The following is a 71,463-nucleotide window of genomic DNA, read 5'->3' on the forward strand; positions in this document are numbered from 1 at the left end:
TAGGGTGGAAGAGTTATTACCTCCCGGCTCAGAAGGAGTTAATCCACCTTCAACTTAACTGACAGCTCATCCTTTGGGGTGGGGCGGTCCCCCCCCCCTTAAAAGGAGGGAACAGCTGTTTTGATAGTGGAGTAGAGGGTGTGTGTGAAGACAGGGAAGAAGAAGGGTGTGGTGCCAGGATAGTGGTGGTTTAGGTTAGGTTGAGTTTAACATGAAACTATAGATCGAAGGATGTTTCTGTATTACCGCAACTAAGATGGTGAATGCATGAATCTTTAAAACAACTATGTTCTCAAGAAAATAAAGTTCAGTTCTTTTTGGTGCCAAGGAGGAATCGTCATTACTGGTCCAGCAGGGTATCAAATCTCACAGAGGTGTTTGCTCAAGAAAGGGCAAAACTTACCTGAGGAAAGGGAGGTCATAGAATCATAGAATCATAGAATCATAGAGTTGGAAGAGACCCCAAGGGCCATCCAGTCCAACCCCCTGCCAAGCAGGAAACACCATCAAAGCATTCCTGACAGATGGCTGTCAAGCCTCCGCTTAAAGACCTCCAAAGAAGGAGACTCCACCACACTCCTTGGCAGCAAATTCCACTGTCGGACAGCTCTTACTGTCAGGAAGTTCTTCCTAAGGTGATAGTTTGTGTCCTAGAGTCACACAGAAAAGGGTTAGATGGTTAGATGGTGAAAACTAAGAGTGCCACGAAGTTGCCAGAGTGTTGAGGCAAATCGAGACAGTGGGGATCCGAGCTGAGGGAGGCCCTTGACTGTAGGCAAGAGGTTGTCCATTTAAGTAACCCAGAGTAGTGAGGATACCAGGCCACGAAAGCTGGAAATAGACTCTCATTACTAATAAGCCCTTGAAGTAAGAGGGGTTTGTTTTGAGGCGAACCAAGTGGAGGGGGGTTGTTTTCACCCCTGTACCCTTTTGGACATGATTTTAGTAATTGAGAGGTGGGGTTCGTCGCACTAGTCACCCCAGTCAAGGTAAGTAACTCACATAGCACTGACAGACTAGAATGGCAGTTACATCTTAGAACGACAGTTACAGCAGTTAGGCATCAACAGCTGTTGCTGCTGTCATGTGTCTTTGTCACATGACAATCTGCTCACCTCCTTGGGTTTCATAATGAGTGGAAGGCATGATAGAAATGTAAGAAAAGAAATAGACAAAACAACTTTCCCCATCTCCTCTCCATTTGATTCCAGGGACATCCTGAGGTGTTCTTGAACCATTTCCTGGGCACTTGATGTGGACTAAGGACGCTAAATCTTGATCCAGGATAGAATCATAGAATTGTAGAGTTGGAAGGGACCCTGAGGGTCCTCAGTCTAGTCCATCCTCCTGCAATGCAGGAATCTTTCACCCAACGTGGGTCTCGAACCCACGACCTTGAGATTAAATGTTTCATGCTCTGCCAACTGAGGTGGTTCTGGTCAGCAACAATGCTGGCCCAGAATTAGGTGCACAGCTTCATGGAGGCGGTGTTCCCCTTTAAAGAATCAAGTAGAGTGTAATTGTGAAATTATGGTACTCCCAGTTTTAATATCAGGAAAAACCACAAAAGCCAAGAACGGCGGTGCCTTTGGGTTAGGACTCTGGGGCAGAGGTTTGGGGCCCCACGAAATGGAAGAAGCAGGAAAGGCCACAAACAGCAGAGCTGGCCTAACAGAACTGAAATAAAACAAAACAAAACATAAAATAAAAAATCCTTCCAGTAGCACCTTAGAGACCAACTAAGAAGTGTGCATGCACACGAAAGCTCATACCAAGAACAAACTTAGTTGGTCTCTAAGGTGCTACTGGGAGGAATTTTTTTATTTTTTATTTTATATTTTGTTTTGACTATTGCAGACCAACACGGCTACCTACCTGTATCTGAAATAAAACAGATTGACATTGAAAGGTAGGGGGCTCCTATCATGCCATTAAGTCCAGAGTTTCCTCACCATAAATTTTAACCACATGTCTTCTCCTCCCCTCAAAAGAATCCTGGGAACTGTAGTTTGCTAAGGATGCTGGGGGTTGTGGCACTGGGTGAGGTGAACTACAGTTCCCATGATTCTTTGAGGGGACCCATTGGCTTTAAATATTTGTGTACTTATTTCCTGCATCTATGTCCCACCTGCTTCCCCAAGAAAGAGCTCAAGTTAGCATACATGGGTCTCCCCCCTACCCCGCTCCTTGTTTAATTTTCACAACAACCCTGTGGGGCAGGTTAAGCAGGACCCAAGGTCACCCAGTGAGCATGATGACCAAGCAAGAATCTGAAACCTGGTCTCCCATGTCGTAGTCTGACACACTAACCACTGCACTGGTCACATGTATGGATGTGAGCTCAGATTACCTTTCTGCCCTATTGAACCTGAGGCAAGATTTACTCATGGGATAATCACGCATAATAATAATAATAATAAATTTTTATTTATACCCCGCCCTTCCCCGCCAAACCGGGCTCAGGGCGGCTAACACCAATAAAATCACAACAAAAAATCAAAACAGTTCATTAAAATACAGATTAAAATACAATTTAAAATTAAATCTAAACTGCAGCCTCATTTTTAAGTAGCCCACCAATCACACCAAAAGAACGAAACATCAGGGTTAAACTGAAACCAACCCAAAGGCTAGGTGGAACAGCTCCGTCTTGCAGGCCCTGCGGAAAGATGCCAAATCCCGCAGGGCCCTGGTCTCTTGTGCCAGACTGTTCCACCAAGTCGGGGCCAGTACTGAGAAGGCCCTGGCCCTAGTTGAAGCCAACCTAGCATCCTTGTGGCTCGGGACCTCCAACAAATTATTATTTGAGGACCTTAAGGTCCTACCAGGGACATACCAGGAGAGGCGGTCCCTTAGGTGTGGGGGGAGGAAAATGTACCCAGCTCCCCTTTCTTTTTTAAAAATGCACCCCTTTGAAAGAGGGCTCAGACCACCTAGAGAACAGCGATCTCACCCCTTGCTGGTGTTGTGTTCACACAAACACACTCCAAAGTACCGGTTTTTGGTGTCGGTTCCCCAGCAGGTTGTCTGACTGAACCCACAGCTGGCCTGGTTGTGTCGGCTTCTGTCTCTCTGCCTAGGGTTGCCATACGTCCAATTTTACTCAAATATAACATTTATGTCCCGATTTTCACTTTTAGAAATAGGGCAACCCTCACCTCTCTGACAAGGTCCCGCCTTAGAACAGCGTCCATCTGTACGTGAAAAGAAACAGATAATGGAACAATTCTCAGTCTGTCTGTTTGTCCGTCTGTGCCGGGAAACCAGCTTAGCCCTGTCTTTGAGGAGCAGGTGGCTTACAGCTTGTCTCCCTGACAAAGGCAGAGATATTAATTGGGGCAATACATCTGCCTGCTTGGCGGTCTGTTTCTGGGGGGTGAGTGGCCGGGTGGAAGGGTCGCCCCCTTTTTTTCTCTCTCCCCCCCCCAACTCTCCAAAAAAGAAACGGGGTTCCTATCACTTTTATAGCATCTGGCAGAAATACTTTTATAGACTGGCAGAAATTCACCAGGTGAAGCTTCTCCCTTCCCCCAAAAGCAAAGCTGCACCGGCTGAATGTCCGCCTGCCGCGTCGCAAAAACAAAGGCAAAAAGTTGCCATTCCACCTGGCTGGGGCCCCCGTCTGCTTGTCTGAAAGAGAGCTCGGGAATAATTAAAAAAATAACGCCGTTTCCGTGTCTATCCGACTTAATCCGTGAGACAAAGCTGGTTCTAGCCTTCTGTCTGCGAGGAGAGCTGCCCGTCTCTGCTTCGCCAGAGGGCCAAGCCTGCCTCTCCCTTTGCCCCGGGGTCTGGGGAGAGGTGGAGAGGAGGGCGGCTGGGCCTGGCATCCAAATCTGCTGGGAAAAGACCCTGCCTGCTACTCCAGGGATGCTTGCCCAGGCAGCTGGGCATGGTTTGCAGGCAAGGAGGGAGGGAGGGAGGGAGACAGGAGCAGAGGTCCTGCCTCCCCTCGGAGATTAGCCTGGCTGGAATCTGGCTTGGCAAAGGCTGGGAGGAGGCCGCCGTCGCCTTTGTGCGGCAAACGGCGGGGAGGGAAGCTCAGGAGCCAGCATTGTCGACTCCAGACCCGACACATGGCTTCTTCCCTCACTCTGGTGTCAACAAGATGAGAACAAGGGATCCCGGTGGCGGGCTGGAGGCCGAGAAGCCCAGGAGCCTGGCCAGCTGGGTCCCAATGCCAGCAGGGGAGATGGGAAGACCGCCGTCCCCACCCCTGGGGAATCCATAGGCCTCAGATGCGAACCCAACTCCACGGCCTCCGACATTTCTCCGACGAAACCAGGGGCCTCCTGGTCTACATCAGGAAGCTTCTCCCGGTCTCACCGCACACATAGATGTCATGCGCACATTGACATTGGTCGCCTTGAGCCAAGGGCAACCTTTCCGCCTCTCCTACTCTGCAGGGTTGTTGTCAAGCGGAAATGTGTGTGGGAAGGGATCGTGCTCAACACCTTCCACAGATAAGTGGAATGAAATGGAATTTTAGCGGTAAGCTGCCTTGAGTCAGGGGAAATGGCAGGATATAGTATTATTATTATTATTATTATTATTATTATTATTATTATTATTATCAAACAACAACAGAGACTGTGAAAATGATCAAGAACATACCAGAGAGTAAATCCTATTGAGCTCAGTACGACTTGCTTCTGAGTAAATTGCTTAGGATTTCAGTGTAAGGTTGCCTCGGCTCCATTGAATACAGCGAGACTTACTCCTGAGTAGACAGTGTAAGGCTCAATGGAATCAACACTCCCCACGTTTCCTAAGAAACTGCTGGGTGCCGAAGCATTGCAATTAAAAGAATTTAAAGCAGATTGGTGACCTTTTTCCTTCAAAATTATAGGATGGGCTTCGTATGCCAGCTTCACCATTTCCTTCATTTGGTGCAGGTATTTTATGTTCAGTCTAAACAGAACTCCGTTTTTCACAACTGCACACACACACACCACGTTTAATTGTTTTCCAAGATGTGGAGGGGGGGTGGAACTGGGATGGCTTCTGTAATTCTGGGACCGTCCCTGGAAAATCGGGACAGTTGAAGGGTATGCATCACCAACAACTGGGAAACACTGGCCTCCGAGCGCTCCAGTTGGAGGACAGATGCTCGAACTCAGGACGCAAGGGAGAAACGTGCTAAGAGGAAGGCAAGCTTGGCAAACCCTCACCATGATCAACTCCCGCCTGAAAACCTATGTCCAAACTGTGGAAGGACATGTGGATCCAGAATTGGCCTCCACAGTCACTTTGTAGAGGAAATGCGGAAGACCACTGTAATTTCGAGAAGTTAGGTCCAGTTACAGGTGGGTAGCCGTGTTGGTCTGCCATAGTCAAAACAAAATAAAAAATTCTTTCCAGTAGCACCTTAGAGACCAGCTGAGTTTGTTCTTGGTATGAGCTTTCGTGTGCATGCACAGGTATCTGAAGAATTGTGCATGCACACGAAAGCTCATACCAAGAACAAACTCAGCTGGTCTCTAAGGTGCTACTGGAAATATTTTTTTATTTTGTTTCGAGAAGTTAGGTGACATGTCTCTTTCCCTTTAACACCCCCTGTTTAAGATCTGCTGAGTTATGATAGTGTAATTTGTGTTTCACACACCTGTGGCAGGAGTTTCCTGGGTCTCCTGTGTTCTGATTGGATACCCAGTGAGCAGGAGACTCTCAGCTGCTCCATATTAGTCGCACCCGGTGTCCTGGGCTGACCATGAGTAATGCCTATTAACCAGGTGCACTCAATTACATCAAAATTGGCTGAAAAAGCTGTAGGCTGAAGGAGCTCAGTGAGCTTCTTTGCAGATTGAGGTACCTGATGCTGTGAGACTGACAGCCAGGGTCTCTCTCGCTGCTCTACCTGGGGCTCTGGGCAGCTGAAGGGGAGATTGTGCGTAACTCCTGCCTGATATGTTTTGGTTTGTGTTTTGCATGCCTGCTGTTATTTGTTGACCTTACGCAAATAAAGCATTGCTTTTCCTTCACCCACTGGCTTGCTTATTGGCTCCAGATCCAGAAAGGAACCCCGCCCTTGGCAGAACACACTTATCGACTCACTGTTAAGACCGTGTTTATGGAATACGATCTTACTCGCAGGGCCGTCTTAGGAATACAATCTTACTCGCAGGGCCGTGGCGCGGCGATCCCTCCGCGGCCCCCGACATGCCGCCTCTCCGCCTCTGGAGCCACCTCCTTCGCGTGCTGCCCGCCTCTCGGGAGGGGGGGTGGGCGAGCGGGGGATGAGGGGCGTGGCGCTGGAGCAGCGCAGGGCTCTGCGTGCCCTTCCAGCGCTCCAGCTGGGACGCCCCGCGCAGGATGGAAGGCGAGGGCGGCCGGCTCGCAGCCCGCCTGGGAGTGGCATGGGCAGCAGTGGCTGCGCCGGCGGTGCGCGAACGCCCGTCCACCTGTGGGGGCAGGGGCGGGTTGGGGAGGGTCGCACGGTATACCGGCAGGCTCACAGGGGCACCCCTGGGGGGGCCGGCGCCCTTACACACCGCGCCAGTAGCCCCTATGGATAAGACGGCCCTGCTTACTCCACTACGAGGGGTCGCCAAAGAAGAAGAAGCAGCTATTCAAAAGCATTGCTGCCTCCAGCTCCAACTGGTTACAAATGGAAATGTGCTGGATTCAGTAGGAAAGCATAAAATCATTTGTGAAAGTCACTGGGGGAAAAGCAGATCTGCAGAAACTGAGGCAGGGACGTTTCCGTGAGATCGTCATGGGACATACATTATCGGCTAGGAGTGATTGGGAAAGAATGCATCTCGACTCCTCCTTTCATGCCTCTGTCTAGTCCTCATGCATTTAGTTCCTCCTGGGAGCACCCAGGCCCTGCACACACAAGGAATCCCTACAATATCTCCCCTACTCCATCCCAAAACTGACTTGGGTGTAGCATTGCTTGCGTGAGCGGTCCTCTTGCACAAGGTGCATGGCAGGGGGGCCACAAACTCCCACTAGTTTCACACCAGACTGTAGCACTCTCTCACACACACGATTAGCTCCCCCATACACACACACAAATATGGCACACCTGTTTTACACTGTCATACAAAAAAATTAGAATCCTGCATTGCGGAGGGTTGAACTAGATGACCCCTGGTGACACTTCCAACTCTACAATTCTACCATCACATATATTTTTTTAAAGACTTCTGCCAGGAGATTCTTATCCTTACAATATTTTTTTAGATATTCTTTAAATATTCTCCATTCTTTATATACATTCTGTTTTGATTGATCTCTTACTCTCCCTGTCATCTTTGCTAGATGTAGATATTCTATCATTAGGGCTTCCCACTCTGCTATTGTAGGTAGTTTTTCATTTTTCCAGTTTCTTGCCACTAATATTCTGGCTGCCGTTGTTGCATACATGAAGGATGTTTTTATATATATTTTTTCCTATTTCTGTTGGCAATATGCCTAGAAGGAGGGTTTCTGGTCTTTTTTTAAAATTAAGTTTAAATATCTTTTTATGTTCATCTTAAATATTGCTCCAGAAGTCCCAGATAACTATGCAGTTCCACCACATATGCAAATAAGACCCTATCTCTTTTTTTACATCCCCAGCAGATAGATGGTCTATTTTTGTACATTTTTGCCAATCTTGCTGGAGTAAGGTGTCATCTATATATCATTTTCATAATATTTTCCCTGAGATTATAGCACACTGTGAGCTTGATATATAGCACAAGAGGGAAGCAAAACTCTGGCTTCGCCTACTCCCAAGGAACTCTGTAGCTCATGATCATAACTCTTAATGGTGCATGGAAAGTGACGGCAATGTGGTTATAAGGACCAGAGTTGTATATTCCTTTCTGTGGGGGGAGATGTTTTTTTGAGGGTGGGGAAAGCAACGAGAAATAAATCTGGGTTGCTGATGCTGTGACAAAACTGGCAGAGGAGCTTCGCTGAAGAATCAGTGAAAAACAAAACGGTTTGTGGGGAACGATTATTCAATGGGGGGAAAGTTGTGCGATTTTGGCACAGTCTCACTTTCAAATGCAGTGACTCACGGTGCTATAATTCCTGCATTGCAGGGGGGTTGGACTAGATGACCCTTGGTGTCCCCTCCAACTCTACCATCCGATGAATCTACAAGGTGCTGCAACATTTATCCATGAAGTCCAGTATTGTCTATTCTGGCTGATGGTGACTCTGCATGATCTGTGATGAGGGGACTTCCTTTACAGGCTTGCCATGCCGTGAAAATTCCTGACATGTCCTGGTTTGCGGGCATAAAAATGGCGTCCGGGGGGGAGGGGTTTGCTGAATCGGCAAAATGTCGGGGAAAACCCGGATGTAGGGCAACGTAATGAAAAAAGCAGTGGAAACAGCTCAGAAAGCTTAAAATCACTATTTTTGTGGTTAAGCTTCCCCACAAAGCTCAACAACTTTGTGGGTGTCGGGAATTTTACTTTTTGAAATATGGTAACCATATTCCATTACCTCTGACCTACATGTTTTCACTGGAGATGCCCAGGGTTGAACGTCAGACTCCCTGAATCATCACCATCATCATCATCATAATTTATTTATTTTATACCCTGCCCATGTGGCTGTGTTTCCCAAGCCACTCTGAGTGGCTCCCAACAGAATTTAAAAAAACACAATAAAACATCAAACATTAAAAAATTTCCCTAAACAGGGCTGCCTTCAGATGTCTTCTTTTAGAAGTCATGTAGTTCTTTATTTCCTTGACATTTGATGGGAGGGCGTTCCACAGGGCGGGCGCCACCACTAAGAAGGCCCTCTGCCTGGCTCCCTGTAACCTCACATCTCGCAGGGAGGGAACTGCCAGAAGGCCCTCGGAGCGGGACCTCAGTGTCCAGGCTGGACGATAGGGGTAGAGACGCTCCTTCAGGTATGCATGGTTATGTGCTCTACCTCTGAGTCTTGAACCCCCTCCGTTTGCTATATTCCGTGTGGTACATTGAAAAGAAGTCACAGATTCTGAATAACCAACGGTGGGCACATATCACAGTGTGCTAAAGCAATAGCATGGAACACAGGACACTTCCATAGACTTGCATCAGACTATCTCTCTCAGGGTTACCAACACTGACAAGCAGCAGCTCTTTGGGGTTTCAAGCAGGGATGTTTTCTGGCCCTACATGGAGGTGCCAGAGATTGGCATCTGGGACATTCTGCGTGCAAAGCAGATAAATTTCATTTAGCGTTTGTAAAATGGGTTAAAGTAATGCATGAAGCGGAGTGATGCGGATGGCACTGTGGTCTAAACCATTGAGCCTAGGGCTTGCCGATCAGAAGGTTGGCGGTTCGAATCCCCACAATGGGGTGAACTCCTGTTGCTCAGTCCCTGCTCTTGCCAGCCTAGCAGTTCGAAAGCACATCAAAGTGCAAGTAGATAAATAGGTACCGCTCCGGCAGGAAGGTAAACGGCGTTTCCGTGCACTGCTCTGGTTCGCCAGAAGTGGCTTAGTCATGCTGGCCACATGACCCGGAAGCTGTCTGCGCACAAACGCCGGCTCCCTCGGCCAACAGAGCGAGATGAGCACCGCAACCCCAGAGTCGTTCGCGACTGGACCTAACGGTCAGGGGTACCTTTACATTTACCTTTAATACATAAAGCACCTACATTTTATTTTGAAACCTCAGACTAGTATTCCCTCCTTGATGGAAACAGTACAAGCTTTTGGTAAAATATCTGATAACTCTATTGACTGGTCAAAATTGGAATTGATGCCAATAGATCAAAATCTGATCACACATCCATTTAAGGAATATCAATTCTGGATTTGTTCCGAATCTGTTAAATATCTAGGTACGTTAATACCAAGAGATATAGCAGAGTTAGTCGCAGTTAATATGTTGTTGTTGTTGTTCAGTCGTGTCCGACTCTTTGTGACCCCATGGACCAGAGCACGCCAGGCACGCCTATCCTTCACTGCCTCTCGCAGTTTGGCCAAACTCATGCCAGTCGCTTCGAGAACACTGTCCAACCATCTCGCCCTCTGTCGTCCCCTTCTCCTTGTGCCCTCCATCTTTCCCAACATCAGGGTCTTTTCTAGGGAGTCTTCTCTTCTCATGAGGTGGCCAAAGTACTGGAGCCTCAGCTTCAGGATCTGTCCTTCTGTGAGCACTCAGAGCTGATTTCTTTAAGAATGGATAGGTTTGATCTTCTTGCAGTCCATGGGACTCTCAAGAGTCTCCTCCAGACTAATCCTCGGTAGTGGCACCCTCCCTGTGGAACGCCCTCCCTTCAGATGTCAAGAATTACACAACTTTTAGAAGAAAAGGGGGAAAGAGGTGGAGGGGGGAAGGTGAGTGGGGGTGGGGTGGGGGCTTCAGGTGGCGATGTTTCTATTTTACTTAATCTATGTTGGGTTTGCTGTCAGCGTTGCTTGTGCAGGTTCTCTTTTTTCGCTTGTGTTCCTTTGGTGGTGAGAGAGGTTGGGGTTGGCCCAGGGTGTAGTTGCTCATTTGTGATTTTGTTTTCCTGTGTGAGTGGGTGTTTTGGATCAGGTTAGCCATATTGATTTGTATGCTGTTGGTGGATTTTGTCACTGTCTTCTTGTTGGGCTGTGTATGTGATAAAGGGGGAGAAAATGAACAAATTCCTATGCCCCACAAATAACCCAGAGATGCATTTTAAATAAAAGGACACATTCTACTCATGTAAAAACATGCTGATTCCTGGACCATCTGTGGGCCGGATTTAGAAAAAAAGTCCCTTGATCCAGGGACAGTCCACATATATACTACTACTACTACTACTACTTACTACTACTACCACTACTACTACTACTATTATTACAGCAGTTCCCTGCTCTGGTGACTTTTCAGGAAGTGAAATACTTTGCAGGCAATGTATTTCATTGCCTCATCAGAGAACTTTGAGGAACTGATGTTTATCAAATTGACAACTTTGGTATAAATTCAAGGCTGGATCTCCTTCTAGGTGGCATTTTCCGATATTGTGATTCTCTAGTATTGGAGCATATTCGGGGTAGCTCTTACATAATAGGGGTGATGTGTGTTCTGATCTCTCCAGGGGAGGCATAGGCAAGCTCGGCCCTCTAGATGTTTTGGGACTACAACTCCCATCATCCTAACCACTGGTCCTGTTAGCTAGGGAAGAAGGAGAAGAAGAGTTTGGAATTGACATCCCGCTTTATCACTACCCGAAGGAGTCTCAAATCTCCTTTCCCTTCCTTCCCCACAACAAACACTCTGTGAGGTGAGTGAGGCTGAGAGACTTCAGAGAAGTGTGACTAGCCCAAGGTCACCCAGCAGCTGCATGTGGAGGAGCGGAGACGCGAACCCGGTTCACCAGATTACAAGTCTCTCACTCTTAACCACTACACCACACTGGGATGATGGGAGTTGTAGTCGCAAAACATCAGGATGGCCGAGTTTGCCTATGCCTGCTCCAGGGGCTCTTATTGAGGGGTTGGAAAAATGTAGTAGTCCTCAGCCTAATTTCAAAAGGCCTCGGGCAAATTATCCGCTCAGGCTCAGCTCACTGGGCATGGAGGAAGAGAAAGAGAGAGAACGGGATGGGGGAAATGGAGATTGGGAGGGAGAGAGGGAGAGGTGGGTGGCCGAAAGAGAGGAACAGAGAATGTTAGAAAGAGAGGGGAAAGGGTAGAGTAGAGAGATGGAGAGAAAAGAGTATGACAGAAAATGTGAGAAAGAAATCTGGCAGAAAGAGAAAGAGGGTCTCCACCCACCCATCCCAACGAAAGCCTGTTCCCTTTTTACCCATGATCTCCCAAAAAGCTCAACATATTTTTGCACTCCCCTAACAAAAATCCTGGCTGTGCTCATGCTCTAACCTCTGCAGGTAGAAGCAACCTTTCTACACCCACATGCCAACGCCCCTGAGGGATGCTGGCATATCAGTCGATCCTCTCATGTGGCTTATTGTTTCCTGCTTGGCAGGGGGTTGGACTGGATGGCCCTTGTGGTCTCTTCCAACTCTAGGATTCTATTATTCTATCCCCCACTCAAATATATTCAGCGGTATCAGGCAGAATGCTTTTCCTGGACTGCTTACTCTTCAGACTCCAGTAGTTTGGAGGAGGTGTAAATACTATCCTGTGGGAGGAAATGACTGCCCACAGAAAGCTAGCATGTCAGGGACAGGGTTTCAGCCTTCCTAGTCTTCTATGTTCATTTTCTGGAAAAATAGCTGGACATGCACACAGGGCAGCAGAGGCCAGAGTTGCTTCCTGGGTTGCCCAGTCATCAGCTCTTAGCCTATCCTCCCTCACAGGGTTGTTGTGTGAGGATGTTGCAGAGAGGGGGAGAACCGTATACTTGAGCTTCTTGGGAAAGTGGGGTGGGAATGAGTTGAATGAGTGAATATATACGCAGCCTGAAATGGTACAGTTCAAGGAAGAGCCAACCACTTGATTCTGCTGATTGTATAAACCAGGGTTTCTCAAACTTAGGCCTCCAGCTGTTTGTGGACTACAATTCCTATCATCCCTGACCACTAGTCCCGCTAGCTAGGGATGATGGGAGTTGTAGTCCAACAGCTAGAGACCCAAGTTTAGGAAACCCTGGTATAAACGGTTCCAAACAAAGCAAGAGGGGTGTGGGCTGTGGCTGAGGAGGAACAGAAGCCATTGTAGCCTAAGAACCAAGATTTAAGAGTAGCCTTCCCCAGCCTGGTGCTCTCCAGATGTTCCCCCAACCAGGTTGGGGGAGGCAGCTGTAGAGTTGGCATGTGGCAAACTCTTAGTAGCCGTCTAGTAATCAGCTTGGAAGTGATGAATGAAGTTGTTTTCTTAAAAGAAATTGCACCATGGCTTAATGGGAGACCACATGTTGCACTTGCAGAAGGTCCTGTGATCAAATCCTGCCATCTCTAGTTCGCAGGATCTCAGGTTCCCAGGCCAGGGAGAGCATCTTCCTGAAAGCCAGTTCCCCATCAGAGCAGGTAGTGACAGACAGGCATAGGCAACCTTCGGCTCTCCAGATGTTTCAGACTACAATTCCCATCATCCCTGACCACTGGTCCTGTTAGCTAGGGATCATGGGAGTTGTAGGCCAAAACATCTGGAGAGCCGAAGGTTGCCTATGCCTGGACTAGACCAAGGTTTTTGGACTACAATTCCCATCACCCCGACCACTGGTCCTGCTAGCTAGGGGCGATGGGAGTTGTAGTCCAAAAGCAGCAAGTTTGGGAACCCCGGGCTAGGCTAACCAATAAGAGAGCTGCTCATGAGATATCCCTTTCACATCTGCAGGAGGTAGGGGGTTTCCTCTCCTTCCCTTCTCCCTTCTCCCTTTTCCCCTATTCCAAAAATTAAATCTGGGGGCTCAGAAGGGTTCTCTCCTCCCCTCTAGACCATAAAGTGCCACAGGCAAGAGTAGAAGTCTCCTGGAGAGTGTGTGTTGTACCTTTAAGTAAGGCCAGAAGTGGCTAGTGTCTCCCAGCTCTCTCCTAATCCCCTTAAAATATCTGCCTGAGATAATATTGGTTGGGGAATGGAACTGGTGTGTGTGCATGTAAGAGAAGAAGAGAAGAAGAAGAGTTTGGATTTGACATCCCGCTTTTCACTACCTGAAGGAGTCTCAAAGCGGCTAACATTCTCCTTTCCCTTCCTCCCCCACAACAAACACTCTGTGAGGTGAGTGGGGCTGAGAGACTTCAGAGAAGTGTGACTAGCCCAAGGTCACCAAGCAGCTGCATGTGGAGGAGTGGGGAAGCGAACCCGGTTCCCCAGATTACGAGTCTACCGCTCTTAACCACTACACCACACTGGCTCTCCAGAGAGAGGGATAAACTCATTCATGTGTTTTATTGCATCTGTATCCCACATTTTTCTCCAAGGTGGTGTACATGGATCTCTCCCTCCCCCCCCCCCACTTCCTCATTTAATCTCCACAACAACCCAGTGAGCTTTGGGGCTAAGTGGGGATTTAGACCCTGGTCTCCCAGGTCTTAGAGAAGACTCCCTGGAAAAGATCCTGTTGTTGGGAAAGATGGAGGGCACAAGGAGAAGGGGACGACAGAGGATGAGATGGTTGGACAGTGTTCTCGAAGCGACTGGCATGAGTTTGGCCAATCTGCAGGAGGCAGTGGAAGATAGGGGTGCCTGGCGTGCTCTGGTCCATGGGGTCACGAAGAGTCGGACACGACTGAACAACAACAACTCCCAGGTCTTAGTCCAACACTCTAACTGCTATGCCACCCTCGTCTCTATGGGGCTTAAGTGGGGTGACAGGAAGTGGGCATATGAAAAACAACAAAACTGATCCCCTCAGCTCACGCCTGCTCTTTCTCAGAAGGCCCACCCTTGGCTGACATCACCGCAGTCTTCATCTGTTACATTTAACCTTGATTCATGCAATGAAGGGGTTGCTCAATGCCATACTCTCCAGGTCTTGTTGGAATCCTATTGACAACAGCTAGGAAAGCTAAAAAGCAGAGACATCACCTTGCCAACAAAGGTCCATATAGTTAAAGCTATGGTTTTCCCAGTAGTGATGTATGGAAGCGAGAGCTGGACCATAAAGAAGACTGATTGCCGAATAATTGATGCTTTTGAATTATGGTGCTGGAGGAGACTCTTGAGAGTCCCACTGAAAAAAGATCAAACTTATCCATCCTTAAAGAAATCAGCCCTGAGTGCTCACTGGAAGGACAGATCCTGTAGCTGAGGCTCCAATACTTTGGCCACCTTATGAGAAGAGAAGACTCCCTGAAAAAGACCCTGATGTTGGGAAAGATTGAGGACCCAAGGAGAAGGGGATGACAGAGGACGAGATGGTTGGACAGTGTTCTCAAAGCTACCAACATGAGTCTGACCAAACTGCGAGAGGCAGTGGAAGACAGGAGTGCCTGGTGTGCTCTCTGGTCCATGGGGTCATGAAGAGTCGGACACGACTAAACGACTAAACAACAGGAAAGCTAATGGGTTTTTGGGGGGGGTGTCAGAGCATCTGAAGGGTGTGGTGTTGGCTACCCCTGCCTTACGGTAACTTAGAGTTGAACCTCCCCCTTTTAAAACAAAAAACAGTTAATGTGTTGTCCAAAATTAAACATCTCAAGGTCACATGGAAACCAGTGGGACCTAAAGGTGTTTCCATTTGCTTGGATTGTTATTGAACGTGTGCCTAACTTTTGAGGCCTGTTTTAAACAAAGGATGAGGAAGCCTAACCCTATACAGTATAGTGGGAGGGGAATGAAAGCAGATCTCTCTGCTTCTCCCTCCCTCCCTCCTCCTCTCCCCCCTTCCCCAGTTCCTATATCACCTTCCCCACAAATCTCTCCTGTGACTGACCCACAGGCAAGATGTTTGGTCTAAAGTCAATTGCTCCCCATCGGACTGAACCGGATTAATACTCCAATTCTCTATTAGCCCATATTTACAGTAATATGCAAATGTTAAAAATTTGGTGGAGAGGGAAGGCTTGCTTGGAGGGGGGGGGACGCGCGGCGGCGAAAGTCTGCTGTCTAGCCTGTTACCCGGTTTCGGCTTATCTGGGCTGGGGAATCCGGAGTGTATCAAAGCCGATTTGACTCGACCCGGATTTCCATTGATTCTCACCTCGTCGCCTTGAAGATTCTAATAAACACTCAGTGGAAGCCGCAAAGACCCACAGGGCAAAATGTCAAGGCGTCGGCGAGGTTTCTGGACCCTAAGGCCTGGGGTTTTTTGCGGGGGGGGGGGGACTTCTAGTGATCCGGATCCGGATCGGCTCAAAGCACCCCCAAACAAACTTGAAATCAGTGCTCTTGTGGAAGCGCCTCTGGAGTCCCGAAACAGAGGCTTCTTTAGTTAGTTAGTTAGTTAGTTAGTTAGTTAGTTAGTTAGTTAGTTAGTTAGTTAGTTTTTCCTCCCCCAGGGAAGAAGTTAGATATTCTCTCATAAATATGAGTTGTATTGCTGTGTTAGTGCGAAAAGCTGTCGGGCAAAGTTTGGGGGATAAAATGGGTTGTGATTTTTAAAACAAACAAACAAACAAACAAATAACAGGTGCAAGTCATTTGTAAAAGCAAAATCTCCGAACGCCACAGGATGGGACTTCTCGTAAGAAATGTGCGGCCCCAACCTAAATCGTCTGTGTCCATTATTGTTCACTATCAAGGCACGTCTCTGCCCCAAGGAGGACCCAGATTGCAATACTCATTTTATTTGGAAAAAAAATGGGGGGCGTTGTTTTACTGGAATATTTATAATGGGGCTCACTCACAAATTATTGCAATCTGAGTTGGGAATCCGGAGCGTGCCAAATCCGGTTTGGTTTAACCCACGTTCAGTCCAGACCCTGGAGCAGCAAAGAGAGTTTTGCTGGTTTCTATAGGGTTGTTTCCAGCTTTTCAGAACCGTCTTGTCGAAACAGCTATTTCTAAATCTGTCCTCAGATCCAACCCGTTGCCTCTCCCCCACCCCCACCCCCTTTAAGACCCAACACGAAAGATTCGCCCGCGCACCCATCCTTTGGTGGCTGAAGTCGATGGGATTTTTGCGCGGCCCCGGAGGGCATAGGATTTCAACCAAAAGAAAACTCCCGCTGATGGGATAGCAAGGAGTCCTTTCTTTCTGAAGGGATCTTGAGCCTGCCATCCTAAGGCGCGCAGCTTCTTTGAGGCTTATTTCAAGAACAAACGCAACACAGGATCCTGCTGCAAGTGCGCTTAGAACTGAGGTCTAAAGTCTGCGCGGAGCACTGGTGTGAAAAATATCGATACACGTAGTCGCTTGTCTGAACATTTCAGGGAGCTGATGTTGTATTTACTCCGGCAAAGGTGGGGAAATATTTTTTATTGCTTTTGCTGAGTGGAGAGATCTCAGTGTGTGGGTGCCGTTGGGCGAATGTAGGATACCATTCCCCGTTGCTTGTTGATTGAAAATGCCCTGTGTATTTAAAGCAGACGCAGCGCGATCCTAAGCAGGCTTGAATGCAAGAGCAAAACAAAACAAAACTCTGAAGCAAGCTCCCCCCAGCCCACCCCCCACCCCCAGCGCGCCCCTTGCCGGCAGTACAGTCTTTATCATTTTCACTGCCCTAGGAAAGAGCTCCGTTGAACCCAGTGGGGCTTACTTCAGAGTAAAGCCGGGAGCGAGGGATCGGGGCCCTCCCTGCCTTGGGCTTCAAAAAAAAAACCTAGATGTCTCCCCAACCTGATCCCAGAGTTTGATGTACCCTCCTGCGAGAGAAGATAGCCTTTAGGGTCTGGGGTGAATTTTGAGGGAAAGAGCAAATTTATCCCCGCCTTGAGCTATACTTCACTCAAGGGGAAGGAAGGAAGGAAGGAAGGAAGGAAGGAAGGAAGGAAGGAAGGAAGGAAGGAAGGAAGGAAGGAAGGAAGGAAGGAAGGAAGGAAGGAAGGAAGGAAGGAAGGAAGAGAAATGGAACGAGGCAAAAAAAAGAGGACCCGGCTAACCTTTTATTGTCTCGGGGGCGAAATTGACCATATGCTTAAAATGAGTGGACGTGGATGGCGGGGGGGGGGGGTTGCATCGCTTCCCCCAGGGCTCAGGTAGGAGCTTCCCTGCCTCCCCCCGACGGCTGACACCGATGCATCTGCATTGGGGTTAATGCCCCCCCCCCGCCCAGCCCTTATTAATTGACTCCGTGTTTGGCTAAAGTCTGTAATCTTCTCCTCCGCCGCACCATTAAAAACAGGTTGCCTTTTTTCAATTAAGAGCTGCCTTCAGCCCCACAGTCAATTCTCCTAATGACAATACATTATATTTTCACTGTTCTCTTCTCCCCCCCCCCCTACACGCACAACCCCCAGCTCCGAAAGAATGGGAAATCCTACGTTTTCATTAGACGTGATTAGCGAGAAAGTCCAAGAGGAAGGGAGATGATTTTTTTGAAGGGGGGGGTGGGTTCTTGTCTGAACTAAATACCGGGGCCTTCTTCTTGTGTATTATTATTATTATTAAACCACCACGCTTTTAAATAAATTGGGATTTCGTACAGAAAGCCGGAGGGGCAGGGAGGCTGGCCGATGTGGCTTCCTTCAGATTAAATGCAGAATACTGCATTGCATCTATTGCACCGCGATGGTCATTTAGCCGACCTGATCGGATCCGGTGTTGGGGGTGAGGTGTGGGGGAATTGGGCGAGAGAGAATGATTATGATTTGTTTTTCTTAAAGCAACTTTCCTCCACTCTTAGCTGCAATTATTCGCGTAAACTTTTTAAAAAATCCCTCACTTCTCCTTCCCCAAACCCCAATTTAGTTCGCATGCATTAAAAGCACGGAGATCAAGTTTTGAAATGGCCTCTCGCTTTTGGATAATGCTCAGCTTTGGAGAACAAATAAACCGGTTTAATCAGGCAGAAACGAGGGGTAAATGGAGAGGTGGGGGAGAGCAATCTAGATTTACACATTAGGGATTTGGGGAGAGGTTGTTGTTGTTGTTGTTTTGATCTTCGCTCAACCATTCCAGGTTGAAGCAATTTTGGGGAAGAAAGTCCGTTTTTGACCCACTTCGCCCGCAATCTGAACTCGCTTCCCAGTCTTGGGATTTTGGAAGCAGCGGATTCTAGGTGATAGCAAAGGGGGGGAAACTCCTGAAAGTCGAGACATTTCTTCGCATGGGATTTAAGGAGCTTCGAAAGACATCTCCTAAACATTCCTCTTTCCTTTCTTGGTTTCTTTTCCATTTTCAGGTCTTGAAGGAAAGGAGAACTGGAGCATATGTTAGAAAGAGTTTTAGCTTTTCCCCGGGAGCCGGCGTTGTAATTATTTAATTCAAAATTCACCTCTCGACTTTTACAAGTCAAATATTATTTTCGACGGGGACGGGAGAGAGTTTCAAATAATTTACATTTGTTGGTGGTTGGGAGAGGATTTGGAAATTGGGCAAGAGGTGAGCTCGGAATAGCAGCCCGGATGGAAAATGTGAAGAAAAAATAAAACCTCTCTTCTGGCAAAAAAGAAAAAGGCAAAATTAATTATATAGATATAGAAATTCATTTTGTTTGGGGGGGTTTGTTTGTTTTTTACAAAGAGCTCTCCCGCCTTCGTTTACTTCTATAAAATAGTGTTTTGTTAGATTAAAAATAAAAATAAAAATAAACCTTACAGTCCCCTACGCTATTAAGCAGAGGCTACAAAAAAGTTTTGTGTCGTCCCCACCATTTAGTTCTCAGTTTCCATCCGATTAAACTCTTCCTCATCTGCATTATATGGTATCGATTCTCCAAATAAATGATGGGTTGTAATTAAAAAAATAATAAATCCATGGATAGGGAGAGAAAGTTTTGGGGTGGGAGGGGGCGTTTGTGGGAGAAGCGCCTTATATAAAGGAACTTTTCTTAGACGTGGAAATAAAGGTTCCTTTTTGGCGAGGAGGGGGAGGTTACAAACGAAAAAGATTAGAGATTGTCTCGAACTGCTTTAAAAGCCTCTCCGGGGTAGCCTTTTCTTCTTCCTCGCAGCCTCCCCACCCCCCACCCCCTCTCGCTTTGGGCTGGTTAGATCCTTCTCTCCCCTCCCCCCACCCGCTTCCTCTCCTTCTGTTTTCTATAAAGTTTGCCAACACACGCAAATATATTGGACTGTAATGGTTGTTTTATATGGAGACTGGATTATTCAAGGCGGTGGCTGCACGGAGCCAGACGGGCAAAGGAATCAGGCGAGGCGGGGGTGGGTAAAAAAAAAAAGGAGTAAAGTCCACGGTAAGGGAAATTGCCACCTCCCGCGCGCTCTTCCAAGTCCCGCGCAGAGCCTCCTCCCGATCCACATCTCACTTCAGAGGTGTGCAGCGAAGGATGCGCTCAGCGGTGCGCGCTCCTGTCTCCAGCCAAGGGGGCTTCCTTAATTCGGTTCGAGCGTTGCCCATCGAGGCACCAGGCTTGGAAGCGAAGCGCGCTGCTCTCAGATCCCAAGGGGGAAGCATGAGAATGGGATACAGCTGAGAACTTCGATCTGCTGTGCTTAGGATCGCGGGGTGTTTTTAGGAGGGCTGAGGATTCGCAGGGCACTTGAGGAGGAGCGCATGAGCGCACATCCCACCGCTTGAGCTGAGGTGGTGGGGGGGGGGGGAAATCAGCGGTGGGTGGGGGGGTGCGCGCCAGTCACTGTTTTGCCTCAGCTACTCCTCACAGGTTTTGCACACTCCTCTCCAGTGTGCCGGGAGCATCCGAGGCGCGCACGTGAGCAGAGAGGGTTGCACCCTCGGCCAACGCAAAGCGATTTTCTGATATTAAAAACGGAACAAAAGATCGCGACAACTTTCACAGTTGCTTCGGAGTTCATTGCTGAAGCGTTAGGAGCAGGCGCTCCGGGAAAAAAGAGAGATGGTGTGAATCCAAATGCCTCTCTTGTCTACACACATATGCTTAGGAAGAGGAAATCCGTGCAAATATGGACATCATCTTTTGCACACTGAATTCAAACACTCACACACACACACACTGGCCCCATTCACCCACCTCCCCCATTTTCCCTGCAGAAGATCATCATCATCAAATAAAATTAGAACATTCGATGCGCGCTAAAGCTGGACTAGATCTCCTGGGAAATTGACTAGATGCCACCTCTCTCCCTCCCCCCCCCCCCCTCTATATATATCCACCACCTTAGCCTCAATTTACTGTGTTCGGAAGGCAAGCCGAGAGAGTCAAGGGTTAAAAAGAAGTGAGAAAAACTCTGCTCATCTTCAAAGAAGGTTTGGGGAGAGTTTGGGAGGACGAGGTGCGGAGCGAGGCTCTGGACCGCGGAAGAGAAGCCGGGTCGAGATGCCTCTCGGAGGGTGCGCTCAGAAAGGGGTCTGGGGTCGTGGAAACGGCTCCTGTGGCTGGAGGGGGGGAGGAGGCGGCTATGTGCTAGAGGTGCTGCCTTGAGTTGCTACCTTCCTGCCCTCCTCCAAATAAAAGACACCCCCCCCCCTTCCTACTGGACCACTTTTTCCTTCGCCAATATGAGCAGCACCTGACAGGTTAAGTCAGTTAAACTTACAATAAAAGAAAACAAAGACCAGAGCATCATTTGGAGGAGCGCTGAAAAGTCCAAACCGGGGTGGGGCTGGGTAAGATGGGGGGGGGGGTTTTAGGGAGAAAGAGAGAGGTTGGAGGGAGGAATTCGGATCTTAAAACAGAGACTCGCAAAAGCAACTTACTGCGCGCTAGGAGTGAGCTTTTCTCTCGCCTCCTAGAAGGAGCAGGAACAGCTAAGTTTCCACGGCGCCTTATCCCGAGCTGATCCCGGCTTTGGGGCTGTAAAGATTCCCAACTGGACCAGGAAAAAAAAATAGAGGAACTTGCGGAGAGAGGAGGAAACGCTGGCTTTTTCTTCCCCCACTAAAACGAAAAAAGCGCGACCCACTTTTTTTCCAGATGAGGAAGACCTGCACCCCCACCCCACCCTTTCCCCAACTTTTCCATCAGTTGCAGAAAAAACAAAACAAAAAAAAACTTGCCGGTACCAGACGCTGATCTCCCCAAACCCTGTGCAGATTCTATTCGTGTAGGAAACACACACTAAAAAGTCTCCCCTCGCTTCCCCCTTCTCCCCCCTTTTCAGATCCAATCTTTCCCTTTTCTCTTTTCCTTTTCTCTCTCCTACACTCTTTAATTTATTTATTTTTGTAAGAGTCGTCTGGGCATCCGTATAGCTAAAGCTAAAGGAAAGGGCTGAAATTCTCTTTTGATAAAGCAGTGTTCTCTCAGCGACCCGGTTTTAAAACCTAAATCTATATTCAAATCTGGCTGAAGGTGTGTTCTGGGATTTATGAAAGCCTCTTAAAGGGGTAAATTTACCAAACCGTGACAAAATCACGGCGATCTTGCTTTTTTAGACATCTGAAGTGGATGGAGAATTTTAAAGAGCGAGGGAGAGCGGGCTGTTTATTTAAGGCGCCCAACAACACACAGCAGTCAGTGCCCATTTCTGGCCAGTTGATTTTATTAATGGCCGCGCGATTATGCCAAAGTTATTGGACCAGGGGGCAAAGGGGGCAAAGCAGCGGAGGGGAGAGGGGGGAGAGGGAGAAAAGAGAGACTGGGAGCAGGGAGAAGGCAGGGAGAGCGTCGATTCTCCGGAGCTGGCCAGCTCGCTCTGTACACAGCGGCAGGAGAAGACCGAGCCAGTTCCAAAAAGCAGGTCGATTTCAGAAGCGCATCTTCGACCTCCCGAAAACTGCTCATTGCAAGGCTGGGAATAATGCTCTCCCACACTAGCGATCTGAAGTGGGACTCTACTCTATTTCCCTGCTTGGTTTGTTCATTCCAGACCTTCTTCCCAGTCCTCTCTTTCTTTCCCAACTCCCAAAATTCCCCGCTCTCCGCTACCCTGCCCAAACTTTGTCCTGAGGTTCACACGGTTTGGGTAGTGTTACGTTGTCTTGCGTTTTGTTTCGTCTGTTTAAATCCCATTTGGGTTTCAACAGAGCAGGCATTCTTTTCAAGGAAGAGCTTGGGAATAGGATGGAGAGTGTTTGTTGTAAGTAGGATTGGGGCGCAGCGGTGCCGTCCGGTCAGGGCTGCGGCGAAGGTGTCCGGAGAAGGAGAGGGGGCGGGCACCCATGCCAGGGTTGTTTTACTTACCATAATGCACATTGCCATCTAAAGAGCGGGTGGGGGGCACGCAGGGCCCCCACCCCACCCACAATAAGACCATTAAGTCCAGAGTCTAAAATTACCTAACCGCTGCACCGTTGTCGAAGGTCTTACACATACAACAGCAGCAACGCACACGCGCGCGTATTTGCAAAGAACTGTCGAGGGGTGATTGTGGATATTAATTCTTTGCTGCCTCGTTAAAAGGAGTTCTGTGGGACAGACAGGGGTGGCGAGAGAAGGACTGGCGGCTTTTTATCTACCCTCTGCTGAACAGGGCCCCGCGGAACACAAAGTAGTGAGGCACCGGGACACATACAAACCAGCTTCTCAATCCTTTCCAGATTTCCGCACCCACCAAAGGGCGACAACTCTTGAACACAATCGAGAGAGGGGTGTCCGGATTGTCTCCTTCCAGACTGCTCCCTGTATACAGCCAGGCCACCTCGCCCCCCAATCAGAAAGGACAACGTTGGGTGGAAATGAATAAAGCGGAAATATACCCACCACCACCACCCCAACAAAAATTAAATTAAATTTAAAAAAAAATAGAAACGAGTGTCCAAAGGCAATCCAGTCAGAGATTGGTGGATTCTCCTTTACAAATAAATAAATAAATAAGCCCCCTGGAAAGCGGGGTGCGGAATAGGAGAGGAGGGAGAGGACAGTCATGGGTTGAAAATCGTTGGCCAGGATGCTTTGCAATAATTCGTTAATTGCAGTGGGAAAGGCATTTGGTTGCAACACATCCCCCGTCAGAAAGCGACATAAAGAGGCGATTTAATTGGAAGGACATCAGTAGCGCAAAATACCACATTCCACTAGCGTGACAGAGACCGAAAAGTTTTTAATAATAATAATAATAATAATAATAATAATAATAATAATAATAATAATAATAATTTCGCGCGTGCAAATATGCACATCCTGTTGATGAGACATTCAGTTTGCTAGCTTCAGGATCGCCCGCAAAACAGACGACGGCTGTCCAAAGGGGAGCAGCCAAATTATTTTGTGCAGCGCCGAGCATACATCGGCGAGGCAGTTGGAAGAGATCGCCCCTGTCCCCCAGCCCTGATGTGAAGCGGTTTGTGACGAAAATGTTCAGTTTAATCCGATTCCGTTTCATCCTGTTCCAGCGGCATATTGGTTGTGAGGTCGGGCTTTCGAGGCCTTCAAAAATAAAATAAATCGTACTGCTTGCCACCCGGCTTGAGACTTCGGAATGCGACGGGTGATCTTCCTCTTTCGCTTGGTGGACTTTTTCAAGAAGGTTGGGGGGGGGACACCCCCACCCCCAAATAATGTGAACTGTTCCTGGACAGTTCCTTGCAAAGTAGAGATATGTGTCTGCGTGGGGTGGGGGTGGGAATTGAGAGGAGGAGGATCATAGAATCTTAGAGTTGGAAGGGACCCCAAGGGTCATCTAGCCCCACCCCATGCAATGCAGGAATCTCAGCTAAAGCATCCATGACCTCTGCTTAAAAACTTCCAAGGAAGGAGAGTCCACCACAGTATTCCAGGTGTAGTCTAAGGCAGAATAGAGTGGTGGGCTACTATTACTTCCCTTGAGCACTACTTTTGATGCAGCCTAGAATAGCGTTGGCTGTTTTTTGCTGCTGCATCACACTGTTGGCTCATGTTAACCCCTAGATCCTTTTCACACGCACTGCTACAAAGCCAGGTGTCCACCATCACTATGGGTATCTATGGAGAACTGCGGCTTTAGAATAATGAAGTCAAATGGAACTGGGCTCGACTCGGACCTGTGGGGCCTGTAATAATTTTCTTATTTCTACCCTGAACCATCTGTCTGGGTTTCCCCAGCCACAATTTCCGCCTCCAGAGTTGCTCTCTGCACTCTGGAAATACTTGCAGGGCCTAAACTCCGTGTCCACACACACACACACACACACACACACACACACGAAAGTCTTCCTGATATGCACGGACACCTTCCTTCCTTCCTTCCTCCTTCTTTCTTCACATACATTATGTTACTGTTTCTTTGTATGCCGCCTTTCCGCCCAAAAGGCCCCTAGGCGGTTCACAAAGAATAAACAAGTGCATGCAAATAAACCGATACGATTCTTTTGGTGGTTTTCGATGTTGCACTTTCTTTTGCCTTTTTTTTGCCAGCTAGATTCCTTCCCACACACCTCACTTTCTGATATTTACTTATATTACCAAGGTGCTAATCGTCCCCATCACCCTCGCCCCCTTCCCTTCCATTTTCTTCTTCCCTTTCTCTGCCCCATAGCAATAGAGTAACTCGAGCCTGGCTCGCCCACCCTGGGAACTGCAGGGTCCTTTGACTTCTTCTCCCCAGAATATGTGCGTGTGTGTTTTAGAATGAGGGGATAGCATTTCTCATATACAGTATATATATGACACACACAAACAAACACGCGCACACACACACACATTTTGCGTGTGTATGTGTGTCTTTTTTAAAAAGTAGCTGCTATTTGTTGTCTGATTGCCCCCCTGGCGACGCTGTGCCCTGTTTTTCCTCTTCCCCCGTTGTCTGTTTTTATTCTCTTCCCTCTGGCTTAGATGTGTCAATCATTCCCTGCTTGCCATTGGTTGGAGAGCCCGCGTCAAAAAAGTTGCCCGACAGGCGCTTTCGCAGCAAACCAACCCGGGAGAGGGAGAGAGAGAGAGAGCGAGAAAGAGAGAGCGAGAGAGAGAGAGAGAGAGAGAGAGAGAGCAAGGGAGAGAGAGCCCTTCCAGCGTTCCGCCACCATTATTCAAAAAGTCAAATCTTACTCCAGCGCAACCTGCCACGACGCCCCTCCACTGACCAGAGGGGGGGTTGTGGGCGTTCTTTTTATTTTTATTTTTTTCAAAAAAAAATATTATTTAAGAATCAGGTAGCATATTTTGCAAACTCTCCCCTTCCTTCCCCCAATAACCACAATAATAACTAAATTTAAAATACAGTTTTTTTACTTCTTGAAGAAGGCGGAATGTGTCTAACCCTCTTCCTTGTGGTCTCTTTTGTAGGAGGAACAAACTCTGGCTTTGACGAACTCGGATAACTCGGCCGCGTTGTTTTGTCCCTGTTTTTGTTTTGTTTTTTAACGTGCAAATTTTCTTGAAGCTTTAAGGTAAGTGAGAAATCTATCTATCTGTTACCTTGGGGGGGAAAAGGATTGATGTTAATTTCATTTTAAAAGAAAGCTTTAACGGGAACGTTAAGAGTTTTCCTCACTTTTAAAACCTCGAAGCTAAAAAAAAAAAAAAGTAAGTTGCATTTGAATTTAATGTGACTTTGCTCCATCTTTCCTTAGAGAAAAGGGCATGTGTATATGTTCGTTCGTTTTTTAAAGAATCGGTTAGGTCTTTCCCCTGGAATTACAGCAGTACCAAACGTATCTCGGCTATAGAGTTCTAGAGATATTTTGTTTGTTTTCCTTAAAAATCCTTAAAATGCCACCTTATTATTTCGATTCCGTTTTGCACAACGACTTGAAACGAGCACATTGTGTTTATTCCATTTTCGTTTTCTTTTTTTAAAGCCTCTTCTGCTCCGCCTGGGCCTTCTGGGTTAATTGCTTTTCTTTTCTCTGGGGTGGGGGGGGGGGGAAATAAAAATAAACCAGAATTTTCATTCCGAATGAAAATGCAAGAGATATAAAGCGGGGGGGTTGGGGGGCGGACAGTTAATCCAAAGGCAACTTCCCAGCAAGCACTTAGTTTTACTCACGCCTCAGATGCTGCCCTTGTTTACCCAGAAGTAAATCCCCCTGAATTCAATAGGCTTCTCCCACAGTCAGTGTACACAAAATAGATTTGCGACCACCGTCCCTCCGGAGTAAGGGGTGGGGTGCGAAAATGGTTTCGCTGTAAAGTTTGCGGCTTAGCTGGCATGTTGTGAATCCGATTTTTATTTGTCTTCCTTTCTTTTGGGAATTAAATCCACCCGGCTCGCTGGTTACTGAGAAGTCGGTTTCTCCCTGAGACCCCGGTCGCTAGTCGGGGGAGGGGGGGTCGTTTGGCAAACTCGGCGCTGGGTCTTCGAAACGCGTGAAGGAGACTCTAAGAATGGAGAGCTAGTTAAAATGGGAGAGAGTTGAGCTAGAAAGTTGTAGTTGGGGGGTGGAGGAGGGGTAAAGTTCAGAGAGGTGGGGGGCTGGCCAGGTAGGAACCCAACGTGGTGGTGAGACTCCCCCCCCCCCACCGTTTTATCTTTCGTTCCTTCGTTGGTTTCATGGGCTACGGGTGTTGCTAAGGTAGCAAGCTTTGGGGTCGCACAACATTTTGAAGCAGGCAAGACATGGGAGAAATGGAGACCCCCCTAAGCCTGACTTTCTCCCCCCCCCTCTCTCTCTCTTTCTCTTATGGTGGGTGGGGAAAGATATTCCATGAGGACCAGAAAAGCCGTTTTGATTTCGCTTGTGCTGGCAAAAAAATACAACAACACCCTTCGCTGCGCCTGGTTTGCCCCTGAGAAAGCGCTCGTGATAACGGACCCAGATTCTTTCTCCTGGCCCTGGGGAAGGTCAGGCAACCAGCCCTCATCTCACCCGCATCCAGTTTGGTTTGGTTGGAAGTAAGCCCCCTTGGCGTCAGTGGGGTGGAGTCCCGGGGATCGTCTCCCTTGTGTGGGGCTGGGGAGGCGCTGCGGCGGAGTAAACGCGCGAAGGATCGCGGGAGCCTCCTGCCCTCCTTAGCTTGGGCCTACCATTTGTCTCCGAGCAATACACGCGCGTAACGCGCTTTTCAGACACAGGCAGGCGATCCAGCATTTCTTTTAAAAATCGCCGAATAGGTCTAAATGTTTTCCTAGAAGTAGCTCCTGAACGTGTGAGCAGGGAGATATTTCCTCCTCCTCCTTTTTAATATTTTTGTTGCCCGAAGGCTTATTTGTGTTTTCTATTTTAAAGCAAACAGCTCACAGCTCCTCTTCTTCCATTTAAGCCTTGGATTTGCAATCCCAGTGCGCGCTTCCCTGGGAGTAACTCCCACCGAAGTCAGTTGGGCTTCCTTCTGAGTCAGCGTCCAGAGGATTGGGCTGGAAAATATTTCATGCTTGTGCTGGATGTGTGAAATCGGACGCGCGCATCTATGCAAAAAAAATCGGAGTCTTATATGTTTACCTTAAATGAAAGCTTATTTATAATAATCGGTTTGCCTTGTAAATGCTCGCGTTCATTGGCACAGCTATAAGGTTGAATATAAATACATGCATTGGGCAGATAACTTTCTCTCTTTTGTAAAGGAAAAATAAAATATTCTCTGTGCTCTTAGGTGCTTCAACTTTTTTTTTTTTTAAAAAGCAGTATGTCCTATTGGAAACTACCACGGTTCTAAGCATCATTCCCCGGAGATCCCGCCCATTTCAGCTTGACTCTTATTGCAGGGAGAGCATGAGAGGCGTTTGGGATCGTGGCCCGCGCCTTCTGCACCCTAATGGGATTCGACTTTCCAAATCTTGGGTGGTGTTTTAAGTCGTAATGCAAAGGGCCCGAGGGAGGCCAAGCCTACTCACGTTTACTCGGAGGTAAAAGCAATGGGACTTCCTCTCGTTGTGAGAGCGTGGGTCAGCCACGTCCTCCGAAATCCACGTCCTAGTTAAGCGAGCAGAGAGACCCACTTTCGGGTTCGACCTACATCTCCTCTTTTCCCATCAACAAACGGATCTTGGGATTGTTAGAGGACCGAAGGATCTAAGATGTGCATCTTCTTGCTCGGAGTTCAGTGGAGTTTACACCCGAGAAAGTGGATAAACAGAGCTTTGCAGCCTACGCCGAAATAAGCCTCCTTTAGCAAATAGGAGGAACGCCCTGGAGAAAAACCGAATTGAGTAATTCGGAACGACGCTCTGTGTAGGTCAGAGGGCCCCCCTCCCCCGCTTGGGGCTTCCCAGATTTTCACTCCCGAAGGGCTTTCCAAGTCCTCAGACAATTTTTTTTTTGGGGGGGGGTAGGGAACTTCTGACGCCTTCCTCCTCTTCCTCCCCACTCCAGGAAAGTAGTGCGAAAGTGGTTGCGCGGAATCCAGAACTATGGGAAGGCCCAGGATTAGGAATATTCGCACGGTTGAAATTCGGTTTCGAGAAAAAGATCGGTGTATGCATTTGTGAAAGGAGTGAAGAGAAGAGAAGTGGGGGAGGAGGAGAGAGGACTTTGCATTCATATGCTTTTGTTTTGTTTTGTTGTTGTTTTCCTTCTGGGGAGTATTTGTGTCTGCAAAGAAGCATGGAGTGGAACTCGGGGTCTCCAACTGCTCACGGACCTGGTGCGCTCTGGGCTCGCCCCTCTGCCAGTCTATATAATGTTTTCTTTCATCGTCACCATGCAGAAAATTAATCAACCCAAATGATCCTGAGAGCTGTTGCAGGCGTCCCGTAATTAAGGAACGTGTGCCGCCCGGATTATCTCGTTAGTTTATCAAGAAAACATTTATTATAATTAATTCTTGGACGGGGTAATTATAATTGAGCAGGGACAGAGCAACTGGTACATGGGGTCCTTGAGGAGGGGGGGTCTGGAGAGGGGGGGAAGGAAAGGGAGAGGCTGAAGCGACAGATTGCACGGAACAGCCGTTAGATCCACGTCTTCAGTGGACAAGGCCAGACAAGCGAGCTCACTCGTCCTTTGCTTAAACGGGCTTGACTTCGGATCAGGTAGGGAAGGAGAGGGGAAAGTTTTATCTCCCGAAAGCTTTGCAAAACTGGGAGCTTCTCTTTCTCTCCATTAGTTTTAGCCGTGCCAGCCGAAGGGTGATTACTCAGAAGTAAGAATCATGGGTGTCAAGGAGGCTTGCTCGAGAATAAGGTGTACAGGCTCGGCGCGCAAAAGCAAGTGTCTTATCTCCACTCCGTGGGAAAAGCCTATGCGCGTGTCTGGTTACCAGAGGAAAGGATTCCTCTTTAAAAGGAAATAACTTCTTTAGGTGAAATCTAGTGGATTTCAAAGTGGATTTCTGGAGCACGTGGTTTTCTCCCCTCCCTCGGTGAAATAAATGGTGCTTCAACACGCTTGACTGGGGGCTGGATCGGGTCCAGAGCTAGAAGGTTTGCATGCTGTTTCTAAAGGAAACTAGAGGAGAGTTTGGAGGCAGTGAAAACTGGATCTGACTTTTTAAAAAAATAGCGAGGCAACATGGGCATTTCAAAACTTATCCTGTATATCTCTAACTAGCCCTTGGTTGAAAAAAAAGTATTGGGTTTGGGGAGCAGCGGACCCGAAGGACCCAGAGGGGATCTCCACCCGCTGCATATTTACTCAGAAGTTAGCCCCACCTAGTTCAATGGGGCTTACTCCCGAGTAAGCGCGGCTAGGATTGCAGCCAGCGGGGCAGCGCAAACGTATGCATGCTTACTCAGAAGTAAGCCCTGCTGTGTTCCTTGTCAAATGTGCGCAGAATCGCAGCCTTAAACTGCAACCTTAAGACGCACTTGTTGTTGTTGTTGTTGTTGTTGTTGTTGTTGTTTAGTCGTTTAGTCGTGTCCGACTCTTCGTGACCCCATGGACCAGAGCACGCCAGGCACTCCTGTCTTCAAGACGCACTTACGGGGAGTAAACGCAGTTGGACTGGGTAGGACATATTTCCGAGTAAACACTGAGAGGATTGCGCCTACAATTAAGTAGCGATTAAAGTGGCTTCAACGCGCTTCCTTTAAGCTGATTCAGGACGCTGTAATAAACGCCTGCAGCTGACACAAGTTGAGCTGCAGCTGACTGAACTGTCGCTAATAATAATAATAATAATAATAATAATAATAATAATACAGTAATAATAAAATATTGCACCCCGATCTCTGGGCATGTTCACTCAGAGGTTTACTCTGTTCAATAGGGTTTACTCCCGGGTACGTGTACTAAGGTGTTAAATCACTGAAATTAATTGTAAAACTGAGATTGACTTAAATGGATCTGGATAGCTATAAAATAAATGAACAACCATGCAGGTGTCCTATATATGTGCTCTAATGTTCTTTGGAGATCAGCGTTAAGCACCTTAACTTTCTCAAGTATTTTTTTAAAAGAATTATATAATTCTATCTGTCTAATTAAAAAAGGGGAGGGGAGAAGTTGATTTTACAAGCATTTTACCACCCTAAAGACATTCTCCTTATAAATAATACTAACTTCCAAAATGAATTTAGATTTTGTAACAAGTATGGGATTGGACTCCCTAGTAAGCTTAGATATCTCCGTTGGGCACTGTGGGGCTTCTGAATAACAGAAGTAGAATTTTTTTTAAATCCGTATTAAGGCAAATGCACTTGCTAGGCCAGGCAAGTGTTGCAAAATTAAGGTGGGAACTTTCTCTCTCTCCCCCCCCCCCACCCAACAAAAAAACTTGCCCTTTTGGTTTCAGTGAGAAAACTTAAAACACCTGGCGAATTCTTTCCCACTGATTGGAGGACTATTGGTTTCAGCTGCCTTGGCCCATATATATTTAGAAACAGTTGCCATTTATCGTCTCTCTCTCTCATTTTTAATTCTTAAGACAAAAAGAAAATGCGCGTCTTCCTTTATGTTTAGGTATATATTTTAAAATCCACATTAGAGGTCAATGCCTTTATTAGGTCAACCAACAAAGTAGTGTCTAATATGGCTTCTGGATTTTTAAAAATGGGCTAACAGTTTGCCTATACTATCTTAATAGTTTCTGGTAAAATTAATACACCGCAGGCGATCGGATGCTCTGCATTTCCTTATATAGAGATATTCCTGGAGGAATCTAAGCCGCGTTTCCCCCACATCCTGGCTCCCTGAGACCTGAGCTTCCAATTAATACTTCTTTCAGGGCTGGCTGCGATCCTTTTCACTTTAAATTTGCGCGAATTGCTTAACATCTCCTCCCTTAATTAAACTTGAGGGGGCGGGGAGGCCATCGCTTAATCAACGGTTCCCCTTCAGCCTGGGTTCTCCATTGGTCAACTGAATGGGTCCCTCACGCGTTTAACCTCAGGTGGATGAATGGGGACTGCTAGCCACAGGAGAGTGTGTGGAGGACCGCGTTGCGCCAGGAGCTCGGAAGAACCTTCCTTGGAAATTGGGGTTCATTCCTACCAAGTAAGGCTGCGATATCTTTGCTCTCCCTACGTGAGAATCAGCCCCGCCACAGCGTGGGTGCGCGGGCAACCATTTTAGCGCCTCACGCGCCTGATGTGCGGTTGCTCCAAAAGACCCCTTTGCTTGTTGGCCGGAGCATACGGACGTGCACGTTCCCCCAGAGAGAATTTCCTTTGGGATTCTTGTGGTCGTCTGTATGGGCCCGCGTCCGTTCGAATAAACACGCGTTAACTCGGGTCCGGTGCATGTTTAGAAGGACGCGCAGGTTGGGGCGTTGATTCTGTCGCCTGGGGGGGGGGGGTGTTTGTGCGTTTGTGCATTTCGTGACGTCATCGGCCTAAGTTCCAGACTTCGCTTTCCGAGAGATGGCATCATTATCCAGTTCCTCGCGGGGGTTTCGTTTGATTCTAATGAGGCTTTTGCGAGTCATCCGCCTGGGAAGGAGCAGAAATGGATTTCTCTTTGTATAAATGGATCGGGGCTGTAAGGAAGAGCGGTGGCAGACTCGAATAGATGTGCAGTCCAAGCCTCTGCACCCTTACTCCGAAGTAAGTCCCGTAAACTTCGGGCGGAGGTAAGGAATGTAGCTTTCCCTTCCAAGGAAGTTTTATGAAATCCATTCAACTCATTTTCGGAGTAAACTCCTACCATTCTAGTCACGCTTAACTTGGAGATTAATGCCATTGAGGTCAAAGGGCTTTTGCTCCCGAGTAAACGTTCCTTATGGCTTTCCTACATAGCTCGAAGCGGGCGGGGCGGGGGCAGAAACGAAGTAGGATTTCCATTTGGAATACGGACCTCCTGTGGGAACTATTTAGGGTGGCTGTAAACTCCCAGTAATGGAAAGCGGTTTTTGTAAGATTGTCTTGGGAAGGGATGAAGCGAGTTCACCAAGTCAGCTAAACTTGGGGAGGGGGGGGGGGGAGAGATTGTGGTGATAATGTGGGAGAGATCTGAGTTCAAATCTCAACTCTCTCCGCCTAACCTCGCAGGGCTGTGCAGGTGAAAATGAAATAACCTCGCCTTCCCCCACGGAGAAAGGAAAATACAGAAATTAGATAAGAACGATTTAAACAGCAAGCCGTCCACAAAATTCTTTATTTCCTGGTCGAGCGGGGAGTGGGGGGCAACCGGTCCAACCTCCTCCTCCTCCTCAGATTTCGAGCTCATTAGATCCTTGGAGTCACCGATCTCCTTCCTTCAAATGCTGAAGGACTGGATCTGTCAGGAATGGTTAGCGTCACCTTTCGGAATACTGAGACGCTTTAGCGGCGGGGGGACAGAATCAATCGGACTTTGCGGGGAGGGCGGTTCAAAGGGCGGCTGACATCCAAATAGGTGTTAAAACGAATAAACACACACACCTCCGAAAGGCCGCTGGAGGGCGGGGAGAGAATTGGGGGGGGGGGGGGAGAAGGAACGGACAATGCAACGATGCAAGTTCCCTTATCTTTGTGGATTGGTCTCCAGACCGAAATTGGGAAGAGGGAGGGCGCCCGGGATCTCTGATTTCCTGCTACTCACACACAGGTTCTAATCCTCCCAATTAAGGTAACCCCCTTCGCCAAAGATAACTGGAGGGGAAAGAAAAGAAAAAGATTTTCCCACTTCTTGCAAAAGTTAATTACTTGTTTGTTTAGCTTGCAACAAGCTCCCCTCCCCCCTTCCCAGTATTTCCAAAAGTCTTCGAAAACTGGGTCTTTTTTCCTTTCCTTTTTTTTTGCTTCTAAATCTAATTAGCCCAAGTGCTAATTAGGGGGAAATTGCTGAAAGAAATCACTTCAGGCATGCAATGATAGAGGGGCTGGTGGCGCAGGGGAGGCGTCCCCCCCCCTGCTTTTCAACCCCAGCTTAGATCTTCTCTAAAGTGGGCATTTTAATTCTAAACTTTTTTTGGGGGTTGCTTCTTCTTCCCTTGCAATTGCAAAATCCGGGGTAATTAAAAAGCTTGTGGGAGGGGGGAGGGGGGGTCCGGACAACAGATACGCTCTTTTGTCGTCGAGGAAAACGTGGAAGGGGTGGGGGGGGGCTGGAGAGAGGCTTTGTTAGCGGTCTTATTTATTTAGCCAAGGAGTTCTTTGTGTCTGCGAAATGGGCCCCAATCAAGTTTGGTCGGAGACAATGAACTACTTGCTAAGCTCGGGGAAACGCAGGCAAATGCCCCCCCCCCCAATAGCAATCCGGTGTAGCCATGAGTTTTGTGTGTGTGTGTAGGGGTGTTCCTAAAGGAGGCAATTACTGTATATATGCACTGTAACTTTTGTGCGGGGGGGGGCGGGGAGGACCGCTGGGCAGCCATGCCCAGAGATGCGCCCGCAGTGCGCATCTGGCGTTTTTGCAAGCAGTGCTCCTCGACGGCGCCTCCTTTCAATCCATCTTGCAAGAGATCCTTAACGGGACCTTTTCTTTCCTCCCCCAGCTAGCAGCCCCTTCGTCTCTTTCACTTTCTTTATTTTATTTAATTTTATTTCTTTCCTTCTCCCCTCTCCCCCTCTTTTTGAAACCAGTAGACCCGGGAACTCCAGTCTTCCTTCCAAGGACTTCTCCGTCCGCCAGGCTCCTGAAGAAAACCCAGAAGGCGGGAGAGGAGGATCCGGTCCCCTCTTCCCATCCCCACCCCGGAATTTTGGCCATCTTTCCTCCACCCCGCCCCAACTTTAGCATGATGTCTTATCTTAAGCAACCACCTTACGCAGTCAACGGGCTGAGTCTCACCACCTCCGGGATGGATCTTTTGCATCCGTCTGTCGGGTACCCAGGTAAGCAAAAAACCAAACCAAACTGGGGGCTCCCATTCAGGGAATCGGGCCAGGGAATGACGGAGAGAAATTCTGGAAAGCATGGAGTTTCCAGAGGGTACTTTTTTGGGGGTGGGTGGGTCCCTGATAGATTCTGCAATCTTTGATGGATACTTTCCAGGCGTCCGGGATGACTTCCGACGGCAGATATGTTTAAGCGCCCTAGGAAAAAGACCAAAGGAGAACCGCCCCACTCTCTCCTTCCCATCTCCCTAACATTAGCGTTCCATTTCCCCTAGTGCGGAAACTTTTGCGTAACTTTGTGGGTATCCTGGACGGCGCGTCCCCGGAGACTTAGCAGGGATTTATTTTATTTCATTTTATTTCATTTTATTTATTTGTTTTTTATTTTGATTCTGACGGCTTGCTTCGGGAGGGGGGGGGCTCCAAACTGAGGACCTGGAGGTGGTGACCCTGCGCGGGGTGGGGGGGGGTCTTCTGTTTGGATGGAGAAGGGCTTGTTTCGGGTAGAGAAGGGCTTAAGAGAATCTGCAGCCGCGGTGATAGGATCCGTCATCCGCGAATGCCTCTCAGCCCGAATGGAAGCGGGCTTCCTCCAAATGCGAGTCCCGTCTTGCGCTCAAGTTTTACTCATGGCGGTAGGATCGTAGCCTAAGTTCTGAGCTCTAGTAGTGCAAGGCGGGAGGTTGCCCCGATCCCAATGATTGGTGGGATTTCCCCCCCCCCTTTCCTTCGCTCCAAGACTTCTTTGGGCTCCACTGAAATCCGCGCGGCTTAATGATGAGTAAGGCGCTCGGCGTCGCTCATTGAGGCTCCTCGGGTCTGCTGAAATCAGGGTGAAATCCCGTACACACTTACCTGGGAGTAAATCCCATTAAACTCAACAGGACATACTTCTGAGTAGACACGCACCTCATCTGTTCACCAGGCCCACTTAGCAGGACCTTAGGAGTTAAGACAAAATAAAAAATAAAAAAAATCCTTCCAGCAGCACCTTAGAGACCAACTAAGTTTGTTCTTGGTATGAGCTTTCGTGTGCATGCACACTTCTTCAGATACACTTAGACCTTGGGGTTCTAGCACAACTCTAACCTTAACTCCTATCTCCCGGGCATGTTTACTCTGGAGTAAGTCCCGTTCCGTTGAGTAGGGCTTTCTCTCCCCGATCCTATTAAGCGGAGGGGAGTCCCTACTTCTCTCCAAGGATTTCCCCCCCCCCCACCGGGGGAACGTGGTTTTCCTCCCTCTGTGCGCAGATCTGCGAGGAAGCCGAGCGCCTCCCTTTGAAAGCCAGTGGGACATGCGTTAGGATCGGGACGGCATGATGCCTTGTTAGGAAGTCCTAGTGAATTCCCTGAGTAGACGTGCCATCGGAGCCCTGCCGCGAGCGTCGTGTTTACTCTAGAAGAAGCCTCCTGGCGTTCCGGTTGTTTGGCTTCGGGATTGCCCAAAGCCTCCGGCTTAACGGTCTTGTGGATGGGCTGGCGCGCGCAGGAGGCGAGTTTGCCAATCGGGTGGCGTGGTGGTGGTCTCGCTGGCTTCTTCCCCTGAACCCCTGTGGTCGTTTTCTTTCCCCAGCCACCCCTCGGAAGCAGCGGAGGGAGCGCACCACTTTCACCCGGGCGCAGCTGGACGTCCTGGAGGCGCTGTTTGCCAAGACCCGCTACCCGGACATCTTCATGCGAGAGGAGGTTGCGCTCAAAATCAATCTCCCCGAGTCCAGAGTCCAGGTAAGCCGAGGAGGTGGCGGTGGCTGTGCTGGTGGTGGGGTTAGGACTCTCCCTGTCTCGTGGGCCAAAGCTCAGGGGTAGAGCATCTGCCTTGCTTGTGAAAAGTCCCAGGTTCAAATTCCGGCATCTCCAGGGAGAGAGACTCCTGCCTGAAAATGCCTCCACCGGTCAGTGCAGTAGACAACCCAATGTTCCACTTCTCTAGTAGCACACCAAAGGCATGGATAGAACAAAGGGAGGAACCATAGGATGTTGCCTTATACTGAATCAGACCAGTAGTCCATCTAGCTCCATATTGCCTACACTGACTGGCAGCAGCTTTCCAGGGTTTCAGGCAGGAGACACTGCCAGCCCTGCCTGGAGATGCCTGAACCTGGGACCTTCTGCATACAGATCAGATGCTATACCACTTGGCTGCGGACCATCCCCAATAGTCCTTGCTTCTAGAGTAACACCCCCCCCCCAAAAAAGTGAAGGATTAAGCAGTGGACACACACACCCATTTCAGATTAATGTGGTGGGCAGCAGTCAAGAGGTTTGAATAGGGGAGAGGTAAATTTGATAGGCCTTCGTCTGTTATCCTGCCTCTACCTCTTCACACACAACAGTCATGTGCAGTAGGGCATGTGGTTATCATTCAGGAGAAGTTGTGTGGGTCTTCACAATGGCTTGAGTTTGATGTACCAGGGTGCCGTGTCAGATTTCCAGGAGGGTCAGGTGGAAGAGTCTCAGCAAGGCTTTAACCAGATATACCGGTACATACAATCTGAAAGCACACGAGGTCATGCTATTGCTTTGCCGTAACTAAGCTGATCTGGGGCTGGTCAGTGGAACCAGACTATGCCACCTTGCGTTCCACAACGAAAGAAAAGCAGGATATAAAAGTTAAATGGGCAGGGTACAAATAAATTATTATTATTATTATTATTATTATTATTATTATTATTATATATAAAATACAGCAACAACAAAAAATAAATTTTGGGATCTTTGGTTAGTTTTCCAAACCCCATACAACTTACAGCAGGGTTACTAATTCATGTTTTGTAACCCCTTGCCTATTTTTAGAAAAAGAAAACTCATGCATTTAATTGATTATAAGAGAAGTGAGCTAAGTAGCCATTAATCCAGCTAACTCCTGAAACACAGGGTGGGGAAGGGCACCCATCAAGTCTCCCCAGATGATGCCCCTGAAATGTAGACCTTGAAAGTACAAACCTAGCATGCTCTCCCTCCCCGCCCTGCCCACCCCAAAAAGGTCCTAATTTTATTCCCACCTCTTAAAACAATACATTAAAAGGGGGAAAGTTTAAATCTAGGATGATTTCCGCACACATTGAAAGGAGTAGTGGGTTGGAGTGATCTGCATATGACTGCAAATGTTTATCACCTATAGATGAACTTGTTGTGCAGCAGGAGCCAGGGTTGGTTCTGTGCTCTCTGTCCAGAGCCAGGGGCTGACCCTACCATGAGACAAGGTGAGCAACAGGTAGCAGGTTCTGGTGCGCATGGGGCAGTGAGAGCAGCCTCCTGGCTGTTCCTCCTAAGCCCTAGGGATCAGGGCAGGCATAGGCAAACTCGGCCCTCCAGATGTTTTGAGACTACACTTCCCATCATCCCTGACCGCTGGTCCCGTTAGCTAGGGATGATGGGAATTGTAGTCCCAAAACATCTGGAGGGCCGAGTTTGCCTATGCTTGGATCAGGGGTCATTTCCTCCTGTTGGGAGGACAGAGCTGTGTGTTCCATACCGTCTGTTGGTACCTTGGAGATTGCTGTCCCATTGCGGATGCTGAAGGAAGACTCACCTTTTGGTCCTTTGCTTTGAGGTCCAAAATTTCTTGGGCTGGCCCTGTCCAGGGCACTCAGTGTTAAATCTGGTGGTCCAGTTCTGCCACCATTTGCTCCGGGCAGTGGGACACGCAGGGCCAGATGGCAAGATTACGCTGAGCGGATGTGGGAGGCAATTCCTAGGCTCTCTGTGGATTTCTCTATTTTATTTTCATCTTGTGTTTATGCCACTCCTTCTTTCCATCATGGAGCAAGTGGTTCCCAGGTAGTTCTCCCCCCCCCCAGGCACAGACTGGACCCAGGTGGCTGCTGCAACACATTCCCTGGACTCTCTAGTTGGCCTCGACAGCTGTTTTGATAAGAATTGAGCCCAACCGCCTTCTTTAGTCCCTCAACCCATTGGTCCTTGAGTTGACAGGCCTCTGTATCTGTTCCGTCATATAAAAGAAAGAGACCCTAATTCTAAATTATTGACTCCCACCCCAAATGACTACACACATTGTGTGTTCCGCTTTCAGTTCACACCATTTCTCAAGGATGGTTGAAAGCAGGTGAAATCCAGCTCTATCAAAACCAAACCGGTGTGTGTGTGTGTGTGTTTTGTCATTGGCTACAGTAGAGCGTGTCTGCTGCTGGGTGAAACAGGTGCAACCACGGAACCGTGGTAGTCTGACCCCAAATCTGAACTATGTGGCAGGTGTCATTTGGAAGCTGTCCTGGGAGAAATGCAAACTCTGTAACGGAGGAAAGCTTTCTCCCTGCAGTTGACCACCAGTGCAAAAAACAGGGGTGATTCACACATACAGTGGTACCTCTGGTTACGTACTTAATTCGTTACGGAGGTCCGTTCTTAACCTGAAGCACCACTTTAGCTAATGGGACCTCCTGCTGCCACTGTGCCGCCAGAGCACGACTTCTGTTCTTATCCTGAAGCAAAGTTCTTAACCTGAAGCATTATTTCTGTGTTAGCAGAGTCTGTAACTTGAAGCGTATGTAACCCGAGGTACCACTGTAATGAAATGTTATATGAAGAAGAAGAAATTTAAGTCCAAATCCACATCACAGTGTAGCATTACTATAGCTGGGGTTGCCATGTGTCCTCTTTTTCCAGGACAAGTCCTCTTTTTAATGGATAAAATGTCTGTCCTGGTGGATTTTTTCAAATTTGCCAAAATGTTTACGGCTCTACTTTCTGGATGAGGCATAGACATAACTGGTGGTTGGAGACTTGCTTTCCTCTTCTCTTGCCCCCATCAGCAATATATCACAGCTTCTGTAGCCCACATATTGTAGGGGGTATGTAAAATGAGAGTAGTCATAGCGTCCTCTTTTTTGCTTTTCAAAATCTGGCAACCCTAACACATGTGCGTTCACTTTCTGTATGCGTGCTTTGAAGATGCAGTTGTCTGCGGTATCATTCATGTGCATAGGGTATATGTGCAATATAGAGAGAGAGGGCTGTATGGACACCCCCCCCCCAAATCCCTCCTCCCAAGCACCAGCCGTCTCCCAAGCCCCTGGATCATAACATGATTCGATTTCGATACAAGTTTCCTGCGACTTTCATGTACACATTTTTAGCCTTTGAAGGGGCTCTGAATTTTGAAGCAAAGACCATTCAGTTCAATGAAGCTAGCTATTCAGTAGCCATGGGCTGAGCTGCCTAGATGTTTGCAGGAAAGGGTGTGTGGTAGACATGTCAAAAAAATATGTGCTTTCATCCCCAGGAGACGCTTGATGACATCACATCTCTCACTAATAGTGTATTCTAAGCAACAGGAAGCAGCAAGGTGAATTTACACCATAGACTTAAACTTGTTTAATAGCCTTTCACTCTCTCTGGGAAAGCTTGGGAACTGGAATACAGATACATCCGAAAAAGGACCCTTAGCATCCCTATTAAACACAGTTAACTACCACGTTAAACAGGTGTATAAACAATATGTTTGTAGTAGAAATCTGCCCGTACTGGGAGGCAGAGGAATCGATTCTACTAAAAACCTTTATTCATGCTTTAATTTTTAACACCTATTCCAGCCTTCGTCAACCTGGTGCCCTCCAAATGTTTTGAGCTACAACTCCCATCAGCCCCAGCCAGCACATCATTGATGGGAACTGTAGTCCAACACAACTGGAGGGCACCAGGTTGACCTTTTCAGTTCTGTTTTACATTTTTTAAAGAAAAACTGTGCCGAAGGTTTAATTAATATGAAGAGGCCGCTAGTCCTCATTGGGATTAGCCAGACTTGGGGATCTTTTCGCATTTTGTGCAACAAACCTCATGGCACCTGAGACGGGGAGAGCTAGGAGCCATGACAGCTTTTTGGCACACGTGTTCGTAAAACGCATTGCGTTCGAAACGCGTGCTTGCCACCCATAACACGATACGGACGCAACCTGTAGCACTCTTCCCCCAACATCTGTACTGTAGGATGAGAGAAAGACCCACTTCCTTCCCTGCTGGAGGGGAAGGGAGATGTCTGTGTGCGCGGTTCAGTTTCCGAGGGATTGTCCTGACCGCAGAGGGAAAGCTCCCTTCTGCAAATGTCTGTTCTCCATGCCTTGCGGAAGTTGCACTTGGTGGAAATGCTCAAGGCTTTCCGACTGCTAAGAGAGGCGATCTCTTGCAACAGAGCAGCCTTCTCTTTAATGCTCTCTCATAGATTGAAGCAGCTTGTCTACGCTTCTGTTTTTTAGCACTAGATCAGAACAGACGGCAATCTGTGGAATAAATTGCCATTTATTCTAATTCAGCTCGGGCGAAGTTCGGGTTTCGTGGGAGAAAGTGGTGGGAGGAACAGAGGATGAGCCCTTAGTGAGAAATTTGGGGAGTGAGGTGGCCAAGCAGGTAGGCTGTAGCTCTGAAGCCACCGTGGTCCAGTGGAATATCATCTGCTCTGAAGATACCCACAAATACGCACTCTTTTAATTCTGTGTATTTTTGCCTAGATGCTATTTTTGTATTAGGTGGCTAAGCAATCAAAGAGATAAGTAAGAGGTTAATGGGATGTGGCTGCTTTCTTTAAAGACAAATCTGCCTAACATTTGCAACATTAGTAGGACTTCGGTGTAAGCAAGGGGTTCAGGCCCACAGCAAACGCGTGTATTCATTTATTTATTTTGGGATTTTTCTTTCCCACTTTCAATTTAGAACTGATCAACGTGGACAACAATATAAATCACGTGAAGAGTAAAGCGAACTAAGCATGATTATGCGCCACCAAAAATGATTTCATTTTTTAAAAGCAGCAGTGCCTCAATGATGCCAAACATTAAAAATGCTTGCAGCCCAGAACAATATTAAGAAGCAACATTTACTTTGCTATTCAAAAGCAGTATTTAGCAGAGGAAAAGGCAGGAAGGATATAACACATTCTTCGGCTGCTTCTTTCCTTCCTCTCTTGTTTTTCCTCCTTCCTCCTCTTTTTCCTGATGAGCAAAACTTTTAGTATTTAAAATTAAAACAAATTAAACCACTGAAGCAGCTGGTAGGCAATGGCCTGGGGTACCATGACCCGACCCAGACCCCGTGATCATCACCTGAGGCCCTTCGTGTGCTTCCTCTGAGAGGTCTGGAGGGTGGGAATATGAAAAAGGGCCTTTTCTGTGGTGGCTCCCCATTTGTGGAATGCTCTCCTCAAAGAGGCTCTCCTGGTGCCTTTGTTAGACATCTTAGGGGCCGGGCAGAAGCATACCTCTTCTCCCAGGTACCAAAATGGCAGCATGAAACAGCAGTTGTGTTGAACTACCCTGCCCATGATTTGGATTCTACCACAGAACCCTTTTGGTTCTGCTATCACTAAACAAAATCTGTGACTCCGCAACTTACAATAAATAGGACCTTTTGGGGAGGAGACACCCTGGCTGTGGAATATTCTTCCTACTGAACCTAGGTAGGTACCAACAGGGCTTAGCATTTGGAGCTAGGTAAGCTGTCAGGGGTCCTTTACCTTTACCTTTAAAAGAATTCCACTAGGCCTTTTGAAGGGGCATGGGTGGCACTGTGGTCTAAACCACTGAGCCTAGGGCTTGCCGATCTGAAGGTCGGCGGTACGAATCCCCGCGATGGGGTGAGCTCCCTGCTCCTGCCAACCTAGCAGTTCAAAAGCAATTCAAGGTGCAAGTAGATAAATAGGTACCGCTCCAGTGGGAAGGTAGACGGCGTTTCTGTGCGCTGCTCTGGTTCACCAGAAGCGGTTTAGTCATGCTGGCCACATGACCCGGAAGCTGTACGCTGGCTCCCTTGGCAAGTAAAGCGAGATGAGCGCCGCAACCCCAGAGTCGTCCGTGACTGGACCTAACGGTCAGGGGTCCCTTTACCTTTACCTAAGCCTTTTGAGCTGGCCTAATACTGGCCTAGGATTGGGAAGGACAGATGGAGGAATGTTATATACGAAACTGAGTTCTGATTTTTTTATTTGCTGGGGTGGGTGTGTAAATGGCTGTTAGTGATGTAGAGTTATACCTCGTGACCACCCTTTAATCATGTTACGATGAAGGGTGGAGTTAACTGGGGAGGGGAAGAAGGAAGGTGTGTGTGTGTGTGTGTGTGTGTGTGTGCATGCGAGAGAGAGAGAGAGAGAGAGAGAGAGAGAGAGAGAGAGAGAGAGAGAGAGAGAGAGAGAGAGAGAGCTTCTCATTATACAGAGGAAAGTGTTAGAATTCTTACATCAAAGAATGGGCTACTCCACTGCCCACCCCCCTATTTAATGCTTCCCTATGTAAGCTATCCTATTTGCAGTTGTTGTTGCTGTTCAGTCATTCAGTCGTGTCCGACTCTTCGTGACCCCATGGACCAGAGCACGCCAGGCACCCTTATCCTCCCCTGCCTCCCGCAGTTTGGCCAAACTCATGCTAGTTGCTTCGAGAACACTGTCCAACCATCTCATCCTCTGTCGTCCCCTTCTCCTTGTGTACAATCCTGTCCAACCACTCGCAGCTGCCCTGCGCAAGCCTAGCCTCCATCTCATAACTTTGGGGGGTAGAAAGTCATGACCTAGCCTTGGGAAGTCAGCGAGTACAGAACATCGTGGAGACTAAGGGTGGCCTTTCAGAGGGCTGCGCCCCTTGGATGGTGGGGGGAGCAAAGGGTGTTGTGTTCGAGGGAGGGAAAGCTGGAACTGGCACACACACAAGCGCACACCCAATTTGAAACCAGGCTGTTTGAAAGTAAAATCCCATTGATTCCATTGGAGAATGCTTTCCCTTGCATGCGCCTCGGATGGAGGCCTTTAATGTCAGTCCAACCCTACTGTGTCTCTGAACGGGAAGCAGGGAGAGGGTTACTCAGCTTCCTCGCTGACTGCTCCCCATTCAAAGACCTGATCCTGTAGGTGGGCTGGAAGAGGAAAGAATATGCAGCTCATTTAAAAGAACATGCATGCTTCCCTCCCACCCAATTGCTCCCTTAATTGTTAACCCCCCCCCTTTCTAATACTCTGTTCTTTTTAATTAAGGGCTTGACTTCAATAGGACTTAAGTGGAGGTCCTTGGGGTACCCTAAGCTGGCAAGCTCACGGGCTTGGGAGGGGCTTCTCTCCTCTCCCCTCCCCACCCTTTCCCCCAAAGTGGCCTTCTTAAGCAATTGGGTTTGCTTAGTTCTACATGTGAAATCACTGGTCGGAATCCCTGAGGTCAAGCTGGGGCCCATATAGGAGCTTCCAACTCTTACATTCCTTTTAGTGGTCTGAGATACAGGCATTGGTGAAGATCCCTTACTGTATTAAGGCTGTGGAGCCTCTGTTACAGAAAGCCAGACCAGATAAGTAATCGGGAAGTCTCAAATATGTGGAAGCTGATAGAAGGGAGAGTACAATGGAACAGTCAAATCGTATCTGGCTGCTAAGGGCTCATAGCTCATGATCATCATCCTTGGTCACCTTGACTCAAACTGCAGCTCTTGGCTCCCATTGACCAGTCGCAGGTGATGCACCATCACAGAATCTCAAATTGCAGGCTGAGAAACCTCCAAGCTAGACACGTGTTGGCTTTGCTTCCATGATGCCACAGAACCACCGGAGCTATCGCCATATTTTTCTCCTTCAGCTGAATAAATAAATAAATAAATATCCTGCTTAGGTAAAAACAAAAAAATACCCAAGGAATTTTGACGGGAGCAAATAAATTGGGGAGACTAACTGGAAAAGTTCACCAAAAAGATTAAGGCAAGGCTATTCGTTGAGTTGAATTGTAGGTGTTGTGCTTTGGGGGAGTCCAGGGTATGCTAAAGGTAATCTTTCCATTCAATGAGCAAAGCTGATCAGATTTAGGATTAGAGTTGTTGTGAAAAGCAAAGTTTTGAAACAAATATGCTCTTTGCTCCCTGAAACCATGCGCTGCTTTGTGGTGAGCCAACATTGGCTCTTGACCGGCTCGAAGAAAGCCTACAAGGAATTTGGAAGGAAGGGAAAAAAAGAGATTTGATAAGAGCGGTGGCCTTTATCAGTGGAATTCCTCCTGCCCTTAAATCCTGCCTTCTAGCTTGAAATCAGAGCCATTGCCATGTACAATTTTTGCCGCGGTTTACGTGACTAACGAGCATTCTTCTCCTGTTCCCACTTTCCCTTTTCCTCCTATTGATTTTCCCAGGTGTGGTTCAAAAACCGGAGGGCCAAGTGCCGCCAACAGCAGCAGCAGCAGCAGAATGGGGGCCAGAACAAAGTGAGGCCGGCGAAGAAGAAAAGTTCTCCAGCCCGAGAAGTGAGTTCAGAGAGCGGGACCAGTGGGCAGTTCACGCCTCCAACCAGCACCTCTGTCCCTGCCATCTCCAGCAGCAGTGCCCCAGTGTCCATCTGGAGCCCTGCTTCCATCTCCCCACTCTCTGACCCCCTGTCCACCTCTTCTTCATGCATGCAGAGGTCTTATCCTATGACCTACACTCAGGCTTCTGGCTACAGCCAAGGGTATGCTGGCTCAACCTCCTATTTTGGAGGGATGGACTGTGGATCTTACCTGACCCCAATGCACCACCAGCTCCCTGGACCAGGGGCTGCCCTTAGCCCCATGGGCACCAATGCTGTTGCCAGCCATCTCAACCAGTCTCCGGCTTCACTCTCCACCCAGGGCTATGGGGCTTCAAGTTTGGGGTTTAACTCGACTACCGATTGCTTGGATTATAAGGACCAAACAGCCTCCTGGAAGCTAAACTTCAATGCTGACTGCTTGGATTATAAAGACCAGACATCCTCCTGGAAGTTCCAGGTTTTGTGAAGACCCGTTAGGAACCCTTTGTGCTTGTGATGATGATGACGACTGATAACACTAAGGATCGTGAAGATGTTTGTCAGGACAGATGAGACAGTTGCCCATGGCAGGCCGAACATTCCAACCTGTAGTCAGGACTTTTGGTTTTAAATTAAAAGAGAAATGCGAGCAGGACGCAAGCAAATAAACAACTGAAAAGACAAGAAAGACAGTGTGCCGTGATCTATTCTGCCGATTTAATCTTTCGCTCAGAAGCTCTGGAAAGGAAGAGAAGAAGGAAGGACAAATTACGGGGGCAGACACACAGCCCACTATGTTCTTCATAGTTTTAGCCTATTTGTTGAGTTCCTTTGTCTGAATGGGATGGAAGATCTTTCCAACTATGGGCCAGGTTTTCCGGGGGGTGGGCTGGATTGGTTGTGTGCGTGTGGGTTGGTTTTTTTGTTTGTTTTTTTAAGGAAAATGTCTACATTTTCCTTCCCCCCCCCTTTTTGTGTGTGTGTGCATGGGGAAGAAAACACACCCCTTCCTCTCCCTCCTCCCCAGTTTGTCATCCAACCCTTTGGTTCGAAACATTTTTTATCTTATTTTTAAAAAGGACAATGTCTATATCTCCCTCTCTCTCGAGTTCCTTTAATTGCTTCCGAGCCAGGATTTGGCAAAGTTGGCCACAGGAGAATCCAGCAAACAACACAAACAAAGAACTCGGTTCAGAGCAATGTGGGGTTGTGGGTCTGATTGTCTTAGCTGCACTACTTTATTTAAGAGGGGGGGGAAAAATAAGAATAATGTCCATAAGGAGTCAATATGTAGTTTTTAAGAGACAATCAGTGTGTGTCTTATATAAATGGTACATATGTGGTTTTTAATCTGTGCTAGACTTTAAAACTGTGATCTCCTGTATTGTATGCAACCATGGACCCCGCGGCAGCAGGGGGTTCTGCTGTGATTTTAAATAGGTTATAATTAACAGTGAAATTTGAGCAAGTGAATTACATATGACCACTTCTCTCTCTCTCTCTTTTCTTTCTTTCTTCCTTTCTCTCTCTCTCTCTTTTTTAAAAAATTGCCTTTCACCAGAGGTAAACTGCACTGAAAAAAAACAAAACAAAAACCTTTTTACAACAAACTGTCTCTGAATGAATGAACCACGAGATTTGGAAAACAAACCCTGTCAATAGATTAAAAAAATACACAAGGACTTTTAAAATCCATCTGCTTAACAATAGCTTGCTGTTGGGGGAGGAGGGGGTAAGGAGACAAATATTTAAGACATTGGTCAATTGCTCTGACCTTGAATTTCCAAAAGGAGAAATTCATTGTTGTTTTTAATGCTTGCAGATGTGCAATTGAAAAAAAAAGAGAAATATATGCATAAACCTTTTCTTTTCTGGATTTGGCAGATATGTATAATTATATTAAAATGGTTCTAGCACAAGCAATGGTTGTGTCTTCCGGTTTCCTTGCAAAGGCACTTTTTGAAATCTGGATTCACCTTTTTGGAGGGGAGGAGGGGATCCAGAAATGGAGGGAACTGGGTGATGGGTTAGGTAGGTCAGGGTATCCTTTGCTAGTCTGTAATGCAAGTAAATTTATATATATATATATATATATATATATATATTATTCAGATAACCTCCCCGTGATTCGTTTTGGGAACATTTGTGTATTGCCAAACCAAGCAAACTGACCTCTCTACACCGGAGACAGGAGCCAGGTCTTTGATTCGGGGCTATTGGGTATTTTTGTGTGGTTAGTTTAGGAAATGAACTGGACTTCTTTAAATGTCTTTTTCGTGGGGGGGGGGTTTGGAATATTTGTTAGGGCAGAGTAGAAAGCTGTGGTGTATGTGTGAGTGGGACTTTTTTGTAGATTAATTTAGGGGTTGAAAGAGGGAGAGGAGGGGAGATAAAGGAGGGTGGGAGAGATCCTGGGGAGGGAAGGAGGGGGGGGCGAAAAGGGTGTTTGAGCAGCTCCTATAAACTTTCTAAGAAGGGATAGGATGTACTTGGAACAGGAGAAGCAGTCACGCAGAAGTGATGTCCGGACAAAGGAGTTTGGGAAAAGTTTTTGAAAGCTATGATTTCTACAGCTGGACACAAAAGACCCCCGAGCGCTCCCCACCGCCGCTCCCCGCCTCCCCCCCCCCAAACTGCTAGGAAAATCGTTTCCTCTTCAGGGCTGAGAGATTGTCTTCCCGGGTTTCTCATTTAAATTAAGTTTCAACGAGTTTCCAGCTTCCCTTTCTTTTTTGCTTAAAAAAGAGGGGGGGGGCTTCAAAAATATCCCCCACCTCCACCCTAAGGACCGCGATCTCCTCGCCATCTTTCAGCCGCGTCTTGCTTCCGGGGTGGGACTCCCAAGTGCATTTTGTTAACAGGGCAAAGTGATGGAATCAATGCCGAGTTTTGATCTTTTATTTTGATTTTTATTAAACGGCAAATGAGCTGCTAAGCAGGGAGGGCACCGAATGAATAGGATGAAATCCGAGCAGGTTAGCTTCTATTATGGGCTGTGGATTGCGCTGGGATATATAATACATTTAAAGAGTTAGCTCATTTTAATGCCTTCAAAAAGAGAAGAGAGAGAGAGAAAGGAAAGAGAAAATCTACAGAAAGGGCCCAGTGGCTTGATGCGCTGCTCCTAAATGCGTTCACACGAAACAAAATTTTAAAATTCCTTCCAGTAGCCCCTTAGAGACCAGCTAAGTTTGTTATTGGTGTGAGCTTTCGTGTGCATGCACACTTCTTCAGATAGGCAGAGTTCCCGTGGATTTTCCTTTTTAAAAAATGCTTTCCAAGTTAACATGAGTTTAGACATCCTGATCTCAGTCAATCCATTATTATTAATTACTAACCTCTTGCCGAAGTTATTTATCAAGTTGTTTATTCGCTGTTCCCACACCACGCCCATCATACCCGTTGAATCCAGCGCGCGCCCCACCCCCAGAAAAAAAATTCTTCCAACCATTTTATATTCCTAGAATCTCGACCTATTAGGTGGTGGGTAGATTTTGGGGAAAGGGGGGGGGTGGGGAGAGAGGGGGGGCATTGGAAACGATTCCTTTTCTTCCGAGGAATAGGAATTTATCCTTTGGGCTGGTGCGTGCCCCGTACATCCCAAGTCAGATTATCCTTTCCAAATAAACAAAGCCCTAACAATCAGATCGCAAATAAACGGAGGTTCGTGAGGGCTTCCCCCCCCCCCGTCGAGTGTGTGCATGGATGTTAGCTGATGGCATTGGCTGAGGAGGAAAGCGTCCCTTTTGATATTATCTATCTGGAAAACGTAAAGATAGAAAACGTACGTCAGCTGGCGCAGCTCGAAATCCCTTTTTAATTTTTGCTTTTCGCCAACCAGTTAGGTTAGATTTTTACCGCGCGACGTCGGGTGGAGTTCTCTAGCAATTTAAGAACGGTTGCAAATCACCTGGGGGAAAAGGAGAGAAAGAGAATTTATTTTTAAAGTCTAAACGATGGTGAAAAATTAAGTGCTGCTTAGTAAAAGTTATCCAAAGAACCCGCGCTATAGGCGATCCGCAGCCACCCCGAATGTTTTCCTTGCATTTCTCACAGCTGTCTTCTGTTCTGAGGGGTTTATTTTCCCCAAACAGTTGTGCATGCCGGATTAAAGTCAGACTGGTGCAGCATCTTCCTTGTAATTTCCGTTTGGTTTTTGGTTTTTAACGATTTAAAGCAAAAGTTTGCAGTTAGCAATAGTAAATTTTAGCCTCTGATTAGCCTGTCTGAATTTTAGGCTATAATCCCGGGCAGTGGCGCTCAGTGAATTCCGTGAGATTTACTTCCGAGTAAGCCTAGGCCACGGCCACTTATTTGGAAGGGAAGTGCTAAATGCCAGGGAAATGGATGGAGCGTCAAATGCACCCAGCATACTTTTTTTTTATCCGAAAAGCTGCCCTGATTAACCTCTTTAAGTCTTTTTCTTGCTTTTGCTGCAGAATTCTAACCCCTCTGGAAATAGAATCGAACAGGTGACCGTCAATTGCTTTTCTTTTCTTTTTTTTGTCTTGGTAATTAATTTCATTTTTAGGGATATTTCCCTTCTCTCTCCAGTCTCCACCCTGCCCAGACCCCCGGGAAAAAGCTATATCCCCTTCTTCTCTTCTCTTCCCCCCCCCCCACGACTCATCCTTCGTGTATAATGTATAATGTATATTATAGTCGACCCTCCTGAGGATTCGACGGCTGAAATTTGGTAAAATATATCATTTGAATAGTTAGGGGAGGGAGAGAGATTCGAAGGAGTTTGAGCCTGACGATTAGGCTATTGATTCCCGCTCACTTAGGCCCGTTTCCTTGTTCCACGTTTCTTTGCCTTTTCCCTTGGATTCCAAAATGACAAGTTGCCGAACGCAGAGAGTTGATTTTAAAACACGCGCACACTGTATATTCACACACGATTGCATTAGGTTTCTGCTGGAAAAAAGAAGGGGAAGAAGGTGCATGGTGGCGGCGTGGAAAGGCCCGCTGGATCACGCGGCCCCATGATTACTTGGGAGTAAAACCCCCATGAAATACAGCGTCAGTTCCTCCCGAGCAAGCTTTCATAGGTTTGTTGCTGGACAGATATTTTATTTCTGAATCACCATCATTATTTGAATAGTTGCATGAGCGATTTCATACTGTTATAAGCATGCATTTCCTCTGTAAACAGGGATAATAAGATCGAGCAAAAGAATTGAAGTGTAAAGCAAATGGTCTCTCTTTGAGACGCACCTCTCCTCTCCTCTGGGCACTTTTATTTTTGTATTATTATTTTTTAAAGACAAAAAAACAAATACCACAAGCCACCTGTATTTTATTAAAATCTACCCCCGTGCGTTGCTCTCTTCCCCCGCCTCCCCCCCCCAAAAAACTTGGCCAGAATAACTTTTTTCTCTTTTTGCGCAAGCTAATGAGGAAACGTGAAATTCACCTTCAGCCTGGTCAATTTCAAACTGCAGGCTAGCTTTTCAAATCTAAAAAGGGGATTGCCTTTAAATCCGTTGGGCGAAAAGTGTGTGGAGGGGGGGGGAGGCGGCAGAAGAGAAATACCCCCCTCTCTAAGCTCCGCTAGAGCCTGTGGAGGGATTTCCCTGCCCCCAGCCCCCTCACCGGTTCCCTCTCTTTCTCTCTCCCCCTCTCCAGTTCCTTAATATCATTTGTTTTCGTTTGAAACAAAAGAAGCATAAATCCCTTCTCCCCACCAAGCGCTAAGGAGTATTGCCCGTTTCCAAGGAGACGCAAAGAACAGCTATTTATTTATTTTAAATCCTGTGTTATTTACTCCTCGCTGCTGTTCCCTTCTTGTATTTATCCTTCCGATTTCTGAAATTTGTGTTCAGGGCATTCCTGAATAAGTAAAGCGACGCGAGTTTCATTCCACGCACACTTTCTCTCCAAGAGAATTTCTTTCTTTCTTTCTTTCTTTCTTTCTTTCTTTCTTTCTTTCTTTCTTTCTTTCTTTCTTTCTTTCATGGCGGACGAGGACGGAGGAGAGAAATCTGTGAAATGAAAGAAGCAGGCACCGGAAAGAATTCCAGAGAGCCGGCAGAAGAAATAAGACAGAGTGGCACCTAAAGGAATAGGGAATGGATGTCCCGCGGATGTACCTTTTTGCAGAAATGGCACAGCATCTTAGCTTCCGAGAAGTTTCATAGGATACATACAGTGCAAAACAAAACAAGTCTGCGTGGAATATATAGGCGCGCGCACACGCACACGCACAAACTATATTATGGTGTTGTTTAGTCGTTTAGTCGTGTCCGGCTCTTCCATTTGTTAATTTAGATAGATCGAATCCTCACTGGGTGACCTTGGACCAGTCCCTGATTCTCAGACTAGCCTACCTAACAGGGTTGTTGAGAGGAATAACCTGGGGAGGGGACAACCATGCACACCACCTTGAGCTCCCGGGAGGAGAAGCTGACACACAGGGAGTCAGGAACATCCCCCCAGAGCCCTTCGGATTTAGCCTGTGCCTTGAGTTCCGTAGGTGACCTTAGCTAAGGCACAGCGTATGGGAATCGTGCGACATTACAGGATTGTTGTACAGACTGCGGGAAGCGCTTTGGACTATTTGAAAGTGCAACACGGATTCCAAAGTTCCCGGATTGTCCTCTGCCCGCAGCCTTTAGTCTGCTCGAGAGGCTTAACCGCTTCCACCACCGTAGCTGGAGGACTCCGGTCTCCTTCTCCCAGGAGGAAGTCTCTGGGAAACAATGGGAGACGTCCAAGTGCTGAACTTCTCGGCCACTCCACCTTCCCGCAGCGTCTCGCCCCTGCTATGGTGCCATCTCTGAGCCCACCCTTGTGGGGAGGTGGTGGTGGGGCGACCCCCTGAAACTACACCACGCTCTCGTGCATGTGGTTGCTGAGAAAAGAGTGTGTGTGTGGGGGGGGGGGAAGACCGGTGGATTATAGAAATGTGAAAATTAAAGGCTTGGGAATGGTAGGACGACAGAGCTCAAATGGACCAAGGGTGGTCATTGCAGTCTGCTTTTACGCACACGCGGCGCTTTGAAGATCAGCGGGCTGTTGCTAAGGAGCGCATAGTCTTCCCAAGCAGGCCTACTGTACTTGGTGCCATGCCATCCTAAGCACATCAGGGCTTGCTCCTTGTTTAGGATTGCAAGCTGTTTTTGGCGGGGGTGGGGTGGGAAGCGGCTGTTGTCATTTCGAGGGTTTGCTAAGCCGCCTTGAGAGTCAAGTAAGCCAGAAAGGCGGTATACAAAGTTATAAAGAAGCAAATTAATTAATTTAGGCGAAGATAATGTAATGTGATCTATACTATACTATACTATACTATACTATACTATACTATACTATACTATACTATACTATACTATACTATACTATACTATACTATACTATACTATACTATACTATACGTACTATACTATACTATACTATACTATATACTATACTATATAGCAATGGAGATTATTATATGCCTTTGCTTTCCCAACATCTCCACGCTTTAAGCACCAAGACCTTAAAGGGGAGCACAAATCTAGGATTAAACCCCCCAGCGAGAAAAACCTTCTAAGAGTGAACTCAGGTGCTGAGTGTTGATGGCTGTATAGCCATAACCTGAAAAACAAGAGGGGAGGGGTTCAGCGTCTTCAAGGAGGAAGACCAGGGTTTTCAGAATTGCAGTTTAGGGGGGAAGCCGAAGCGCCCCCCACCCGCCCGCCATAAAACATGCCCCACACATACACAGTAAGGACTGACTATGCTCAATGGTCATGGGAATTGTAGGGGGTTGGGCTAGATGACCCCTGAGGTCCCTTCCAGCTGGACAAGTTTATGCATGTTGGCTGGCTGTTGGGGGTGAGGCATAAAAGGAGCGGCAGAGAAGAGGGGATGATCCTGCTCTTGCCTGGAGCGGAGCCCTTTACAGGAGCGCTCCTCTAAGGCGGGAGGAACCACTGCAACAATTTGTTGCAGCTTCCGCTGCTTGCTTCCTGGCGAAGGGAACCCGCAACCGTTCGATCCGCTCCAGGAGGGTTCAACGGAGGGAATTGCAGCCATTGCACACCCGCATCGGTGCACACACTTGCTTCCAACAGGGACAGAGGCGCGGCAAGATCTTTCGATACCTTTCACTGGTATCTGACTCTGGCTCCTGAATCTTACTTTTCAGGTCTCTCCGCTTTCCATACCCGCCCATGGCAAAAAAAAAAACCCTCTGAAAAGCAGCAAGGCCTTTTTTGTGCCCATTATACAGATGGGGCAAAGAAACTGAGGTTGGCAGATCGCCAGGAAGAAAGACTGGAACCAGAGACTGGGCAGGGAGTCAGGACGCAGAGTGGAGGGGTGTTGGATCGATATCGAAGACCCGAGGTGCTTTCCTACTGTCCCCCCCCCCCCCAGGATGGCAACATTACATAGTCCTCCTCCCCAATTCAGGGTCACACAGAGCCAAGCACAGGTATGCTTGCAATGGGGCTTAAACATTTTAGTTTAAGGAGCGGGAAAACAGTGGGGGCCTTGGTAACTCTGTCGGTAGACTCTTAATCTCAGGGTCGTGGGTTCGAGTCCCATGTTGGGCCAAAGATTCCTGCATTGCAGGAGGTTGGACTAGATGACTCTTGGAGTACCCTTCCAACTGTACAATTTTAGGATTCTTAAACCCACACCCTCAGCCACCCCCAACAATAAGAGCATCCAAGACTTCTCCACTCGCGCATTGTTATCTGAACAATGAAATCTAGTGGATTTGGTCCTGACCTGAATACAGTTAAAGCGTTTCTCCGAAGGTGCTTTTCCAATCCCTGGCTAGTTCAGTCGGTAAAACGTTGGACACTTAATCCCAGGGTCGTGGGTTCGAGTCCCATGTTGGGTGGAAATGTGTTGGGGGGGGGGTTCCCCCCGGGAAGGACTGTAATTCTATGGTAGAGCATCTGCTTTGCATACACAAAGTCCCAGGTTCAATTTCCGGCATCTCCAGGTAGGTCTGGGAGGAAGAGACCCCCTAGCCGAAGCCCTGGAGAGTCACTGCCAGTCAGTGTAGACAATACTGAATCAGATGGACCAATGGTGTGATTCAGTATAAGGTGGCCTCTTCTGTTCTTCAGGAACCTTCTACGATCCATTTGCAAAGAGGCAATTGTGAAATGCTTTTGAATTATGGTGCTGGAGAAGACTCTTGAGAGTCCCATGGACTGCAAGAAGATCAAACCTATCCATTCTCAAGGAAATCAGCCCTGAGTGCTCACTGGAAGGACAGATCCTGAAGTTGAGGCTCCAGTACTTTGGCCACCTCATGAGAAGAGAAGACTCCCTAGAAAAGACCCTGATGTTGGGAAAGATGGAGGGCACAAGGAGAAGGGGACGACAGAGGATGAGATGGTTGGACAGTGTTCTCGAAGCTACTAACATGAGTTTGGCCAAACTACGAGAGGCAGTGAAGGATAGGCATGCCTGGCGTGCTCTGGTCCATGGGGTCACGAAGAGTCGGACACGACTGAACGACTGAACAACAACAACAACAACAATTGTGAAAAATTCCGTTGTTTTCAATGAGCTGGCGAGTCCCTTGCTTAAATGTGGCGTTTGAATTCAGTGGCGCTGGAAAAGCACTAAATTTTGGGCGCTAGAACTTCTTCTCCATTACTCCCAGGAAAAGGACAATGGCATTCACTCAAATTTCCCTTAGATGGTCCTCTGAATGAATATGTGTTGCTTTGTTGGAGAGTTGCTCCTAATTCTGTAATAACACGACACTTAGGAGCAGCAGTACCCATTCTCATGCGCACACGGGTATGCCACGAACCAGTCACCCCAATATGTATTCAATTTACAAACCGCTCTTCGTGAAAATCAGACGACCACGCAATAAATCTTTTATTTATTTATTAAAAGTATTCAAGTACCACCCTTTCACAAAATACCAAGACTCCACAGTGAAACTAATACTTTTGGGTGTGGGTTTTTTTTTTTTAAAGGAACTATTAAAAGCAATATAAAACAATGATTAGAATGACTGGGCGCCCAAGAAAAAATATATATCAAACAACAGCATAAAAAACAAGGCGAAGGGCTATAACTCAGTGGTAGAGCATGATCCGTACCTCCCATGTAGGGTTGGGGATTCGAGATCCCTGTGTGAAACCCTGGAAAGCTGCTGCCAGCCCGTGTAGACAATATTGAGCTAGATGGACCAAGCGTCTGTCTTGGTTAGGGCGGCTCCCCCATTTCGTTTTTAAATGAGAAGTTTCTTCAGAATCTTGTTTTTAAAGCAAGGGCATAGCTCAGCGACAGACCACTTGCTTTGCACGCAGAAAGTTCTGCGTTAAAGCCCCATCATCTCCAGCTCCTGCTGGGAATGTCCTTTGCCTGAAACCTTGGAGTGCTGCTGCCAGTCCGTGTGGACAGTACTGAGCTAGATGAACCAGCCGTCTAACTCAGTACAAGGCCGTTTCTTTTGTTCCTGCGTGTTCCTGCTCCGCCCACGCGGAGTTGGACGGAGTGCCTGCGAAGCAATTCGCGCTTGCCGGCACCGCTGAGTTTCGCGGATTCCGACGGAGCAAACGGAATCATCACCCGGCCCTATAGGGCTGTGTCTCTAAATCTCGCCTCCGTCGCCGGCCCACTTTTACCCTCTGCTGGCTGAGCCACAAAACGTCCACCCTGTCTTAATTCCAGCTTTATTCTGCGCCACGTGGATCGCTTTGCCAGCTGGGACTGGAATAAATCAACTTTTTTTTTTTTAAGTTACAGTTGATTAATCGATGGCGGCTGTTAGATGCTAATGAAGCGGGCACGCTTGCTTGTTTTGGGAGTTGACTTTGCTTCATCGGCAATTTATCTACATTGCCTTACTTTTCAACCCACTCATCGTCTCAAGCAGCAAGGGATCCGCTTTATTTTCCCGAGATCCACCAAGGGAAGGCTGGGGCAATCTTGGGAAGGTTTGCGGGGTACCAGTTCCCTGTCTATCCCTTCAAACTCCTGGCTTACCCCCAAACCGTCTTCTTCTCAGCATTTGAAGAGAGAAATAAATTATTTCACTGCTGCGATTGGGAGTCACAGAAATCCTAGCTGCAGATCCTAGCCAGAGATCTACCAGTAGAGATCTGCCTTCTGGGGTAATGCTCTCCACAAGATGACATTTTTTAATGCTACTTTTTCTTTTTTTTAAAAAGGCTTCCTCTCTGCAGGACATCTAGCCAACGGGAAATGACGTTGATGTTTGTTTGTTTTTCGTTCGTTCGTGTTCGTGTTTGTTTTTATTAAATAGCAATAATAATATCTCGAGAAAATCCACATTTCTAATGGTATCTATTCCCCATGAAAACGGGTTACAGGCGGGTGAAATATCCACGCACGCAAAGCCCACTTATTTTACTGGAATGAATAATTTGGGCTCCGGCGCGCTGCGCGCAGCTCCTGGCAGGAAGTCCAGCCGCTCTCTCCAAAACACGCGACGGCCAAGTCGTTCAGAAGGAGAAAGGAAGCTTGTCAGTCAAGCCCAGAAATATACTCCGTTGGGTGTGGCGTGGATGATGGAGGGCCAAGTAGACAAATCGGGAGTTACCTTCCAGTTATTTCAAACACGCGCACACGCGCCCTGGCTGGAATGCAAAAAAGAGGGCCCCGATCCATCCACACAATACTTTTAAAGCACATTCAACGCGCACTTGAAGGCTCCCTCTAAGAACACTGGGAACTGTAGTTTATCAAGGGTGCTGGGAACTATAGCTGTGTTGAGGGGGTGGAAACCATACTGTAGTTTCAGTGATTCTTTTGGGGGAAGGTTTAAATGCGCCTTGAACGCTTTAAATGTGTAGGGTGTGACCAACCTGCCGCACACACGTGTTGGGGATCCTGCACTCCGCGGGCAAGCTTTGGGAGATCAGTCTTGCTTTCGGAAGTGAAAATGGAGGATCGAGACTTGATCTAGATAGGTCTGGCATGGGTGTTTAAACACACAGGCACAGCGCTTTCTCGGGTGACATTTAGACATGGGATTCTCCCGTGGAATTCTTACGCAGCAAGGCTGCTCTCAAAAGCGCTACGAGAGCGGAAAACAAGCAGGTCCCCCTTCCTGAAAACATTTATTTACCGGTATGTAAACTGGTTAGGAAGTTCTCGGCGATCAGCTGTTCGCTGAGACCCAAGTCACTGAGTGTTAGAGGTCGTAATAGTTCTCCGTCGCTGATGCCTCTATCAGGTTCAAGGAGAGCGTGTTTGTGTGTTAAAATGTGTGTGCGTGAAAACCATCCAGCCCAGTTCTCAAACACCTGAGAGAGAGCGAGTGAGAGAGAGAAACACCCTTGAAATATATATATATACTGGGATCCTGAAATGCCTGGCTCAGAGCAGAGGCACGTTGGGGCAGGGCTTAGAATTGCTTGCAAGAAGGAAGGAGAAAAGAGCGGGGGATGAGAGAGAAAGAGCGAGCGAGGAAAGAGGCATGAAATGATAGCTCTTGAACGCAGTTAGAAACGAGGGTAAGGGCCCTAGCTCAGTGGTAGAGAGTCTGCTTTCCAGGCAGAAGGTCTCAAGTTCTATCTCCAGGAAAAACTCATAGAGACTCACTGTCTGGCAATTCTGAACTAGATGTCATCGATGCTTAAACTGAGATTCCTGCATGGCAGGGGGTTGGACTGGGTGACCTTTGGGTCCCTTCCAACTTAATGATTCTTACTTTTATGGGAAGGGATGTGGCCCAGTAAGCAAGGCATCTGCTTTGCTTGCAGAAGATCCCCATCATCTCTAGGTAGGGCTGAGAGAGACCCTCAAATCCTGGAGAACTGCTGCCAGCCAGGGTGGGCATTGTTGAGCTAGATAGACCCAATGTTCTAGCTCAGTATAACATGGCTTCCCATGTTCCTTCCACCTCACAGGCCAAAAAATAATAATAAACAATCACTTTCATCAGGTTTTCTGATAGGTTATTATTAAAGCAGATTTTCCAACTGTACACATTCCCCACCAGAAACACCACAATACAAAGAAAAGAAGTCAAATGAGCACCAAGCATGCTTTGCTTTTTTTGCTTACACCATGTTGGTTCCTCCACAGGAGTCCCTAGTTCTTGCCTGCTATACAGTTACTAAGAGGAGAACCCAATGGCCTTTGCACAAAGGTAAAAATCCTAATTCAGTGACGCTAAACGGCCTTGGCCCACTATACCTGAAGTAGCGTCTCCACCTCCATCGTCCATCCCAGACACGGAGGTCCCTCTCCGAGGGCCTTCTGGCAGTTCCCTCACTGTGAGAAGTGAGGTTACAGGGAACCAGGCAGAGGGCCTTCTCGGTAGTGGTGCCCTCCCATCAGATGTCAAGGAAATAAACAACTATCTAACTTTTAGAAGACATCTGCAGGCAGCCCTGTATTGGGAAATTGTTAATGTCTAATGTTTTACATGAGTGCTCACTAGAAGGACAGATCCTGAAGTTGAGGCTCCAGTACTTTGGCCACCTCATGAGAAGAGAAGACTCCCTAGAAAAGACCCTGATGTTGGGAAAGATGGAGGGCACAGGGAGAAGGGGACGACAGAGGATGAGATGGTTGGACAGTGTTCTTGAAGCTACTAACATGAGTTTGGCCAAACTGCGAGAGGCAGTGAAGGATAGGCGTGCCTGGCGTGCTCTGGTCCATGAGGTCACGAAGAGTCGGTGAACGACTGAACGACTGAACAACAACGTCTTACATTTTTTTATGTGCTGTAAGCTGCCCAGAGTGGCTGGGGTATTAATAATAAAATTATTATTATTATTATTATTGCTTGCCCCTGTGCAAGGGCCATTGGGTCATCCTGAAAGATATTTCTTTATTCCTATTGCTTCATCAAACAAGTGCTGCCAAAATGGCTTTTTAAGTACCACTCCGCTGGTGGCTTAAGCTGGCATGTTCTATACTGGAGTCAGGAGAGTGCTGTTCAGTACTGCCTGATGTTGGCTCAAAGTGGAAACAGGGCAACTGCAGGCACCATATGATGTTATACTTTGGGTGCTTGTGGGCTCAGGGGTGAGGGGCATATATATGAGTTAAGAAAGAAAGAAAGCAAGCAGGAAAACCACTCTCTCCTGCTGTCCTCCACCCTGGTTGCTAACTAAAAACAAGCCCTGTGCAGTTTCAGATCCCAGACTTTGGCACCTGCTTATCCCAGCCAGCAAGGAACCCCAAAAACTGTCTCCAGCAGCTACAGTTTCCCCTGCCATTGGGTGTCTTCATGCTCAGTTCTTTAGTTCAGGTGCTACAGAGCCTGGGCCTGCTGATCAGAAGGTTGGCGGTTCGAATCCCCGCGACGGGATGATCTCCCGTTGCTCGGTCTCAGCTCCTGCCAACCTAGCAGTTTGAAAGCACGCCAGTGCAAGTAGATAAATAGGTACCGCTATGGCGGGAAGGTAAACGGCGTTTCCGTGCCCCCTGGTTTCTGTCACGGTGTCCTGCTGGCCACATGACCCAGAAAGCTGTCTGTGGACAAACGCCGGCTCCCTCGGCCCGAAAGTGAGATGAGCGCCGCAACCCCGGAGTCGCCATGGACGGGACTTAACCGTCCAGGGGTCCTTTACCTTTACCGCTTGTATGGGCTACTGCAATTTTCTTGCCAAGATAAGTGAGAGTGTGGAACGTGGGACAAGCCAGATGCACCCCCACCCAAACCCAAACTGCAAATGCACCAGCTTGTGGGGCAGGGGAATAAAAATAAGATCAGAGCAGGAGAGGGTTATTAGGAGGTGGTAGACCCAGGTGGCACTGTGGGTTAAACCACAGAGCCTAGGGCTTGCTGATCAGAAGGTCGGCGGTTTGAATCCATGCGATGGGGTGAGCTCCCGTTGCTCAGTCCCAGCTCCTGCCAACCTAGCAGTTTGAAAGCACGTCAAAGTGCAAGTAGATAAATAGGTACCACTCCGGCGGGAAGGTAAACGGAGTTTCCGTGTGCTGCTCTGGTTCGCCAGAAGCGGCTTTGTCATGCTGGCCACATGACCCGGAAGCTGTACGCCGGCTCCCTCGGCCAATAAAACGAGATGAGCACCGCAACCCCAGAGTCGTCCACGACTGGACCTAATGGTCAGGGGTCCCTTTACCTTTTAACTTTTTAAATTCTTACAGCAATTTTTCACTATTCTCCCTAGCTTAATTGGTAGAACATTATCGTAATCTCAAGGTTGTGGGTTTGAGCTCCATGTTCGGCAAAAGATTGCGGCGTTGCAGGGATGATCTTTGTGGTCCCTTTCCAACTCTACAATTCTCTGATTCTGTTAGTTCCTTTGAAATATCACAAGACAGGCTCCAGGTCTTCATTCTCGGCTTCTAGGTTTGTCGTCCTTCCTTTTCTAAGTTGGTAACAGCTGCAATACAAGCTCAGGGATGCTCCCAGGCTGACAGCTATTAGGCCCTGAACAGACTTAACTAGGTAAACTGAGGCACACAAGGCCTCCAGATATACTGAAGGACAGTTTGTGCCCTGCAGTTATTCCAGTATTGCCAGGTCTACTAAAAATATCAGTAGATCTAATGAAATGTGTGCTCATCTACTGACTGTCTGAAAAAATACATTCCTATGAGACAAATCTACTAATATTCGGCTTTACATTTTTCAATGAGCTCTGCTAGTTGCTCCCTCAGCCTGGTGACTCGTTCTGCAGAATGGTCCCCTCCGTCTCTCCTTTCTCCTCTACCCACTACGTGAGTCAGGGAGGCCAGAATCCGGGGACTCACCCCACCCTAAAGATCTCCGGGTTGGGGGGTGGTGGAGGGCAGCTGGCTGGGCAAGAGAGGAGGGGATTATTGGTCGCGGCTTTGTCAGAGGATGAAAGTTCTTTTCAAAAGTACCGACCGAGAAGAAAAGAGGCGCCGCGCTTTGGTCACAGCCGCGGCAACAAAAGCTGGCAATGAGGTCACCGAAAACCGCGCTCCGGTTTCGCGAATCTCCCCGCGAAACGCCTCGCCTGGCAGTCAAAGGGACGCGCGGGGCTTTCGTGCCTCATCAGACGCCAGCGAGGACGTCCTGTCTGATTGATTGATTGATTGTTCGATTGATTGATTGCATTTATAGCCCACTTTCTCAAAAAGGAGCTCAAAAAGTGGGCTCCACGGTTCTTATCTCCCCTCCCCAACTGAACCCTACAACAACCCTGCGAAGTAACGCTGAGAGGCAGGGACTGGCCCGAGATCACCCAAGGAGCTTGGTTGCGGAGGCTGGATTCGAACCCAAGCCTTCGTCGGACACTCTAATCACACACTGGCTCCACGCTGTCCCGAGCGCTGCAATAATTTCTACCGCCGCCACCTTCCTTCCCCCCCCCCCCGCCCATTCCCGGGACCTTGTTCTATAGTCAAGAAACACAACTTATTTTCTTGGGTGGGGGGACATTGCCGCAGATGCGCGACGTGCCCGGAATGCTGCGAATAGAATGGGTGGGGCGGGGGCGGGCGGGAAAACCCCGTGGAACCCCAAAAAACGTTCCATTCGAATGTTCGGGAAACAACAAACGGGGCAAACAAAGGCGAACGTTCCAACGCTGCTGGAGGTCTCCCCCCTTTAGGAACCGAACTATCCATCCATCCATTCATCCATCCATCCATCCATTCTTCCACCTTTCCTCCAAGGAGCTCAAGGTTGGCTACATCTTTCACTTCCTCCCTATTTTGTCCTTTTCCTCCCCATTTTGTTGCTACCATGTGAGGGAGGTTAGGCTGAGTGATTGTGACCTGCCCTAGAGAGCAAGGATTTGAACCCGGGTCTCCCAGGTCCTGGTCCAACACCAATCCCTAGAGCATGCAGTAGTAATTTATATATATTGTTACATATTTGGTATTTTAAAAATATGGTGATTTAAAAAATGGCATTGTTACAACACCAAAACGGGCCTTTTCTGTGGTGGCCCCCTGTTTGTGGAATGCTCTCCATAGAGAGGCTCACCTGGTGCCTTCATTACATGTCTTTAGGTGCCAGGTGAAAACATTCTGCTTTCCACAGGCCTTAGGCCATTATACAGTCTATGGCATTTTCAATGTAGGGGGACAGTTATTATGGTTTTTATTTGATTGTCATTTATTATATGCTATGTAAATTATGTTTCTAATTTTGTACACAGCCTTGGGATCTTTGGATAAATGGCAGAATATAATAACAACAACAACAATAATAATAATTCTGTCACCCCTCAAGGAGCTCAGGGCAGTGTTCCTCTCCCCATCCATTTTAACCTCACGCTAGCCTTGCAAGGTAGGGTGAGATTCACTAGATGGTTCTCAAACACCCCCAAGAGGCAGATCACAGCAGCCTCTTTACGGGCCTCCTTTGATCAAACAGTGTTTCCAGCAAGGAAAGGTTTAAGGAAGGGTAGCTGCTTCTGACTTTGCATGATTCCTGCCAAGCACTTCTCCTGGTGCAGATTTCTAAAGAAAAGGCCTTAGAGCGAAGCGGGCGGACAAAAAGGTGTCCCCATCCTTTATCCAGACAGATGTGCAAAACAGCAGCAGCATATGGTTCATAGCGGGGTGGAAGGGGTTAATACAGAGAGGAAATTCATCATAATTGGACCGTGTTGTTTAGGGCAGTAGATGTAGCGATGGGGAAGATTTTTTTATTAAAAAATAAATAAATAAGAAAAATAGCCCCTCCGTATGGCACACACAAACCTATATAGACACAGACCTACACAAACACACCAGGTAATTCCCACCTTCAGAAACACAAACTGACTTTGATCACCTGCCCTCAATTCCAGAATTGAATCAGAGCTATTTGGTGGGAAATCACAGGCATTTTCTGCCATTTCGTTACCTTTCTTTTGCTGGGCGAGTTCAATTGTGGACCTGCTTTCAGGTGTGTGCTTGTGTTATTCTTCTTCCCTCCCCTGCCTTTATTTTTTTTATTTTTATTTTTAAACAAAACTCTATTCACAACAACCCAGAAAAGCCAAACAGCATGGATTTAAACCTTGCGCGGCCTGGAGCTTCAGTCCTAAACTCATGTATTGATTCACACTTTTCTGTAGCTGTGCGTAGTTTATGTCCAGCATCCGCAATTGCAGCGGAGGGAAGTCTTTTAGCGGTGGCCCTAAGCGCAAGCCATTGGGAATGGCTGCAAGGCTTATCTGGCAGGATTCTGCCAAATGGGGGTGTCTCACAGGTCATCTGTATGTTGCTAGGTAATTAAATGTTGCATATGCTGATTTTGCAGAGTGTGAGAGGTGGTTGTTTTCATTTGGCCTGTTCAAGCAGTGCTCTTCTTAAGTTCTTTTGACGTATGATGAAATTGTATCTAGAGAATATATTCCCATAGAATCTCCTTAAGGAACAAATATAAAGTCTTTAATGATCCTTATTGCATATCCAATTGCGAACATGCGCTGGATTATGGAGAAAGCTAGAGAGTTCCAGAAAAACATCTACTTCTGCTTCATTGACTACGCAAAAGCATTTGACTGTGTCGACCACAGCAAACTATGGCAAGTTCTTAAAGAAATGGGAGTGCCGGATCACCTCATTTGTCTCCTGAGAAATCTCTATGTGGGACAAGAAGCTACAGTTAGAACTGGATATGGAACAACTGATGGGTTCAAAATTGGGAAAGGAGTACGACAAGGCTGTATATTGTCTCCCTGCTTATTTAACTTATATGCAGAATTCATCATGTGAAAGGCTGGACTGGATGAATCCCAAACCGGAATTAAGATTGCCGGAAAAAATATCAACAACCTCAGATATGCTGATGATAACCTTGATGGCAGAAAGTGAGGAGGAATTGAAGAACCTTTTAATGAGGGTGAAAGAGGAGAGCGCAAAATATGGTCTGAACGACTGAACAACAACAACAACAACATTGCATATCCAGGCAATGTGACAGGTATAGTGATGGGAATGCGAAGTGTGCCCAAGAACGTCACACATTTCATACTGTGGTTTTCTTTTTTTTCTTTCATTTCTGTACATGTTCCTAGATCAGTGTTGACAATAAATAAAGATTTAAAATGAAACGAAACAGAAAAATAGCTCCAAGGGACACCTGCACCTGTGGAGATTGAGCTATTCTTCCATTCTTCGGGGGGTGGGGACTTTCTGCAATCTGAAAAAAAAGAAGGAAGAGCCACAGGGGAAATGTAGGATGGCCATGATTTGTGTCTTGTGCACATCCTGTGAACAGCGAGTGAACAAAGCAAAAGTTCCATATTAAACACAAGGGAGCTTTCAGAATGGTGCTATTTTCAGGTGGAATTCAATCACATACTGGCAAATTCAGATTGCGGTATTAATGTGGATTTGGTGCTCATGTGCAACGCACCTGCTTCCTCTACAAAATCTAACCGTTAGCTGTAAGGAAAGTGATGGAGAGATGTACTGGAAAGTGTGGGATAACATTTGCTTGACCTGACATTGCATAACCTCCATGCAATGTGCTCCACGTGGGGCTACCTTTGAAGGTGACCCGGAAACTACAACTAATCCAGAATGCAGTAGCTAGACTGGTGACTGGGAGTGGCCGCCGAGACCACATAACACCAGTTCTGAAAGACCTTCAGTGGCTCCCAGTACGTTTCCGAGCACAATTCAAAGTGTTGGTGCTGACCTTTAAAGCCCTAAACGGCCTCGGCCCAGTATACCTGAAGGAGCGTCTCCAACCCCATCATTCAGCCCACACATTGAGATCCAGCGCTGAGGACCTTCTGGTGGTTTCCTCCCTGCAAGAAGTGAGGTTACAGGGAACCAGGCAGAGGGCCTTCCCGGTAGTGGCACCCACCCTGTGGAACGCTCTTCCACCAGATGTCAAGGAAATAAACAACTCCCTGACTTTTAGAACAGGGGTCCCCAAACTAAGGCCCAGGGGCTGGATGGGACCAAATTGCCTTCTAAATGCGGTCTGCGAACGGTCCGGGAATCAGCTTGTTTTTACATGAGTAGAATGTGTCCTTTTATTTAAAATGCATCTCTGGGTTATTTGTGGGGCCTGTCTGGTGTTTTTACATGTGTAGAATGTGTGCTTTTATTTAAAATGCATATCTGGGTTATTTGTAGGGCATAGGAATTTGTTCATCCCCCCCAAAAAAAAATTATAGTCCAGCCCACCACATGGTCTGAGGGATGGTGTACCGGCCCACTGCTGAAAATGGTTGCTGACCCGTTTAGAAGATATCCGAAGACAGGCCTGTTTAGGGAAGCTTTTAATGTTTGATGTTTTATTGTGTTTTTAATATTCTATTGGGAGCCACCCAGAGTGGCTGGGGAAACCCCACCAGATGGGTGGGGTATAAATAAAAAAATATTATTATTATATTATAAAAAAGGAATAAATGCTCATAAATAGGCAACATAATGTAATTTAGGAACATAGAAAACTGCATTATACTGAGTCCATCTAGTTCTGTATTATCGACACCGAATGGCAGGGTTTCAGACAGGGGTTGTCTCTCAGCCCTAGCTAGAGATTAACTAGATGATGTACTGTACCTCAGTATTGCCTGAACTGTCTCTCAGCAGTTCTCCAGGATTTCAGGCAGGGGTCTCTCCTAGGGTTAATGGTTGGGAGAAGAAATAATAATAATAATAATAATAATAATAATAATAATAATAATAATAATTTATTTGTACCCCGCCCACCCGGCTGGGTTTCCTCAGCCACTCTGGGTGGCTTCCAACAAAGATTAAAATACATTAAAATGTCACACATTAAAAACTTCCCTAAACAGGGCTGCCTTCAGATGTTTTGTAAATGTCAGGTAGTTGTTTATCTCTTTGACATCTGATGGGAGGGTGTTCCACAGGGCGGGCGCCACTACCGAGAAGGCCCTCCGCCTGGTTCCCTGCAGCATTGCTTCTCGCAGTGAGGGAACCGCCAGAAGGCCCTCAGAGCTGGACCTCAGTGTCGCCCCCCACTGCACCTAGCTCAGAGGGTCCTCCAGCGCTTCACAACTGGCCCCAGAGTGATGGGCCACCTTGTTCTGCATCATTTTAGAGTTGTAGGGATGCATATAGATCAGGCATAGGCAAAATCGGTCCTCCAGATGCTTGGGGACTACAGTTCCCATCATCCCTGACCACTGGTCCTGTTAGCTAGGGATCATGGGAGTTGTAGTCCCAAAACATCTGGAGGGCAAACTTTGCCTATGCCTGGCATAGATGCTAGGAGAGGATATATTTATTAGATACAGTCGCCTTTGAAATTATTCAACCCCCCGTTACAAAGTGGGTTTATTATCAACATTTACAGACTTTCAGCTGTAATTTTTTAATTTTCTATTTTGTTTCAACTATGGCAGACCAACACGGCTACCCACCTGTAACTAGACTTTCAGCTGTTTGCAATGAGCAAATCAAACAAAAGCAATTGAAATAGCTCAGCACAACGGATGCTTTAAGTGGTTCCCCCAAATTCAGCTGAGAATGCCGTCAGTACTGGCGCCACCTACTGTTGGCCTCCTTGCCTGCCACCCTACCAGAGCCAATGGGCACCAACTGATGGAAGAGGAAGCAGAAGAGGATGAAACCATTCCCCCCCATATACTTCTCTCCTTTTCCGTTACAGGTTGCTTCCCTTTCCATTCTGCAAGCTCACGAGCAAACTGCTCCAGGCAGTTATTAAGGGGCAATCCGTGGCGCGCAGTATTCGAAATAACAGGCTCCATTCAGGATCTCAGCACCCAGGGTAAACATGTGTTCATTGGCTCGGAATACCTTTCAGTGACACCCGCCATTTACCACGATGGAATCATTGTATGTAATGGATAATTGCTCGGCAATTAAACAATTTGGAAGCCATGAGGCAGGCTCATTAGAGTAGAAACAAATGGAAGGCGGATTGGCCTTTGTGAGCATAGCTGCCACCCCGAGAGTACTCGGCAGAGTTGCTCTGTGAAAACACACATACTTCTCTCTCTCTTTTCGATCTAGGTTTTTTCTCTTTTTTTGGAGAAGGGGAGATTGTCACCCACCACCTCCAAACTCCGGATCCCAGTTTACAATCCGATTTGGGAAGTGGCCAGGGCCTTCAGGCCTATCTGAAAGAACACCATTTTATACCACTGTCACAGAAACAGAGAATTGTGGAGTTGGAAGGGACCCTGAGGGTCATCTAGTCCAACCCCCTGCAGTGCAGGGATCTCAGCTGAAACATCCATGGCAGATGGCCACCCAACCTCTGCTTTAAAAACTCCAAGGAAGGAGAGTCCTCCAGGGGAAAACTGTTCCACTGTCTGTTATTTTAATCTCCCTGTATGTGGGGGCGGAATGTTACATCACCACCTCGAATGGGGTTGCCACCATTAATGAGAGCCCCGAGTCCAGTTCTTCCCTCCTCTTCCACAATGTCCTCCTTCAGTGTATCTCACCCTGTTGTCGTCATAGTGTCCATTTCTCCAACCTCATTGGCTGCAGCTAGAGCGGATACAATGAAGAACATGAAGTAAGCTGAATGAGTTGCAATGGAGGGGGAATCCAACCAGGGGCTGCCATTTTGGGTAAAGGTAAAGGGACCCCTGACCATTAGGTCCAGTCCTGGATGACTCCAGGGTTGCGGCACTCATCTCGCTTTACTGGCCAAGGGAGCCGGCGTACAGCTTCCGGGTCATGTGGCCAGCATGACTAAGCCGCTTCTGGCGAACCAGAGCAGCACACGGAAACGCCGTTTAGCTTCCCGCCGGAGTGGTACCTATTTGTCTACTTGCACTGCATGCTTTTGAACTGCTAGGTTCGCAGGAGCTGGGACCAAACAACGGGAACTCACTCCGCCGCGGGGATTCGAACCGCCGACCTTCTGATCGGCAAGCCCTAGGCTCTGTCGTTTAACCCACAGCGCCACCTGGCACCCCTCCATTCTTGGGAATGCGACATTTTCAGTAGCAACTCTGCCTTCTTTGTACTGCTTTGGTTCAGTTCTCCCACTCATTTAATCCCCACAAGAACCCTGTGAGTTAGGGCAGGCTGAGAGCGAGCAACTGGCCCAAGGTCACCCAGTGAACTTGGTGGCCGAGTGGGGATTTGAGCCTTGGTCTTGCCGGCCGTCGTCTGACTCCCTAACCACAACACCGCATTGGCTGTTGGAAGTTGTCAGGGTGGTTCTCAAAGCACGATCATGTCCGCATCCCTCAAGTATCTGCAGTCCTCCCCGCGTTGAAACCAGATCACTGAACAATGTTGAAAGAATGTATTGGAATTTTATTAATCTCCCTCTTCCATCCCCACCTTCTCCTCCTTCCTCTTTCCTCCTCTGGTGCTGTTTTTCTAATTGGCGTGACATTGAGAAGTCCTCATTGCCAGGTGTGTAAACTTCCTCTCTCTCTCTCTCTCTCTCTCTCTCTCTCTCTCTCTTTCTCTCTCTCTCTCTCCCCTGACACATCCTTGGCAGGGCACACTGAGAACACAGCAAGCGAGGTCAAGGTCGCGGCTGAGGAAAAACCAAACAACATCGCAAGCATGCCAAGGTGAGTTTTCCCTTCCTGGTCACCTTGGCCAGATTAACTGCAGCCTTCCTTAAGTCTGCGAGCAAACTCTCAACTGTTTTAATCAGCTAGCTCCTAGACACAGCTGCTTAATTGGTGAGCACCTATGTTCAATCTCTGGTGGAAAGCAGAAAAAAACTAACCTTAATCCATTTCAACATGATCTTGACAGTTTGCCTTTTCAGTTATAAAGGCTATTTTGCTCCCGGGGTGTTACTGGAAGAGGGAACATAAAATAAAATAAAAATTGTAGAAGTGGCTATTCCTTCTCAGAATGATAGCTTTTACTTATGAAACTGTTAGCGATCTTGCACACCGTTCAGTTTGTCAACCAAACAAATTAAAACACATGCTTTGGGTTTTTTTGGCAATACACACACTTATTTAAGGGCCATTGTCTGTTTTAACATCAACATGCACACACCAAATATAATTAGATTACACACCAGTGCTGGGTTGAAGGGAAACCCCCTGCAATTCATATTTTAAACCAGAGCTTTCCAAACTGTTTGTCATGAAATGCTAGTGTGTCGGCGGTAGTGTTTAGGTGTGTCGCACAAATGCTTCCTGTGCTCCCCCCGGGGCTGGAAAAGTGTTTGTTTGCTAGGAAATTTGAATTACTGTGTCGTGAAATGATGCATGTCTAAAAAGTGTGTCACCAACACGAAAATGTTTGGAAAGCTTTGTTTTAAATGCTTGCTTCAAAGTAGAGCAGGCACCCCCAAACTTGGCCCTCCAGATGTTTTGGGACTACAATTCCCATCATCCCTGACCACTGGGCCTGTTAGCTAGGGATGATGGGCGTTGTAGTGCCAAAACATCTGGAGGGCCGAGTTTGGGGATGACTGATATAGAGATAGGTAGATCACTCAGTCAGTTGAGCATGAGACTCTTAATCTTAGGGCTGTGGTTTCAAGTCCCACATTGGGGGAAAGATTCCAGAATTACAGGGGATTGGACTAACTGATCATTGTGGTCCCTTTCAACTCAACAATTCTATGATTCTATGAAATTGCATTGATTTCACTGGTGGAATATGCTACGTGTTCCAAGTCTTTCCTACGCAAATGCATCTCCAGGTCCCCTCCTAACCTCAATTTTGAGTCACACAAGACACCGGTGGGTTCCCAAAAATGGGGAAAGACTGAATTAAAATCTTACTTCTGCCTTGATTTACGATGTGAGCTTAGGCCAGCTATTCGTTCTCATGGTCCGTCTCAACATTTTGGCATAAGAGAATAATACTGAACTATGTTGAAGTTACAACTATGTGCTGAGACTCCGACTTGCCATCCACCCTGACCTTGGGAAAGATCAGACCCAAAGTCTGGGAAGCCCTGTCATGTGGTTTGTCCAGGGATTTAGAGGCATACTGCTCCTGAACATGGGTGTGCCATACAGTAAAGGTAAAGGGACCCCTGACCATTAGGTCCAGTCACAGACGACTCTGGGGTTGCAGTGCTCATCTCGCTTTACTGGCCGAGGGAGCCGGCGTTTGTCCGCAGGCAGCTTCCGGGTCATGTGGACAGCATGACTAAGCCACTTCTGGCAAACCAGAGCAGCGCACGGAAACGCCGTTTACCTTCCCACCAGAGCGGTACCTACAGGTGAAACTCGAAAAGTTAGAATATCGTGGAAAGGTTCATTTCTTTCAGTAATTCAACTTAAAAGGTGAAACTAATATATGAGATAGACTCATGACATGCAAATCGGATATGTCAAGCCTTTATTTGTTGTAATTGTGATGATTATGGCGTACAGCTGATGAGAACCCCAAATTCACAATTTCAACTTTGGGGTTTTCATCAGCTGTACGCCATAATCATCACAATTATAACAAACAAAGGCTTGACACGTCTCGCTTTGCATGTCATGAGTCTATCTCATATATTAAACTCCAGTAGCTAATGAAAACAATTGCTTACATAAATGGACTTTTCCACGATATTCTGATTTTTCACCTGTATTTATCTACTTGCACTTTGACATGCTTTCAAACTGCTAGGTGGGCAGGAGCTGGGACCAAACACCGGGGGCTCACCCAGTCACGGGGATTCAAACCGCCGACCTTCTGATCAACAAGCCCTAGGTTGAGTGGTTTAGACCACAGCGCCACCCATGTCCCTGTTCCATACAGTAACCATGGCCAAAACCTGCCCTAATCCTCCGCCAATGTGTCTAATCGTATGAAAATCCATTGGAGCCAGGTGCCATCACTCCCCACGAATGGCTCAAAGGCATCTTGCCCCTTTATCATTCCTTTGCATAGTTGAGGACTTGGCCCTTGTACTGAAAGCAGGAATGCAGCTCCAGTCTGAGTAATGAGAGAGAGGAGGAGGAGGAGGACAGGTGAGTCTTTATGGGAAGGAGTGGAGGGAAAGGTAGGATGGAAATTGTGAAGTCTGCAGGCAATAAGTGCTCTCCATTAATATCTCTCGAGATAATCCTATTATTTTAATATAGCATAGGGTGGGAAGAGGGGCAGAATTTTGAGTGCCAACAATCCAATAATTGGCATGTTAGGGGATCGGCTGTGAACAGCTGGAACAGCTGGAGAGGACTCAGATGGTGTCCTGTATGCGGAGCAACAGTCTCCGACGCAGCAGTCCTTCTGGGGTTCCAGAAGAGGTCTTCCCCATCGTCTGCTATCAGGAGAGGCCAGGGATTGAACCCGAGACCCGCTGGATGCATCGCATGTGCTCTGCCACGGGTCTACATGCGATCCCTTCCTGCGGCACTGAACCAGGTGTCAGGGAGCCCAGAGACAAAGCAGCACTTCTCAGGTGATCACTGTGAACTTTATCCAGGTGTCTCCAATTCACTGTAAAATAATAATAATAATAATAATAATAATAATAATAATAATAATAATAATAATAATTCCAGTATGGCGTCATAGATATCCAGCTGGATGCAATTTACAGGAACCCCAAAAAGTGCTCCATAATAAAGAGTTTGAGAATGTTGATTCCTCCTGTGCACACAAGCACAGGAAAAGTGAATAGCTGAGGTTTGGGGTGTGGCACCAAGACCTTTGTTCAAATCCCCTTGAAAAGAACACTGCGGGGTCACCTTACACAACACCTGAGTAACCCATGGCCAGACCCATCGTTCCCACGTTCCTCAGACGGGAAGATCTCTGGAGAGATTGAATTGCTCACCTGTTGTTCCCTTTGCATGCTCATTTCATAATAATGACGGTGTGGCAAGCAAGAGTCTTGAGATGCAGCCGCCAGTTCCTGATTATGTTACAGCGCAGGACAATGCTTAACGAGGAAGCTGTAGTGCAAAGGGAGCAATTAGTGCATTCTTAGCGATGGGCACGCCTTCAGATAAGGAAGGTTCCTTCAGCATGAAAGACGGGTAGGTTTATATAAAAGGGGAAGTCAAATTCTAAGCAGGTGGGGGATACTTACTCGCTTTGGGAATTTTCCTTGGCTGAATCATAAAGAGACTGAGAAGCTCCTTGCTGCTAGGAAAGCACCCTTCTAGGCACTACCTCACTCTATGATTGGTTACTCTATATGCAATAACAAAATATAAAATCAAAAAATCCT

The 71,463-nt window shown here is 47.5% G+C and overlaps 1 protein-coding gene across 1 annotated transcript; it reads left to right on the forward strand.

The window, feature by feature from the left end:
• Positions 1 to 25,191: 25,191 nt before the first annotated feature.
• OTX2 (orthodenticle homeobox 2) lies at positions 25,192 to 45,060 on the forward strand. The gene is made up of 5 exons (XM_033168726.1): positions 25,192 to 25,368; positions 25,502 to 25,605; positions 34,038 to 34,286; positions 35,865 to 36,016; positions 44,395 to 45,060. The coding sequence occupies exons 3-5, from the start codon at positions 34,190 to 34,192 to the stop codon at positions 45,013 to 45,015; spliced, it is 870 nt and encodes a 289-aa protein (XP_033024617.1). The 5' UTR covers positions 25,192 to 25,368; positions 25,502 to 25,605; positions 34,038 to 34,189; the 3' UTR covers positions 45,016 to 45,060.
• The last annotated feature ends 26,403 nt before the right edge of the window (positions 45,061 to 71,463 follow it).

The sequence above is a fragment of the Lacerta agilis genome, chromosome 1 (genome assembly GCF_009819535.1).
Source record: "Lacerta agilis isolate rLacAgi1 chromosome 1, rLacAgi1.pri, whole genome shotgun sequence".
In the NCBI taxonomy this organism is placed as follows: domain Eukaryota; kingdom Metazoa; phylum Chordata; class Lepidosauria; order Squamata; family Lacertidae; genus Lacerta; species Lacerta agilis.

Coding starts and splice junctions, on each gene's coding strand:
- OTX2 (XM_033168726.1), top strand. CDS start 34,190: ATGATGTCTTATCTTAAGCAACCACCTTACGCAGTCAACGGGCTGAGT. Junction 34,287..35,864: donor TCCGTCTGTCGGGTACCCAG/GTAAGCAAAAAA, acceptor TTCTTTCCCCAG/CCACCCCTCGGAAGCAGCGG. Junction 36,017..44,394: donor TCCCCGAGTCCAGAGTCCAG/GTAAGCCGAGGA, acceptor TGATTTTCCCAG/GTGTGGTTCAAAAACCGGAG.